The sequence below is a fragment of the Gastrolobium bilobum genome, unplaced genomic scaffold (genome assembly GCF_033153095.1).
Source record: "Gastrolobium bilobum isolate Gb01-03AN ecotype WA unplaced genomic scaffold, APGP_CSIRO_Gbil_v1 utg810, whole genome shotgun sequence".
Lineage (NCBI taxonomy): Eukaryota > Viridiplantae > Streptophyta > Magnoliopsida > Fabales > Fabaceae > Gastrolobium > Gastrolobium bilobum.
This window is the reverse complement of record NW_026896204.1, coordinates 1-57,112: the sequence shown is the minus strand read 5'-3', so window position 1 is coordinate 57,112 and position 57,112 is coordinate 1. Positions and strand designations below refer to the sequence as shown.

The 57,112-nt window shown below is 35.6% G+C and overlaps 4 protein-coding genes across 7 annotated transcripts; all 4 read right to left on the bottom strand.

Moving 5' to 3' along the window:
• Positions 1-3,530: 3,530 nt before the first annotated feature.
• Positions 3,531-4,454, bottom strand: LOC133298242 (uncharacterized). Its single transcript, XM_061497501.1, has one exon. The coding sequence runs from the start codon at positions 4,452-4,454 to the stop codon at positions 3,531-3,533; it is 924 nt and encodes a 307-aa protein (XP_061353485.1).
• A 4,044-nt stretch (positions 4,455-8,498) lies between these two features.
• On the bottom strand, positions 8,499-21,841 carry LOC133298239 (GPI ethanolamine phosphate transferase 2-like). Of its 4 annotated transcripts, XM_061497497.1 has the most exons (18): positions 21,681-21,841; positions 21,516-21,606; positions 20,514-20,558; positions 20,223-20,390; positions 20,022-20,106; positions 19,824-19,930; positions 18,433-18,513; positions 17,177-17,229; positions 16,988-17,090; positions 16,231-16,374; positions 15,750-15,846; positions 15,358-15,583; positions 15,180-15,264; positions 14,261-14,995; positions 13,988-14,182; positions 12,589-12,681; positions 12,177-12,460; positions 8,499-9,147 (listed from the first exon to the last, which is right to left on the bottom strand). In XM_061497497.1, the coding sequence occupies exons 1-18, from the start codon at positions 21,803-21,805 to the stop codon at positions 9,066-9,068; spliced, it is 2,799 nt and encodes a 932-aa protein (XP_061353481.1). In that variant the 5' UTR covers positions 21,806-21,841; the 3' UTR covers positions 8,499-9,065. The 4 variants fall into 4 exon arrangements, with proteins under 4 accessions (XP_061353481.1, XP_061353479.1, XP_061353482.1 ...); XM_061497495.1 differs by having other exon boundaries at positions 13,988-14,995; XM_061497498.1 differs by having other exon boundaries at positions 12,430-12,460; positions 13,988-14,995.
• Positions 21,842-22,320: 479 nt separating this feature from the next.
• On the bottom strand, positions 22,321-29,892 carry LOC133298241 (kinesin-like protein KIN-14B). The gene is made up of 6 exons (XM_061497500.1): positions 29,750-29,892; positions 28,905-29,346; positions 24,534-24,632; positions 23,706-23,843; positions 23,457-23,615; positions 22,321-22,991 (listed from the first exon to the last, which is right to left on the bottom strand). The coding sequence occupies exons 1-6, from the start codon at positions 29,890-29,892 to the stop codon at positions 22,536-22,538; spliced, it is 1,437 nt and encodes a 478-aa protein (XP_061353484.1). The 3' UTR covers positions 22,321-22,535.
• A 14,181-nt stretch (positions 29,893-44,073) lies between these two features.
• Positions 44,074-45,078, bottom strand: LOC133298240 (uncharacterized). The gene is made up of 2 exons (XM_061497499.1): positions 44,454-45,078; positions 44,074-44,360 (listed from the first exon to the last, which is right to left on the bottom strand). Exons 1-2 carry the CDS (start codon positions 45,076-45,078, stop codon positions 44,074-44,076), a joined length of 912 nt encoding a protein of 303 aa, XP_061353483.1.
• Between the last annotated feature and the right edge of the window lie 12,034 nt (positions 45,079-57,112).

The following is a 57,112-nucleotide window of genomic DNA, read 5'->3' as shown; positions in this document are numbered from 1 at the left end:
ATAACATTACAAAGGCTAATGGGCCTGAAGTCTTTAAGGGACTGGGGCGAGTCTGTCTTCAGGATCAGACAAATAAGAGTTTGATTGATTTTCCGAACGTTGTGGGGATTGTTGAACACGTCTTTCACCAGTGTGCAGACAGAACTCCCAACAGTTTCCCATTGAGACTGAAAAAATAGACTATGAAGACCGTCCACCCCCGGAGCTTTGTGGGGTCCCATGGAGAAAACTGTACCCCTAATCTCCTCATTTGAAGGTATACTGCTAAAATAAAGACTGAACTCTTGCTCAAGGATGGGAAAACAGCCTCTAATTAGAAGCCCAGGTCTTATAGAATTATTTTCTTTAAACAAATTTCTATAATACTCAATTTCCATATCCATCAGCACAAAAGGTTCCCCGATCCATTCACCAGCATCATTTTTCAGTGCATCAATGCGATTCCTCCTTCTTCTGCAACTGTCGTAGAGTGGAAGAACTTCGTGTTGCGGTCTCCATATTTTAGCCAGCTCGCCCTAGATCGCTGGAACCACGTAAGATCCTCCCGAATATAAATGAGATTCAACTGATGCCAGATATCTTTCTGGAGAGTTTCTAGAGCATGGCAAGGGTAATGACTAAGACTGCGGTCAATTCCCCAAAGTCTTGCCTGGAGATTATTTTTTAGCTTAGCGTCTTCCCTAAAGCAATTATTGTGCCAGCGTGTTGCATTCGACCGAAAAGATGCACTAGCCGTGCCCCAACCTGTATCCCTATTCCAGCACTCCTGCACAAAACCAGGAAATTCCTCATGAGTGAGCCAGGCTGTCAAGAATCTGAAAGGACAGTTCCCTCCGGTTGATGCAGAGGTTGCCCCTCCCAGAGAAGAATTGGTCGTTGATCAGAGCTGTATTGTGGAAGGTGAGTCACAATATCATTAATTATTGATAAATTTAAGTTTAGTTACTTAAATACACCGAATATCATGCACAATTTAGTTACTAATAAATTTAATTGTATTTTTTTTTAAGTTTACTTAAATACACCCAATATCATGCATAATTTATTTACTTGTATTAATTATTTTTCATGAATTTAACACTTATCATAAATATATGTATATATATAATTTGGGGGGATTCAAAGACCAGACCACGTTCTCAAGCCTAATACAATGTGGAGAAATGGGATGCAGGGGGATTATAAAGTGAGCTGAAGATATCGGAACATATGAACTTTGAAGAACAGATTATTCAATCACGAAGAAGCAATTTTAACATTCATGCAAGCTTTTTGAAATACATTAATATTTAGGTCTTATATTTTTTGGTTTCTCGGAGTATCCGTTAATCCATGTATATGCGACTAATTTTACTCATATACGAAAGTTAAGAGTTTTTGTTTCTGTTTTTTGTGAATGCCGGAGCAAGAGGGTAAACAATTAACAAGGAAATTCACTTATTTTACGAAGAAAATCCAGAGTTTCTTCTCTTCCAGTCTTGCCCGCGTAACTACGTTGTTTCTTACCAGAACTTTGCTATTAGATAATCAATGGGCTTTAGCACAGATCAAACAATTTATCTTTGTCAGAATAAGGTCAAGCTGTAATGGCTAGTTATTTTATCAGTTTTGACTAAGCACCATAGAGGGTTCCTTTGGCTTATCAGAATTCATATCCTTGAAAAAAAAAAAAAAGGTTTAGGTGCAATGCATTCTTAGTAGAGACAGAAAATAGCAAATACCAAATGTAGTTCAAATGCAACAAGAATCTGAATTACTAGATTTTTCATTATGTAGTTCATTCCAAATAGCACATGTTATATATATGGTAAACTTATACCGCACCATAAATACTCAGAAAACAAAGAAGCAGCAGAAGTAGGTGAATTGGAAATGAAAGACACTAATAACACTACTTGAAAAATCTATATTTGCGACAGAATTTTTCCGTCTAAAAATACCCCGTCAAAAGCCAATGGAATTTCTTTTTCCGTTGAAATTTGCAATTGAAAAATTTTTTGTTGAAAAGTTCGATGTCAGAAGCCTTACTTTTCTGTTGACAAATAAAGTTGTAATATAATATTTATTTAATGAATTTCGTCTAAAACTTTAATGAAAAATATTTTTGTCGAAAATATCCGTCACAGTTTGCAAAAAAATTTAATTAGAATTCCTTTAAAATTTTGATAAAAAATAATTCCGTCAAAAAATTCTTCACAGTTTGCAACGGAATTATTTTAAAATTCCGTCAAAAAATGCAACAAAAAATATTTCTGTCAAAAAGTTGCGTCTCAGTTTGCAACGGAATTATTCTAGAATTTTGTCGAAAAATGCAACGGAAAATATTTTTGTTTAACAGTTGCATCTCAGTTTGCAACAGATTTTTTCCTGAATTTCGTCGAAAATAATATTATTAATTTTTTAAAAAGCATATATTTCATATGAATTTCAATTCAACAAACACATAATAGTATACCTGATAAATATTTGGTAATTTCATACAAATAATTAATACACATCCAAACTATCATCAATGATAAAAAATACCATACATAGTAAAAGGTATGAACATGTGGTAATTTTATACAGATAATACACATCCAAACTAACATCAATTACCTAATTAAACACCATAATAATGAAAATTACGAAATATATACAAGTCAATATGACACATACAAATATCTCAAAATAAAAATACTACTGATTATCCTAAGAGTATAAAGCAAAACGACTAAAAAAAATGAATAGAGACAAATGTTGAATGACTGAAGTATTTGCAAAATTGGTAAAAAAATAAAATAACATCTTATATTTTTACCAGGCAGCTCTCAAATCAATGTAATTTTATTACGTAATAATAAGAGATGATAAGAAAAAATAGGTTAAGTATAACCTCCCTCTATTTTTATTGTCTTTTTCATAAATGTGGTGTCTTAGTGATCGGTCTCAAAAACATAACCTAAACAAGTTTAGCTTAAATTTATTTTCATTCATAATCTTGAGAGAAATTCACTGTAATTCCATAATTTCTGAGTTGAGTTGAGTTGAGTTGATCATGGTGAAACTGCTCGTATACATGTCTGTGATCCCTAGACCATAGTAACCAATAACCAACAATACCAATTTAGCATTGGGCAAGAAGTGATGAACAATTAATGCTCTCAGAAAATTGAAGAGAACCCAATCTTGGAGAAGCTCAGCCTCTTAACTGTATTCATAAGAGGCCTTCATAAGAACAACCAAAAAAACAAAACAAAACTCAAGTACTGCTAAAAAAGACCAATTCATTCAGAGTACTGACGCAGCTTAATGAACAACTATACCATCAAGATAAAAGGGGCATAAAAAAAATGGTAAAGTATAAACGATGCAACGCCTCTTTTCCAAAATGATGAAGCACGTAATGAACAACTATACCATCAAGTTCCAATTTTTCAGTAGTTTTTTGTGCAACCTAATCTGTTCAGAATGTCCAGAAACCCTAAATGCTGCCTGCCTATATACCATGATCTTAGAACTAACCAAAGAAAAGAATCATCACCTTTCCATCACTTGTTGAACCGAACCCCAACAAAGACATCACCATCTCCTTGTGTAAACTCCAATTCACCATCTTCCACATCCAAATCCAACTCACTATCTGCATCAACACATTCCTGCTTGCTTCTTTTATTCCTGTTCCAAACACCCTTCTTTGCCACAGTCTTAATCCTCATCCTCCGCTTCCCATTGCCTTTCAAATTCACTGTTTCATTCACCTGAACATGATGAACCCTCTCACACCCTTCACTTCTCACATCATCATCATCATCATCAGAAATGTACACAGCATTGACATTTTCATCACCCATCATGTTGTTATTATCCTCCTTCTCCTTAACCTCATAATACCTCAAGGGAACACTCTCGTGGCTCCAATAGTCCTCTCCTTTCTCACCCCCCTCCTTCACCGGCGGCTTCATCGCCACACCGGGAAACGCTTTCCGGCAATTCTGGCACAGCAAGGTGCATTCCTCGTACCTCTTCTCGAACTCGTACAGGTTCCCACAGTAGGGGCACCCGGTCCAAAACGTCGCCTTTGTACGGTCACCGCCGCTTCGTTGTTCGAACTCGCGGTCGTAAAGGGCACGCCTTTCCGGGTCGGAGAGCACGTGCCATGCCTCACGTGCTCGCGCGAGGGCTTCGTCCGAGAAAGGGAACTTGTCGGTGCTCGTGGGGTCAAGGAGGAGCGCCAGCTTCGCGAACTGACTCCGCGTTAGGTCGCGGTCGCCGGCGTCATCGCGGCGGAGCTTAAGGACGGAGTAGAAATCAGCGGCGGAGAGGACGTCGGCGATGGCGATGATTCTGGCGACACAGTCGGAGCTCGGGAGGCGGCTTGCGAAGTCGCGCAAAGCGGAGAAGCGGTGGAGGGAGAGCATGGTGGCGCATGTGGCGATAGGGTTTTCGGGTTGGGATCCTTTGGGCGTATCCATTTGCGTTTGTTTTGAGCTGTGAAAAGAAATGGGAGCGGTATTTGAAAGAGAGCGAAGGGTGGTTTGGTAATTTTGACCATTTATTTGTCTTTTTGATTTGATTCTGTTTGAATTTCCATTATTGCTTATAATTGTGGACAGTACAGTACAAGTAGTCAATATCAGTCTCAAAATGGGAAAAAACGCGTTGGGATTAGTATATAGCACTTGTCAGCTTTCTCTTATTTATTATTATTACTTTTTTTTCCCAAACAATTAGAGGCTCGGACCTATAATTAGGAGTGGATTTATTTTTAAAATTCTCTAAATTCGGTATGTTAAGTAATTTTTGCAAAATATGTCAAATGTTGAAAATAAAAATTCTCTCTAATAATTTTTTTTTATATACATGAATTAAGAGATTTAACCCAGCACTTAATAAACTCATGAATTATGTAATGCATTGAGTCCATGGCTATCCCTAACTAGGCAAAGTCACCATACTAAGAAGAATTTTGAAATGTATCTTCAACTCAAAAATGTTTTATCAAAGAGCAGTGAAACGCGTCAAAAATTAACAGGATCTGGCAATCAATCTTGTCAGAGAAAACGACGTCAATTGCATTTATCCTGCCAATTACACTGACGCGTGCCAGTCAGCTTCAATCCTAGCTGGTCTCGCCACCTTACCTCACGAGATTGGCCTGCATATATATTAGGATCTGCCTCTCTTTATAATAGCATATTGAGTCATATATACTAGGATTTTAATCAATTAACAATTACTCTTTATAATTTTCAATATTTATTATCAATTTTAATACCAGGTTTCTATGGCATTGATAACTTAAATATACCATTAATATAAACACTAATTACAATTAACAATTCAGTCATTATATTAATTATTGTTTACTAAAAAAATAAGATTATATTAATTATTAATTACTAATTACTTTACAAAACAATCTTCTATTTATAAGGTTTCACAAAATATTATTATTATTATTTATTTATTTTTGGTCAGGAAATATTATTATTTATTTACATTTTAACAAGGATTCAGTAACGTGATTAACATTTAATTAACACACTAATATAATGACTATTTCATTATTTAATTAATAATTCATTATTTAATTAGTAATACATGATTTAACTTAATCTGTGTTACCTTTAGGGTGTTATTTATTAGGATTAAATCAGTAATTATAAAATAATCAAAACCGTAATTATGATTTTAATAATTATGATTTTAATATTAGTAATACAACGTTAGCATGTGGGTAGGGGTAATGAACGAGCCAGGGGCCTTTGGCTCGGCTCGTGAAGACCTGAGCCTTGGACTGGTATAAAAGCTCGTTTAGTAAAAATGTCTCAGGCTCCAATTCAAAAGCTCGGCCTTGGAGCCTTTCAGGCTGGCCTAGTATATTAATTTGTAATAGCCCTCTCTCTCCTCTCAATCTATTTCACCCCTATTTTATTAGTTAAACATACTTTTTGAATGATGAGGCTATACTATTTGTAATGAATGAGAAAAGAGTGCAAGGAATGAGAAAATGAACAGAGATAATTAGAGCGAATGAGATAAAATGATTATAAAAAGGTAAACTATGATGTAATTTTACCGGAAAAAAAAATCTAAAACAAAAGTTTAATTTAACAAAATCATTTTTTTAAAAATATTTTGCACAAAAGTTATTTGTGTCACATTAATTAAGCACAAAAGGATTATTTTTATTAAAGCTGGCACTTTCTTATATTAGAAGGGTATTTTTATTGAAAAAAAGTCTAAATTTGATCTTTTTTCTTTTTTTCATCTATGCCGTTTTAAATATTTTTAAAGGGATAATCAACCAAATAATTATTTTTTGAATTGAATATTAAACAAATAATAAGTTAGCATTTACAATATTACAACTTATCTGGTGAAAGATATAATTGTTTAATTGTAATGCATTTTTTTTTTCCTTTCTATATCCACCATTTCATTACTTATGTTGTTTAATTGTTGGTCAAAATAGCATTGTGGTGCTATATATATTTATCTATTTTAAGTAAAGTTTGAATTTGATTTATAGAAAGTATTGTTATCATATTTATAAATATAAACATGTTACATTATCATAATACTATACTTAAAAAACTTTTAAGTAAATTTTTTATGTATTTCTGAAATAAAATCATGACAATTGCTAATTGCAAAAATAAATTATGAGTTAGAATAAGCTACCCATGACATTGATTAATATCATGGAATAGTTATATTAGCACTTTTTTGAAGAATTGGTTAGGTGCATGGAAAACTTATTTGAAACAGAACACCTTTGAAATTACAAGAACACCTACCATTTCCAAATATTTATGTAAGTCATAAACTCCCTTTGTGAGTTTCTATTTCAACCTAACAAATTTGATCTAGTATATATATATATCGGATAAAATATGGTATTTGGATTTTAATATTAAATATATTTTTTTAAAAAAATTATATTACTTTATTTATTCAACAAATATCAAATTTATTATATACTTTATTTATTTTAAAACAAATAAATAATTAAATTACATGAGTTTAAAAATTAAATCATAACTAAAAAAAATCAAATCAAAAGCAAGTTTTGAAACCAAGTCAAAAGCGGGTCAGTCAAATTTGACCCGATTTTGAAACCAAGTCAGACCCACTTCAGAAACCAAGTCAGGTAAGATCTATTCCAGTTCTGATTCAGTTCAAAAAAATTCAAACCGAGTTAAACCTAACTTGGATCAAATTAAACTAAGTCTGATCAAAATAACTGACCTATAAAATTAAGTTGGGTCGGGTCAGCACAAAAACCCAACCCGACATATTGCACAGCCTTACGTGCCAGCTTCTCTCATTTTTAAAAAAGAAAAACAAAAGGCATGTCACGTGACAACCACTTAGAGAGGAGTTAGTTCATATGGTCAGAATTATTTACATGTTTGAGCCTGTTGCTTAAATATAACGTTGTCTTCATGCTTGAACAATGTGAGACATAACATACGTTAATACGTTTTCAGTAAAAATATAATACTTCAATCGGACATACAAATTTCTCCCAACACTGACTGCAACTGAAAAGCTCGCGCAAAATGACTGCTACATGTTCCTTCTTAACTAACGTCCACATGGGCCATTTTCTTATAGCCAGTAGCTCTTTTTTTCTACTATCTCGATCCATACCAGAATCACTGAAGTGCCTTTGGTATGCACTTGCAAGAGATAGGTTGTGCTGCTTCAATCTCTCTATTGATGGTGCTCATCTCCCGGTAAATTTCGCATCCCAAAGAAAACATGTCATTGTTTAATGTGCATTCTTCGAAAACAATATTGGTCCCCATTTAATAAATGTGGCTTACTTTGATTAAAGATTGTTTTACGCTTCTTATTTATTGAACGAAAATTTCGGATAATACACACTTCCCTTGGATTTTCAAGAATTCCCCCAGATTATTTTAATTCCCCCTTAGGAAATCGCGGTTGCCTTTGCAAACCCAGAAACAGGTTGACCCAGCAGTTTGCCACTTTAAAAGTTGGAAAAAACATTTACTCTCACACAACATGATTGTACCCAGACATTTTAGGAGTACTGGACTTGCCAAGTATAATCATCCTCGTAAACTGTTTGGACAACAGTTTATGTTTTTTTAAAACAATAAAATCAATGATCTTACAAGGGTAAATCAAATTCACAAAAGATGAAGAATATAAAAAAATGTTTGTTGCTTTTTCTTTTCTGTAGCCGATACGTTTTTTCAAAATTGAAAAATAAATAAAAAAATAACGCAGAAAACAAGTTAACAGTTATATCACTTATGATATGGCTCCATGAGAGAGCCGATTCCCAACCATTTTTTTGTCAAAAGCTCATTAACTCGTAGACTGCTGCTCATGAGAGGAAAGACCTATTTCTTGTTATCTAGGACAGAACCGAGTCAATATTTTTATTCAAGTCAGATTATTTGGACAATGAATTTCAAGAAAGCACAAAACATGTTAGGTTCACGAAGAATGATTCATCCCAATTTCTTAAAATAACCACATTAACATCTTCACCTTCTGTTAACCAACATATTTCAACATGATTTAGACTTGCAACGGCAGCTGACACCACATCTTCTCCTATACCTACCCTTTTACATCAAGAGTCCTATTCGTTTGGTTCTAGCTCAACCAGACTAGCCTGGTTTTTTTTAATCTTTTTCAAACTCATACTTGTTCCCACAAAGAGCCATTCAAATCTCGAATTTGCTCCTAAAGCATCTCCAGATTTTTATTTTGCAACGCAGATATGTATGCCTCAATCAGTGAGTGTGCATGTCAAATAGAGAAGATACCAATCAACTATTCTGCTTCTTCAATGAATAAGAATTCAACAGTAAAAGGTTAGAGAGAGACGGGCAGGTGAAACGGGACAAACTGCTATATTCCACCTCCCCCACCCCCTAAAAAATAAAAAAGAATAAAGGCAATATTTACTTACTAATCAATCAAGCCGGATAGTTAAAATTGCTTTCTGAGAGTTTAATATTAATTTGTTCTCAACTTAGATGACCATGTGCCATTTGCCTTGCTACTTACGGAGAAACTCTTTCTCAGCCAAAAAAGCACTATATATGTATGAATACGGTTGCAACTACAATGAAGACCCCAATATAGACACATGCAGTTGCAGCACAAACATAAAGGTACCTACAAGACAAATTGATAGTGTAAGTTTTGCAAGGTTAAATGACATCTATAAATATGATATCAGAAAATCAGAATAAATCCCTATACATCTACATCAACATCAACAACACATTTATCCCAAATTAATAGGGGTCGGTGGTAGATGAACCCACATGAAAAATAAAAAAAAATAAAAAAGTAATAATAATAAAAAAAAAATAAAAAAAAGTAAAAAAAATAATAATAATAAAAAAAAATAAAAAAATAAAAAAATAAAAAATAAAAATAAAAATAAAACTAAAAATAAAAATAGAAAAAAAAAAATACAATAAATAAAAATAAAATAAAATAAAATAAAATACAAATACAAATACAAATACAGGTATATATAAATAAATAAAAGTAAAAAAAGAAAGGGACAAGAAGAAGTGGGGGAAATGAAGGGAAAAAGGACTAAAAAGGGACCATCTGGAACATAGGAATAACAGCGGGTCTAACCCTCCACCATACTTATAGCTTTTCTCCATTCCGTTCTAAGACTTACTGTCCGCCAATCTATATCCCACTCCATTAAATCTTGTTTTACTACCTTCCCCCAAGTAAGCTTCGGCCTACCTCTGCCTTTTTTTGTGTTTAGCTCTTGGTAACAAACTTCTGTTCTTACAGGAGCATCCATGGGTCTTCTCATCACGTGCCCAAACCACCTCAATCTATGTTCTCTCATCTTCTCGGCTACCGGTACTACTCCGACCTTTCGTCGAATATCTTCATTTCTTATCTTATCCATCCTTGTGTAACCACACATCTACCTTAACATCCTCATCTCTGCTACTCCCATCTTATGCTCATGTTGCCTATGTGCTGGCCAACATTCCGCTCCATATAGCATTGCCGGTCTTACTGCCGTTTTATAGAATTTTCCTTTTAACTTCAGGGGGATTTTGCGGTCACACAAAAATGCAGATGCATTGCGCCATTTCATCCACCCTGCTCTGATTCTGTGATTTACATCCTCATCAATCTCTCCACCTTTTTGTAAAATGGAGCCCAAGTATTTAAAAACATCTTTTTTGGGTACCTCTTGACCATTTAGATGCACGGGCTCTTGGTCCCCATCTCGTACCAGAGAAAACTCACACTTCAAATACTCAGTCTTGCTTCGACTTAATGTGAATCCTTTGGATTCCAATGTGCTTCTCCACAGTTCAAGTTTTTTATTAACACCCTCCTTGCTCTCATCAATAAGCACAATATCGTCTGCAAAAAGCATACACCATGGCACTTCCTCTTGAATATCTTTTGTTAGTTCATCCATAACTAAGGCAAAGAGGTAAGGACTTAGAGCCGACCCTTGGTGTACACCTACCGTGTTAGGAAAATAACTTGATGATCCATTACAAGCTTTTACACATGTAGTAGCCCCATCATACATATCCTTAATTGCCTTTACATACTTTAATGAAACCTTTTTCTTCTCCAGAACCCACCATAAAACTTTCCTTGGAACCCTATCGTATGCTTTCTCAAGGTCTATGAACACCATATGCAAGTCCTTCTTCTTTTCTCGGTATCTTTCCATTAGTTGTCGCATCAAGAAAATGGCTTCCATGGTACATCTTCCTGGCATAAATCCAAATTGATTTACAGAAACCTTGGTATCTCTCCTCAAGCGATGCTCAATAACCCTCTCCCACAACTTCATAGTATGGCTCATTAGCTTAATGCCTCTATAGTTTGAACAATTCTGTATATCTCCCTTGTTTTTGTAGATAGGCACAATCATACTTTTCCTCCATGCATCAGGCATCTTATTCGTCTGGAGAATCTTATTAAAAAGATTGGTCAACCATTTTATTGCCACATCCCCCAGGCCTCTCCACACTTCAATAGGGACACCATCAGGCCCCAAGGCTTTATTAGTCTTCATCCTCTTTAAAGCCTCCTTAACTTCATGTGTATTAATTCTGCGTACAAATCTTCTATTCATATCATCATACGCGTCCTCTAGGTCCACCTCGCTTGTATCTCCGTCCCCATTAAACAGCTTGTTGAAGTATTTCAACCATCTTTCATTTACATCTTCATCTCTCACCAGAAGTTTTTGATTTTCATCCTTGATGCATCTAACTTGGGTGAGGTCTTTACTTTTCTTATCCCTTATCTTTGCAAGTTTATAAATACCTCTTTCACCATCCTTGCTCCCAAGATTTTTATACAACTCGTCGAAAACCTTGCCTCTAGCTTCTCGCACTGCTTTCTTTGCATTTTTTCTCGCCAATCTAAACTTTTGCAGGTTCTCTTCCAGGGACTTTTATGCAAAGATCTAAAGCACTCCTTCTTATGTTTAATTGCCTCTTGCACCTCTCCATTCCACCACCATTTTTCTTTTGTATGAAATCCATTTCCTTTGCTTTCTCCCAACACCCTCCTTCCCAAATTTTGAATACACTTAGCCATCTCATTCCATATTGCATTTACTCCTCCATCAAACTCCCAAGGTCCTTCATGCAACATTCTATCATTGAACTCTCTCTCTTTTGCCTCCTTAAGCTTCCACCACCTTATCCTTGGATTCTGAGCCCTCTTCTTCATTGAACGTACTTTGTTGAATTGAACATCCAAGACTACCAGCTTATGTTGCGTAGCGACACACTCTCCAGGGTAGACCTTACATTCGACACAAGAAGTTCTATCTTCTCTTCTAGCCAGAAAGAAATCAATCTGACTACGATTATGGCCACTATGATAAGTGATTAGGTGTGACTCCTTTTTTTGAAAAAAGGTGCTCACTAACATCAAATCGTAGGCTAGTGCAACATTCAAGATATCTTCTCCAGTCTCGTTTCTCGTCCCATAGCCAAAACCTCCATGGATTCTATCAAAACCTCCATTGCTTTTACCAACATGACCATTTAGATCTCCTCCTACGAAAATCTTCTCCTCTCGAGGTATTATCCCTATAACTACAATTAAATTAAAAAATCACAAAGGATAATTTTGTGTTTCAATCATTAATCAACTTCTAAACATCGGATTCAGGGAAGACTCACTTGGGAGAAAAGACACTCCAAATAAATAAATGGTTCCTCATCAACAGCAAGACAATCGTGTATGCAGTCAAGAGAACAGAATTCATGCTCAAAGGTACTAGGCAAGGAAATCCAAGAAGAGTCTTGAGAATTTCTCCAGAATTGCCTTTCTTGGTAACTAGTGAACCGATTGAGATCTTGACAGAGATGTACAGAACCATACTAAGAAAGAACAACATTGGGGATGCATAAGTAATGATGAACATTAAAAGACCTGAGAGGAAGGTTGAGTGACTTGAAATTCCCTGCCAATGAATGGTAATAACTTGCTGAGAAAATAGAAATCTCATGGACAATTGGAATCTTAAATGCAGTACACAAAATAATGTGCTGTTTTGAAAGTAATGACAAAAAAAGAAATAGAAGACATTACAATAAAAGCTCCAGCTACATCAATGGTAGCTAGCGTATTGCTGTTCCCAAGAGCAAAATGGCCTGCCATTCCCAGATTGTACAGAGCAGTAATCTAAGAAATGCACAGTATCAGTACCCGATCTGCATTTTGAACTCATTCCAATACTCATTATGCATCAAAAGAAAATGTATGATGCGTAGAAAAGAGCAAGGGTAACTTCATCACAGTGCAATTTGCTTTAGTATCAATTAAAGCACTTTTTTTTTTTTTTAATTTCCCTTTTAGCTACTGGTAGGTAGTGGGGGACAAATAACTGAAGCATGTCCAAACACAAGAGCTATTAGAAACTGGCTTAAGGCAAGATATGTGACCAAAGTGAGATATGCTTGCTCGGACAGACGCCTAAGAACTTAAATTTAGAAACCTATGTATCCCATTCTTATAGACAAATGATCCATTCAGTCAATAAACAGGTTAAAACCACAATTTAAACAGAGTGAAGTCTGGGCTGTAGAGAGTAAGGGATGGGTTTGAAATGAATGCATTATAATAATTCAGGCGCTAAGTTACAGATAGCTATTATTTGTGTTAAGTGGAGCTTGAAATATGTGTGACGGTCGGGTGCCTGTGATTGTTGTGTGTATCTAAATACATTATTTTCCCTTCTCCTTTGGAAGAAGGGAAAAATTCCTGAGCTACAACTGAAGGAAGACGCACTAAATTTTTTTTCTTAATGGTGGCTTGTGTAACTAACTTTTGTCCAACTATATTGCCTGAATGACATGGATGAAAGATGCATACATTTACAACCATCTACTAAATGTATGGTCAGTAGAAGCATAAGCTTGCTCTACAAAATGAAACTTTCATATAACAGCCGGCAGAAAAATGCTAAAATGATGGAGGATTTAAAGTCTACAGACGTTTTAAATGAACAGCTTAAATTATTTATTTAATTAGATCCCATTGCTGTCATTCCCATGTAAAGTCAGCTTGCTAAGACACCTTATTTTGAAAATAACTTATGCCAGAGTAAATCTCTATCTCTTCTTATTCATATGCATAATAATATATAATTATCAGTGCAAATGTATGTAGCATATAACTAAAGTTGATTAGGCAGAATAGTCTGTACCTTATATGGTGAAATTGCCTAGAATGTTATCAAGGTCAAAATTCCAATTCAGAAAAAAATACACACTTGAAAATTACAATTCTAGGTATGAACGTTATACCATTATAATTAATTTATATATAGCAGAAGTCCATAAGTTGAACTTAAATAGCCCCCGTCAAGTCAGATTCCAGGGCAAACCGTTTTCAGTGTTTTAGCACTGCGTTCTAGAACCCAAAACCAATCTGTTATCAAAATATAAAATAAAAAACCAACATTTATTCATGACAGGTTGCAACTAACCTCAACCCACTGCTTATGATGTGACCCACTAGAAGAAAAGGTAAGCATGCTGGCCAAGGCTTGAACAAAGAGCAACAACACAGGCATCACATTAATGGGTTGTTGAAGCAACAACTGCAGAAGACACCAGGAAGTTATATACGTGCACCCCACCAAGTACAAGGAATCTTTTAATACCAAAATTGGTGTCATGTTCTGAATTTCAAAAGGAACAGAAGCAGACATGTAGAAGTTCCGTGTTGAGTACATTTCAGGAGTTTGCATAGGCATAACCCATGGCAAAACCAATACAACTGTAACAGTGATGATTCCCAGAATGGCATAGAATATTTGTACTGATAAGGTGGCATCCTTATTATATGAGGCAGACATGTCCTCATGTTTCACAAAATTTTGCAATACCAACAAACCAGACATTAACAAGCTGAATCCAATCACCATTACGACTTTTGTTTTGGCCTGCATTAGGAACAATACAAATATGCCCATAATGATGATCATGACACAAGATGCTATCTGAATTGAGTTTATATATTGACTGCCAGCCTGTTCAAGCCACTTAGAAATGTCAGGAAGGTTAGTCCAATTCACACCACCTTGGTGCCAGCCTTTCAAAATTCTTCCAGAAAAGAGAATAAGAAACAACAAACTCATTCGGAAACCTGATATATTTTTTTGTTCCTTTATTGAACTGAGATAATCATGTGCTTTATTAAGGTCAAAAGACTGTATTGCTTCGCGAAGAAATAACAAGTTAATAGTGGATGTTAAAAAATGCCAAATATAATGCTCTTCCTCAATCATGGAACTCGATCCCATACTAATGACAAGGATCAGGATGCCAAACAAAACGAACACCTCATCTAACTTCCATGGCTTCATATAATTGTGAAGGTCTTGCGTCTCCTCTGCAGGAATTTCTTTGTGGATGATGAATACAAGTCTCAGCAGTATCAAGCATGAGGTGATCAAAGCAGCAACTCCAAAAACAAGCAAATTAATTGGTTTCTGCACAAACACAATTATCATGAGAAAGAACAGAAAGAGAGAGAGAAATATTAAGAGAAGCTTTTTAAAGACATAAATCAATAAACAGGATGGAAATATTCCCTCAATACAGGCTATTCATGCTCTTAAACAATATCCCAGGTTAGCAAGGTCAAGAAACTTTGACTCAGAAGATCATACATACATCAGTTGCTTTGTGTGATAACCACTCACTTGCTCTACTCAGAAACTCGTTATATGCTGCAACAATGCTGTTGTAGCCTTCTGTACTATTAGACCCAAAAAAATGCCAAATAAAAAAATTTCACAAATATTTCTTGTGGAATTTATTAAAAACTTGGCACAACAGAACTGTCACACACCTGATGACTACTTCAGCTTTCCAGGCATCATGAAGAGTAGCAGCATTCAAATACAAGCAACAAAACAACTTCTCCTTGCTACCTTTGCATTCACTAATTGTGTGTTCACTATTAGTATAGAAAGCATCACATGGAAAATTTCTACAAGACAAACCAGGCAATTGTGCTTGAAGTAATCTGAATAACTGCCATGAGTTTAACTGCAGTGCCCTCAACTTTTGGTCTTCTAGCTCACCAAAGAAGCAAAAGGAAAAAAGAAAATTAAAATGACATAATTTTGTTCTTACAACATTAATATGCTCAAAGAAAAATTGTAAGCGGATGGAAAAAAATGTCATATCACCTTCTGTTAGTTTGTCTGACAGACAGGCATAGACAGATAGAGAACTAACCTGTCAGAGAGTCAACCATTTGAGAGATCAAAACACCAATATTGTTTTTTGGAATTGGTACGCCAAAAAGTAAAGCTAATGTTGGCGCAAGATCAACCTGGTTCACAATAATATAACGTAAATTGCATACGTATTCAACCACCTACTACACAGGTTCTTTAGTTATATGGTATGTTGTCAGTGAGTGAGTGGTTGAATTGTGTTAGGTTCAACATTGACAAACAAGAAAACAGGGAGAATAGTAAGATAACAAAATAAATTTTAACAGGGAAGGAGACAAATTCATGTAAACATAAAAGGTTCACCCCATATGGATGCATACAAATAGGAGTTCGTTTATACACTCAATGCAGGAATCTTCTCTCATGGTTTGCAAACTGTTTTGGCAACACATTCAAGTTCAAGAGAAGATAAGAAAACTATCAACATTGGTTAGTCCTGTACCCTACAACCCTACAAGCATTAACTATAGTTTCATTACCTGAAAAATAGTGTCATGATTGGATAATGCAGAGTCAGAGGCATGGTTTTTTGGTCCAATAAAAAGAGCTAGAGAGTCAGTTTCCTCATACGAGGAACCCCCATGATTACCATTCTCAGTCATTCCATGGTCACTGACTACAACCTGTATAACAATTTGCAGCAGAGAATAATTAAAACTTTGATTCTTAAATGGACTTGGTCTGTACAATAATAATTAATAATTAATTAAAAATAGCCATACATGAAAAACACAAAACATCAACTACTCGTCAAAGTAAATAATGCTAGAGGTATAAGACCACAAATGGAAAATACTACTACTGAAGATATGTACATAACAAAAATAGAGATTTGAAAAGCCATGAGAATATACTATGGGTGCATAAACACAATGATTAACACTAACAAATTTGCATTTCTATATATTCCAGATTCAATAGTAACAGTATGTACAATGGTAAGTTCATTTATGTCCTCAGGTCAGTATCAAATTGACAACCTTACAAAGCCAAAGACCGTTTATCATTAACTTAAAAGCAAGTTTTTCAGAAGAACTCTAGCATCTCTTCTGTTTGCAGGCCCATCCATGCAAAAACATCCTAAATGTATTATAGAAGTGTTGTATATACATTAAGAAGCTAAATAGGGTATCTCTCGTGTTCATATTAATGTCTATAAATGCCACACCATAATAAACAAGTCACATGAATTCTGTATACACAATTCAAGAAAGCAACAAAAAGGTAGTAACAAACCAGAAGTGTCTGCCCTTGATCATTTTCTAGATTTTGCAAGGAATTAACATGAATCTTCTTAACTACTTCATCCATTTCAGAAAGTTTTGAAGTCATTAACACACTGAAACAGTAAATGTCCAAGTGAAGCTTAGAGCCAGAGGAACAGAATTAAATTACATGTATAGAGCAAAGAGATATTGATGATACCTGTTGCGCCCACCAATATGTCCAACATGATCCAAGCCTAGATAATGAAGAATCTAAAATAAACTCAGTAAAATGTGTGTAAATGAAATTAAATCTTCATTGAAAAGCATCATGGAATTTGGAACTAGACAAAAAAAAAAAATTAAAAAAAATAATAATCCACATTCAACACTTGTGTGCTAAAGTAACACTAAGTTAACATAAAATTTTGAAGAATCCTTGTACTACAAATGGATCTTAACTCGTAAGTCTTAACTTTCACTGAAAAGTGAAAACGAAAGTAGATTAATGTCTTCCTCTGAAAGTAAATGAGTTGGAAGAAGTCCGTTGATAAGGGAGATGAAAACCAGAGTATATACTATCTAGTAACTAGCAAACTGGATAAAGTATATGCAGTAAATATTAAAAGGTAGAACAAAAACAAAAGCTTTTTTCCTGTTCAGTGTTATCATACAAGTAGAACCAAACCAACTCTTATAGCTGATAAAAAAACTGCTTATTTAGTATAAGTAGAACCAAATCAACTTACAGTTGATAGAAAGTAATACTAATTGTCCAAAAAAGATCAATTATAACACTTGGCATGTCTTCCCAAAAGTGCATCCATAGAACAGGCCTAATGATATATTGTTAGAATTGAAGGAAATGAAGGAAAATGTCTTCACGTAATCAAACTGTCAAGAGTTCCAAACAAAAGCATAACAACACACTGACTGTCTTCTTCTTTAATGTTCAAAAACTTACCAACAACACATTTCAATAAATTCATATTGAAATCTCATTCAAGAAATCTATTTCTATGTCATTGTCAATAGTTTTTTTTTAAAGAAAAAAACAGGGAATATAAACAAACTTTTAGAATGCATGAGGGGACTCAGAAATAAGCCAAAGCCCACTTGGAAGGCCAGACAACATGCACACTCAAAAATTATGCTCATATCCAATACTCAGAAACATACCAAAGAATACACGACCCCAATGTTCATTGGTAATATGATATCACTAAAACAACGGCTACCTCTTTGGCCAGAAAAAGAACATGCATATGAGAGAGAGGAGGGGTTTTTTTTTTTTGGGGGGGGGGGGGTGTGTGTGTGTGTAAAACAACAGGTTCTAAAGATTTAAAAATGGGATAAGATGCAAGGAGCATATTTTCAACCAGAAAAACGAAAGTTTGCAAAGAGAAATTATCACAAAATGGAAATTCAAATAACATTAGTTAGGGACCAAATTATGATGTGGTCACAATTACTTACCAGGAAATTCCAATCATCTCTGCTAAGTTCATCGTCAAGATGTCGAGACACATTTTGATCTACTTGTATAGTATCTTTAACCTATAGTAACAAGAGGCATCAGAAAAACAACATAAAATAATACATCAACCATATAGTTTTTAGGGGAAAAGTTCAAAAACTCCATGTGGTTTACTCTTTTATCACTTACCCCCCCTATGATTTTTTTCTTATCACTTATCTCCCCTATGGTTTTTTTCATCCAAGTTCATATTTAACATCATTAAAATTTGAATTAACTTGCCCATTTTACCCGTCTTGCCAACATCAAAAGCACTTGTCTATCATAAAACTTCCAGAAGAAATTACCTGCTTTATATAACTTCCAAAAAGAATCAAATCATTCAAGCCATAAAACTTAAAAGACGAACAAGAAAAGGGGAAGAAATACCGGCATATAGAAACAAGATTGTACACACTTACCACTCTTTTTATTGTTAATGCTAATTATGTTTATTTGGAAAATCACCTTGGAAGCCTTTTCCCTTGATCTTTATGCTTGGGTTTCAGGTCTTCCTAATCAATCTATCACTCTAAACGTTTTACAGCAATAAAGGCATTGGTGAATAGATGCGCTGATTCTAATTTGACTGTTTACCAGGTGAGAATCTTAGACACGACTAATGTAAAAATATTTTCATTAAATCATTTAACTCATCAGCCATGTAAATTATCCTTTAGTGATTGAATAAAACTTTATTGAAGAATTTCTGTTAGGCAGAGCATAGATGGAGTAATGATTAATAAAAGCTCATTGAAAAGTGCCTAATTCTAAGCATTTTTGAAAATCAAACAATGGAAAATAATTGTAACAACAATAATAATATAAACAAAGAGCAACAAAAGCATTACAGAAAAATCATCCAGATTCCAGATCTATGATAGATTAGTGCTTTTGATGTAGGCGAAACAGGGATAAAATGGGGAAGTTAGTTCAAATTTTAATGGTGTTAAAGGTGAACTTAGATGGAAAAAACCATATGAGAGGTGTGTGATAAGAAAAAAACTATAGGGGGGAAAGTGATGAAAGAATAAACCACAAGAGGTTTTTGAACCTTTCCCTTTTCTTTTCTTTTTTCAAAATAAACTTATGATCATTGAAAGAACATGTCATGTAAAGAAGAAAGCTGCCTCACTTGTCATGTTCCTGAGACATGAGAAGTTATTAATGAGAAATGCAAATGCATAGAGAGGTCAAATACAACTCAAATATATATACATAGACATGCACACATAAAAAAATAAATAAAAAAATAAAAAATCAAAGTGATTATTAATGATCACATGCATTATGGCCTATTTGGGAGGCACAAGACCATGTCTATATGCTGACATGTACACTGAAGACTTACAAAAAAACTGCTAACTCCGTCATGTCGTGCAAATAAACCAGGAAATAACTTGAGCCATGTATCATCACCATGCATAACCATTTTCCATCCAATCTTAAAGAACTGTGCTGCAACAAACAAGTGACAATGACGTAAATACAATTTCACAGAAAAATCAATGATATGGTCAATTTTTCCAACATGGTTGCTACAACTAACCAAGAAGATTGTCATCAAAATAAGCCTGTGTGTTAAAGTTGAAAGCCACATCCAAGAAACCCCCAATTGCTCCTGAAACCATGGCCTGGAGTGAAAAACAAAAGAGATAAAATAAGAAGAGGTTGGAAAAAAGAAAAGAAATCCATAGATCATATGCTTTTCTTTCGTACTTTCACATTTGAAACAGGAAAGGACACTGACCTTCAGACGAGGCATGGTAACTGTTGGAGCTGCAGCTATTGCATGATATCCAACAGCCATACCATTCACCAACAATGACTGGGTATATGGCATAGCTTCCAGAAAAGCCTTGCTTGGAGGCTGACCCTTCTTGCCAAGCACAAATTCAGCTGGAAGACCGTCAATGACCTAAAGTAAAATGATTTTATGCAACAAATTAATATCTATAACTGTAAGCCATGAACAACCAAAATATATATAAAACAAAATCATAGACCTTATCAAATATGGTATTCAGGCAGTTGTACATACCATTAAGATGAGTCGATCATATGAAAAAGGGATCTCAGATTCTTCCTACACAAAGAACATTTTCTAAATTCATTAGTAAAAACAAAACTAGAAGCATAAATGAGAATTGGATTAAATCAATCACCCTTTACGAGAAAACAATGCTTTCCAAATAAAAAATTCCTGCATAACATATGATCCTACTGACATTCTGGAATACAGAAAAAACTAATCATGCAGTTTACAGACGCTTTCCATTATGAAAATTGTTGGTATTTCACTTCCAGTTCCAACTACAATGAACATCCCCATTTCCCAGTCTCGTTTGTCTTTAATCAATATTTAAGCTATCTAACTTGAAAGAAAGAAACAGAGAAAAATGAAGCCATTTTATTGTTCCAAGTCAGTTAGCATACTTTTGGTACTAGAAAGGACACCACACGGTGCCATCCTGAACCTTCACTGGTTGTTATCACAACTGAACTTAATCTTATGACCTTAAAAGGTGAAATACCATGTGAATGTGATACATAATAGATTAGGATTATTTGAATTATTTTTAATATATGAATTGAATGGTAACTTATGTTATTTAGGATCTTGACATCTTTCCTTATTTTTAGGGATTATATCTTTGATAATATATTTGTTTCAAGGAAATTTATATTTAATTAAGATCATGTATCTAAATACGACTTATCTACGATTTTTGTTATATTTAGTTATAAACACCCTTTAGGTGCATACTTTAACATAATAAAATATTCTTAGCCAGGAGAGTACCCTACCCAAGAGGAGTACTCTTGGTTCCCATTCTACATCACCATGTTATAACAATCATAACAGATCTCCAATTCACAACAAATACGAATAGAATGAATAAACTGTGATCTAATATCAAACTAAATGACTGTTTGCAAGAAGTAATACAAAAACGTAGATGCGTGAAACAAAATAAATTCAGCATCAAACAAACCAATGGATAGTAATTAGTGCATAAGAATTTGCATTCACCACCACAACCTGATACAACAACCTAAGGCGATCTGATGCCTCGCTCCGATTTGCAAAGCCATCGTTATCGCAGGTTGGGCGTCGGAAACTCTCCAAACCACTAACAAAGCAAAAAAGGAAGTCAAATAATCAAATCGAGGAAAAGGTTTAGGTTTGAAGATTTGAAGATTTTACCTGTGACCGGAGAGAACTGGTTTGACGGGGAAGAAGCCGAAAACGAAGATCGAGAGGCCTATGAACTGGATGATAACTGCTGCTATGCTAAGTAGTGTCAGCTTAGTGCAAGAAATTGAAGACATTTTTGGTAGGTGTCGTTTGAAGGTTGGTGTTAAAATGTGAATTTATTTTAATTTTTTTTTTTTCACTCTCCTTTGTTTGGAATTTCTTTTCAGCGTGGTAAAGAAAGGGAAGGACTGGGGAAGGATTATTTTTTATTTTTTATTTTTTATTTTTCACATGTGACGTGAGGAATCAAATTTTGAAAAGAGTTAAAGAGAATTTTCATTTGTCCCTTTCATTGATCGCCAACTCCCACAAAATAAAAGTGGCGTTAATGTTAACTAAAATTTCCTCATCATCTAAATTTTAACTCCCTATGCTTTTAAAATAATTACTTTTTTTATTTTAAATTTTTTCTTTCTCCTTAATTGTCAATTACTAATACTTCCAAATTAATTCTTTTTACATTAAATTTTTCTTCTTTTTTCTTCCAATTTCATCTTCTTGCCTGCTTATTTATCAATAGTAAGATGAGATTCATGGCAGATTCGATGAAATTCGACATGAATAAACATGAAGTCTTAAACAAGCCTGTGGACTCGGGCATTTTGGATAAATTACACTTCATAAACAAAATTGCAGGATAAGAAATACTGAAATAATTACAACCAAATATGGAAACATGCATGCAGAACAAGGATTGTACAGTGGTTCCCCCACTACTCAATCAACGCCCAAAAGCCGAAGCCTTCACAAGCAACCTACTCGAGGCCTATAATGTATAGTTCATGATCATATTGCCCTTGAAGGTTAAGTTCTCACATCTTTCAGTGAACCCCCTTTTTCAAGCTCAATGACGAGATCCCTAAGGGATGGAACCTTCATAGCCAAGGTCCTATATAATCTAGAATACCGTGCTCGAGTTCCATCTGCAGTCCTTGCCAGGGCAAGCAAGCTTAAAGCATCAGGTAGTTCAGCAAATACTTGCTTCATTTCCTCCAAGCTCATATTTTCCAAAATGGACGGCCTAGGGGCAACCCTCACAATCTCACCTCCATTAGGTTCCTGAACTCGAGCCTCAGCTTTAATTATTAGTTCTGAATTTGAGTTTGCTCCACATTTGATTATAAATGGTGAGGTATTGCCTGTATTAAATTGAAGCACGTTCCACTGTGCCACATCAGTTCCAGATCCAGAGCCCACATCAGTTGATGGCTTGCGAGCATGTGATAAATCTTGAATGCGGTCATCTTCTTCAGGAATTGACTGCGTCAAACACAACAGAAAAGAGGGTTTAGGATTCACAAAACTCAACAAACGCCAGACCCAACTGATTTCAGACAAAAAAATATCTTAATTTCACACAAATGCAAGGAGACGGAAAATCATTTCAAATTATTTTCAACTGTTCAGTCCTTAGTTTTGTTTCTTTCTATTTTCTTTTTTTCTAGGGGCTACAAAATTCCTTAGTATTTAACTTGGTAGTACTCCCATATAGCAAAGCAAATAATTTAATTAACAATAATTTAAAAATTAATGGCAACTACGGAGAAAAACCAGGCAAAGTCAACCTCTCCGTTAATGCACCATTCCTGTCCTTATTAGATATGCTTTTTATCAGAGCAGTCGTAGTGAATTTTAGTCAACACTGAGTATGCCAACACAGTTCAAAGCACAATCTGATTCCTTTAGTGCTCACAATCTAGTCATACTGAGCAACAACTTGCATACCTCAACCATGCGGCAAGCATCTGCAATGTGCCTCTGAGCACATGGATGATCAATTTCAAGAAGCGAAGGCATTCGTTCTGTTAGTTCATCAAGAGAAACAAGCACTGTTCTTTTCTTACTTTTCCCGATGGTGTTCATAGTAGAAAGTCTTGTTATATCCTGTTCAAATTATACCTTAAATTATTGATTATTTCTTATTAGAACACTAAACTCGAGCTTCCAAAACAGATTTCAAGAAGAAACAAGAACCTTGATTTGCTTCAATATGCCGTCAAGTGAAATGAGAGATGCTAATCGTGCATCTTCAGCTGCAGAAGAAGGACTTTGAATAGGTGAACCACCATTTTCCAATAATAACGCTACATCACTTCTCATTTGTTGCAAAATCTGAATATAATAAGATATCAACGGCACATGATAAATAGACATTTTAAGAAGAAAATAATACATCAATATCCTTCTTTAATTGCTATTAAAATTTAAATCTATCACTAACATTGCAGTAGTACAGGTCTGACAGAATTGACATATCATGTGTTTAGGAATGAAGGCTAATGTCACCAGAAAATTCCCCCCTCTTTAAATGGCCTATTTTGCTGCTCAGTAAGAACTGCAGAAAATCAACTTTACCAAAATTGAAACCCAGGACTGCATAACTGCACTTCAATTACCTTGAGTTCAACGGTCATAACTTGTGTTGGCTATATACAAGTAATTAAAAGGGGTGTATGTTCCGTTTATATCTTCCTCCTAATCACACAGATATAGACCTCTAGAAGTGCTGAATACGACTCTCTGAATAGAAGTATAACCAACAAAATTGGTAATTTCCCAATTTTTGTGTGTGACTTTCACTTCCTCTTATAAAAGCAATTTCCAAGTATCAAGTGAAAATATTTCAAAACAAAATATAAAAATGCTGCACTGCAATCATGGGTTATATTAAAATTTCTTGTACAACATTTGCATAGTAAACTAATGCAATGACAAAATATTCACTTCATGAAGGAACTCTTGACGTATGCAAATATGATTACATGCATGAATAAGATATAACAGTTGAATAAAATAAAGTACCTTTCTTCTTTTGAGATCAACGGATTCTAGAGCTGAACGCAACTTGCCCACTTGTGCTGAATCCTCAGCCTCTTCTGTTGCCAAGGTACCAGCAATATCCTGATAACCAAATGTCAGAAAACATAGGATCAACACATAAGTTAAGGAGTGCACATACAAGGAGAATTAGTCAAATTGGAAGTTTCATTCAATTTTTTGGTTTAGGATATGTATCCAAACCACTCAATCCAACTAAGTAAATCATACAAATATAACTAGCTATAGATGGTAATGGACAGCTCTCACGCATAGCAATTAGATGACTTGAATGAAAATTTTCAAAATGCATGTAGAAAATTAGAGACAATAATATTACAAAATTCTGAGCATAGTTTCTTAGCTAACACTGGGTTCAGATCTAATGTGAGATACAGTTAAAGAAAATAAGAAGATTAAGATAGATAGATAGCAATAGTAATATAGGAGCATTTAATAAGGATCATATAGAGCACAACAAAATATGAAGAAAAAAAAAGTGATATTCTGGGTTTTACTACTAACAGAAGAAAAGTATTTCCAGAGCTTGGTACTTTCACAAGCCCCCAATCAAGAAATGTTACGGTATTGTATGCATGCAGATCAGATGGTAGTAAAAGGTGGTTTTTACTAACGAAAAGTAAAATGAGAATAACAAGATTAATATACTTTATGGCCTGACCAAGCCAGAACCTTTCTAAGAATCTTGTGTTCTCGTAGGGTCTCCCAATTTACATATAATTTCGAAATTTTATAGTTGAGAAAAATTAGAATAAAAGACTACAAACTCCATATAAAGCTCAAAGAAATATCCATATCCAAGAAAATTATTAGAAAAGAATTCCTGAAAAAAGTTTACTAACATGGAACAACTTGTACACTAAAAATATATACTCTTGAGCAAGCAAGTCAAACCTCTTCGGCAACCAATAGTGTAATAAAAATTATTTGGGTTGCACCAGATTTAGGAATTGAACTTAAATCCAAAATATTTGAGGGTGTGAGCCACACACATGAACGTGCATGTACATGTACTGATTTAAGCATTTCAAGAGCTAGTACCTCGAGTTCCAGCATGACCAATATGACTCAATTAGTCAATTTGTGTCGTATTTATATTTTATGGCAACATAGGCTGCGCGGCAAGTGCAGGTTTGGAGTTGAGTTAACCTTTCTTCCCATCTCGTCAAATGATGACATTGTTTGTTTATTTTATTTTTTTCAAAAAACATTCTCGAAATTTTATAATAATTAGATCAGTTTTTTTTTTTAAAACAAAAACTCAAAAAAAGTAATTTTAGTTTTTTTTTCTCTTAAGTTATAAAAAGTGAACTTAAAAATAAATCTCTACGAAAAAATATATCATAATTTTTTTTTTTTGGAAAAATAAATAGGAAAGAAAAAAATAGCAGGAAAGACTAGGTACACATCCTAGACCAAACTACTCCTACATAATCCCTTTCAAGCATGTCACGACAACCTGATGGAGGCGAGACAAACTCTTGTAAGACCAGTCAAAAGAATAAGTGAATGAGGCCATCCAATCTGCAATCCCATTTCCTTCCCTATGAATGTGGGAAATCCTAAACATCCAATCCCAAGATAGCATATTCTTGATGCGCAGGACCAAAATTGAGGCTGGATGATGAGGATTGCAACCCTATTTCAAAAGATGTTGTGCTACTAGTGAATCACCTTCAAGCCATATAAAATGAAAGCCCTTCCTCCAAGCAATTTCAAGCCCAAGGAGGCATCCCCACAGTTCTTCCAATAAAATGTTGCCACAACCAATATTTTTACAAAACCCTACGAGCCATCTTCCACTAGCATTTCGAATTACTCCCCCACAAGCGGAAGATTCGCCATTGTTTATGCTTGACCCATCAACATTCAGCTTAACCCAAGGTTCTCAGGGAAAAACCCAGGAAACTAACCTCTCTTTTCGCAAAATGAGTCACAAGGCCAGCAACCTGAAGTGTGCTTTCTGACCAAGTAAACCCATCTCCATATACCAGAGTAGCTCTCAAAGTGTTGTATGCAGTTTCTGAAGACCTTGGAATATCTTCTTATTCCTAGATCGCCAAATGAACCAAGAAATGGTCCTAAACAGAAAAGGCCATGGAGACAGATTAAACCAAGTATGAACCTGTGAGATGTTGGACAACACCCATTGTTGAAGGTTAAGAGAGAAAACTCCTCCATTGCCTCTTGTTTAACTACATATTCCCACACCTGCTTCGCATCAACGCAATCCCTGATTGCATGTAGGGTGCTTTCAGTAAATCGATTACACAAATGACAAATATCAGAACCAGTCATGTGACGTTTGCACCTTCTTTCATTCGTCAAAAGCTTGTCCTCTATCATCAGTGATGTGCCTTCAGCATATAGATATTTTAGCGTAAAAAGAATAAGGATTTCACTGTAATTCAGCGATAAAAAGTATTATTTTTAATGAATTATTGATAATCCATCTTCAGACACACTTTCACGCTAAATTTAATGTTTTTGCAGGAGGAAAGCTTGCAAATGGTGCAAATCATGTTTATCCATTTTCTCACTCTAATAGCTTGAATTTCACGCTATTAGCGTGAAAATCAATCCTCCACGCCAATAGCATGGATTTGAAGCTAGTTGCGTCAAAGAGAGCTGATTCACTGAGTTTTCACGCAAATGGCGTGAAATCCACGCTAGTTGCGCCAACTAATGGCAAAGAATCTCACGCAGGTCGCGCAATCCCACGCTAATGGCGTGGAAATGAAGCTAACCGCGTCTACAAGTTGGGAACTCCCTGCCAGTTCACGCGATTAGCGTGAAAGTCACGCTACTTGCGTCAGCAATTTGAAACACTTCATGCGACAGGCGTGGAATCGGAGCTGATTGCGTCGGGCGTCGGTTTTTGAATCTTTAATTCCGTGATTGCAAATTTAAATGAAAACGGAAAGAAAAATCAAATCTCTCTGAAGATTATGACCTGATTGAATTTCTGGTTATAAAAGGGAGTCAGAAATTCAAAAGAGAGAACTTTTTGGGGGCGCAGAGAAGAACACGAAGGCAGAAGGCGGAGCAAGTTTCTTCTCCAAATTTTCTGGTTATTATTCTTTTATGGATTCTTTTCAATACTTAGAATTGTCAGACATGAATATGTCTGGCTAGTCTCTTATTATTGTGGTAAGGGTCACAACCCTTGATGTGAACCCCTTGTAGTTTGGTTAATTTTTATATTTAATTATTTCAATTGCATTTATTTTATCCTGTTCTTCATCTTATAATTCTTCTAGAATTGATCACTCTATTAGGATTGCTTTCAATAGGAATATTGAGATTCTAGTTCCTGACAGAGGGTAAAATAACAGTTCATGTACGCACTAGGGATAGGCTACATGAACTGCAAACGTGAAAAATTCATTGGTTTTAAGGATTAACTTGAAAAGGAATTTCTAAGGGATTAGGGTTCTAATAGGGTTAATAAAGTTAAGATCACTAAGGAATTAGGGCTTCACTAATTAATTGATAGATGGTGAATTGTTTGATCAATGGGTAAATAAATGTAAACATTAATGAATATTACAAGGTGGGGATCAGAAAGGTGTTGGCGTCCTTTACTGCAATAGCTTTTTAAATATTTTTCTCAACCTTAATCTTTTATTCTTAAGTTTTCAAAATCATCTTTTGAATTGTTCACAAGTTTTGAATAGTTCTCAATTTTTACAATCACAGACATTCTCAAATCAACTTTTATTCATCCAACAAGGAAAGAATAGTTAAAATAATTTCGGTGCCTCAATCCTCGTGGGACGATATTCTTACTCATCTTTTATTACTTGGTACGATCGGTGCACTTGCCGATTTTACGCAACAATCAGCCACAAGAACGTATGTATGCGTTCTGGATCCTGCCATCCCCAAACTTGTTTCCAGGGCATATTGGTAGAGTCATTCTCGTTCCTAGATATTGCCTCGTATGCAAACTTCAGTGAAAAGCTCCCATCTGACGTCTTCATACACATAATTTGGTCCTGTTCATCAGTATCAGAAGGAGGGAGGATATTGTTGATGCGAGCTTGGATGTGGACTGACAGAATATGTTGAAAAGCATCCCACAACTAGCTACCTGATGATGAAACGAGATCAGATACAACCACTTGGTTATCAACCCGCGTTGAGTTAGCAAGAGCATAGGATAAGAGAGCAGCACACCCCGGGACCCACAGGTCTTCCCAAAAATGAGTGGATTTCCCATTGCCTAGCACAATCTTGGTGTGTTTTAGCATCACCGGCCAGGACGAGACTGGCTTTCTAGAGAGAGGAGCTATTTCGCGTTGCAGTGATAGCAGGCAAGATACTAGGTTGCACCTTATATTTACTCCTTAATACTTTAGCCCAGAGCGCGTCAGGATTGGAGAGGATCCCGTATCCAACTTTCATAATAAATGCCCTGTTAAAGTCCTTCATTTTCCTCAGACCCAGGCCACCTTGATCTTTATTCATGCACAGTTGATCCCACGCAACCAGATGTGGGCGTTTAGTTGATCTAGTTGAGCCCCACACAAAACTCCTAATTTGTTTTTCAATCTCATCAAAAACTCCAAGGGGAACGACTGAGACTTGCATCACGTAAGCTGGTATAGCTAAGAGAACAACTTTAGAGAGAGTAATTCGACCAGCCAGGGAAAGACTAGTGTGATTCCAAGCATTAATCCTAGAGTGAACTCGATCTAGGATGTGACTAAATGTCGCCTTCCCAATTCTTCGTTGCTGAATTGGAATACCCAAATACTTGCCAAGGTCCAATGTCCTGGTAAAGCCCAACTCAGCATTTAGATCTGCGGCCAAAACATGGTTCACATTCCGTGAGAAAAAATATTTGTTTTTTCATTATTCACTTTTTGACCGGAAGAGGAACAGAAAGCGTCTAACACCGCAAAAATGGTCTGGGCCTGGTTATGGGATGCTTCTGCAAAAAGAAGAAGGTCATCTGCAAAAAAAGATGAGAAATGGGAGGGGCATTCCTTCGCAGCATGATTGGCTTCCAGTACTTTTGTTTTACTGCACATGAAATGAGATGACCAAGTCGCTCCATGCAAAGGACAAATTAATATGGGGATAAAGGATCGCCCTGTCTAAGCCCCTTGGATGGAAGAAACTCCTGAGTTGTGGATCCATTCCAAAGAACATTCATCGTGCAGGAAGAGACGCACCACATAACAAGGTTTATGATATTTGGAGGAAACCCCACATCCTGCAGAGTATCTCGAAGAAAGTCCCAACTAATTCTGTTATATGCTTTTTCTAGATCCACTTTAATCATCATCCAACCTTTAGCACCTTTCTTCGACCTCATGGAATGTATAATTTCCTGCACTATAATTACATTATTCGTTCCTTGCCTTCCCTTGATGAAGCTACATTGGTTAGGCATGACAATTTTGTCCACATGCTATTTCAAACGGTTAGCAATAAGTTTAGTAATAGTTTTATAAATAACATTACAAAGGATAATAGGCCTGAAGTCTTTAAGGGACTGGGGCGAGTCTGTCTTCAGGATCAGGCAAATAAGAGTTTGATTGATTTCCCGAACGTTGTGGGAATTGTCAGTGTGCAGACATAACTCCCGACAGTTTCCCATTGAGACTGAAAAAATAGACTATGAAGACCGTCCACCCCCAGAGCTTTATGGGGTCGCATGGAGAAAATTGTACCCCTAATCTCCTCATTTGAAGGTATACTACTAAAATAAAGACTGAACTCTTGCTCAAGGCTGGGAAAACAGCCTTTAATTGGAAGCCCAGGTCTTATAGAATTATCTTCTTTAAACAAATTTCTATAATACTCAACTTGCATATCCATCAGCACAGAAGGTTCCCCGATCCATTCACCAGCATCATTTTTCAGTGCATCAACGCGATGTTAGAAATTTTTTTTATGGGCAATATTAATTAATTAGTTTTGTATTTAAAATTAATCGGGTTAATGGATATTTCAATATTGTTATTGTAACTAGCCCATTGTGATCACATTGAATTGGGCTTCTAGCATCTGTTGTTATTGGGCCTAGTTGGGCAGCAGTGTAGGCTTTAGTGTGACCCTGGTTTTCCATGATGGGTGGACCCAGTGGACACAACTCTTTTCTGGGTTATTAGCTAGGTCTCCTCTCTAGCCTATATATATTGGAGTTAAGCTCCATAAGCCATCATGCTCCCATCGCTGAGGCTGCCTTTATCGAAATAGGTGATAGAGAGGAAGATCTGGCATGTAGTCCCTTCAATCTTTCGACTTTGTGACGATCCAATAAGGTACACACAATCCCAACTTTGATTTCATATTGTTTAAGTATTTTATAATCATATACATGATTCAGGGTTAAAATATTTCTATCATTTGGTATCAGAGCCTCTGTATATGATTGTAGAATCTATATTATTGAATCAAATAAATTGGGGTTTTGTTTTTTATATATATAAAGGTCGAAACTCTATGGATTAATTCATGAAATTTTTTTTATTGAATCAAGAACCTTTAAGGGTTTTTATTCAACATGTCAATATCTTTCCATAGATGTATAATATGCATATTTTTATGGAGCATTGAAGAAGAATTCGTATTTGAGAGTTCATTGCTCAAAAGTTCTAAAACTTTTCAAATTGATTGGACAATTTCACCTGAGTTTAATCTATGTTTGGATCGATGTTGATTTTCAGAAATAAAAAAGAAAAAAAAATTAATTAATTGAAAAGGTTGCTATATTTTTATGTAAGTTGCAGGATTTTGTCGTTGGATTATTTATTTTTTATGTTTTGTCCTATGTGATATATACACTGTTTGATATCCTGCACATTAAAAATTATTTAGTACCTTTCGTTTTTCTTTGGATATTCAATATATATGAAAACACCTGGTTGAATGCATTCTATTTGTTGTATCTTTAAATTTTTATGTTATGTTTTGTTTTCTCTCTATGGACTTGAAATAAACCAAGCCAGATATATTTTACATACTAATTATAACTAACCGATTTTCAATAATAATTGTTTAAGTTCTAGACATTGGGTGCATAAATCGTTGTATGTAATTCAATTTCCATGTACAATTGTACAATGTTATATGCTTTTTTCTTTATCATCGTTTTTCGTGTATTTTGGTATTAGGATTTCTTTTGGTGATTAGTGTACTAGTGTTATGCCAATTTTCATGTACAGTATTATATGCTTTCTTAAAAGATATTTATCATCATCCTTTTTTGCATATTGGTATGAGACTATATATCCAAGCTAGTGTATGCACTTTTTCCTCAAAATTTGCTTCGTGAAACGTGAATACTGAATAGTTGTTTGTTTTTACTGTAGATTCACATTTGACTTTGTCTTTAGGCAAAAATTTTGATACAAGTTACTAGAATCGTCTGCTATTGTTGTTCCGTTTTTTTATCAATTCCGATTTTTTGGTCCCACAAATTAGATGTTTGTTTCAAGAAGATATGATCTTATCCTTTGTATATAACAAATCGTATATAACAATTCCGATTTTTAATGGAGTAAACTAATAATAAATAGAATATAATAAAAATAGGCTATTTATATAATAAACTGTATATATCAATTCCGATTTATAAGGAGATGTAACAATCATCATTTTAGCCTATTCTGATTTGTGCATCGTCATATAATTATCAATTCCGATTTTTAAGAATATGTAACAATAAAATATATATGGTTGTTTGTTTTGTTTTAGGGATATACCGTTTGTGATTATATATATATATATATATATATATATATATATATATATATATATATATATATATATATATATTATAAAAACTATTAGATAATATGTATATATATATAATATTCCTTTAATTGGTATATTATATGATTCGGCCTATGACTCAGGTATTTTGACCTTTTTTTTGTCCCTCATTAATTAATTAATAACCAATTCGCCCCTTCCCCAGAACTATCCACCATCCTGCCCCCATTTAGTCGATTAAGTTGAACTTTTAATCGATTAAATGGGCAAAATTCAGAAATCAAGAAACACGAATTTTAGTCTACTAAATATTCACCTTGATCGACTACATGTCGAGCACATTTAGTCGACTAAGGCCATTATTTAGTCGACTAAATATCGCAGAAAACCCTATATCCAGACCTCTCTCGGTCTCATTTGCAATATTTTCGAAATCAAAACCCCTCTTTCTTTTGTTTGTCAGTTGTGATCCTTCCAATCACCCTTCCATTTCATCCCACCATCTCTAAAGCATAGTATTTGTGAAATCATTGTCATTTCCCTTATTTTCTGATTTGTTTCCCCCAAATCCGAACCCAAAACCCTAAAATCCGATTCCTACCCCCAAATTCGTGTGAAAGATGAGCTCAAGTCCAAACATGTATGTTACCATGATTTACTATGATGGAAAGTATTATGAAGGCCCCAACGGTGTTCAATTTGAAGGAAAAACGAAAATGTTGAAAATTAAACGGGGCACTACGTACAATGAGCTTAAGGGGAGGATTCACCAAAAATTGGGGCTACAAGGCAGCCAGTGCGTTCAACGGATGATCGCCAGGGTAGAGTCTACAGTTGGTAAGGATGCTATATTCTACATTGGTAATGATATTTGTGACGATGAAGATGTGGAATGTGTTATAGATGCAATTGTGGACCGAAAATTTCAAAACTTTATCGAGATATATGTTGAAATAGACTGTGGTCAATCTTCATCTGCACCTATGCATGAAAGAAGTCAAAGTCAAGAAGACAGAGTGGTCGATTTATCTGCTCCTGCACCTGTCTTAAGTCAGATAACACTGAGGGAAATAGACGAGGATGAGGATGAGCATGAGGAGGATATGGACAGTGAAGACGATGGTGAACCTGAGAGTGTTATTCCGCTGGGTGACACCTCAGATACGGACGTAGAGGGGAATTTTGACGCTGACACTAGTTCAGGAAACTTGAGTTCCCAGGTGATGCCACCACTCCGTGTCGGACACCGTCTCCTTGTCATCCTGGTCGGACACATCAGCCCCCTGCCCTGCAACATCCTCAACCTGCTGCTGTCCTCGTCCAAGCTCTAGACGAGCAAGCCTATCTTCAACACCCTTGAACCGTCCCTGTATATGTCTAAACCTTTCATTCCCTTTCTGGATGTGACTCTTCCTCTATTTTTTGTGTTTCAGCGCCATTTTTCCTATTTTCTTCAGCGTGGCGTTTATTCCCTTCATGACATCACGCAATGAAAACCCACCTCAGGCTCAGCTATCTCCTGATGGTCACCCTCATCATCATCGTCAGCATCATCCTCCACCTCGGGCTCAACCATGTCTGCAAGTGGAGCAACATCAGGAACCTCAACATCAGCCGCGCCTGTGAACTGCCACACTCCTGTTTGTATGTTCTTTGTCATCTTACACTGCTCCAGTAGACACTTTCCAAACCTATGATTATACCCTGTGGTCTTCTTCAAGGTCACATTGCCTATGGGAACACCAAAGTGCTCTAATATCCTCTGAACAAGACAAGCAAATGGAAGTGCACCCTTGTGTTTGGCCTTATACATCATCCAACAGATGTAGTGCCTCCAGTTCACCAAAGTACCATGTCGGATAGCCCACATGATGGGAATGTCATGTTCCAACACCCTGGAATGATTGAACGCTTGCGGAAACAGAATGTGGGTGATGACATAGTGTAGTATACGGGACTCCACAGTAAGCAACCCACCGTATAGGCAATGTGTTGCCCACGGACTATTCTCTGCTCCTGCACGACATCACCTCGTGTATATCCTGGAAGTGTGGAGCCGCTATCTGCGTCATATTCCACAGTGTCCGCAGAATCAAAGTCATACCCCAGTAACTCCAACCATACCGGAGCCGTCATGATGATCTCCACCCCGCAGACCCTCGACCTCAGCTCACCCTGTACGTAGCAGAGGTTATGGTAGAAGGCCCGTACATGCAGCTCTGAATATGAACACGACAGTTCAGCCAAAACCCTAAGATGTGCTCCCTCCAACCACCTCACAATGTTAAAACCTTCTGCTTAAAAAAATGTTGTATCAAGTGATTTGGCCCCACATATGGGTCGGTTAGCAAAGTCACAGACAAATGAATCATGAACCACGGGGTCATACTTGAACAAGTATTCGAATGGGAGGTCGACATGAGCGGGCTCTTCATCTTGTGGCCTTGACGAAGACGGACGGTCTTGTCGTACCTTCTTATGTCTCTCATTTCCCACGTTATCCGATCTTCTACGCCCAGCCATGGGAACAACGGTACCTACAATGCAAGTGGAAACAATATCAATGGACAATAACAATATCAAAAAATTTTAAAATTCAATATAAAAAACTAAACCCTAACCTTAAAATAAAACATAAAACAAACCCTAAACCCAATCAAAAACAGCAACCCTAACCCTAACCCTAACCATAACATAAAAACATGAACCCTACCCCTAAACCCAACCTAAAACAGCAACCCTAACCCTAACCCTAACCCATCACAGGAAAACCAATCCTATACCCTAACATAAAAACAGGAACCTAACCCTACACCCCAACCAAAACAGCAGCCCTTCCCCTAACCCTAACCCTAAGCTACCACATCAACCCTAGTCAATTACCCTCACATCAAACTCAACACCCCACCCCTAACCTAAAGCCACAAAATCGCAAACAACCTTCTACCATAAACAAGAAATTAAAAAAAAACAGAAACCAAAGCATGGAGAAAACAAAAAAAAACCTAAACCTAAAACTAAATGCAAGTCAGAAAATTTTACCTATGTCAATTTCGCAAGTTGTGAACCAATGATGCTTCAATCGGACCTTCAAGGGATGAGATTCGGACTTGGTTGAAGAAAGGGGTTCTTGGAGCAAAATTAGTCGACTAGGGTTTGAAAATAACCCTATTGCGAAATGGGGAGTTTTAAAAAACCTGGTCCGCGATATTTAGTCGACTAAATAATGGCCTTAGTCGACTAAATGTGCTCGACATGTAGTCGATCAAGGTGAATATTTAGTCGACTAAAATTCGTGTTTCTTGATTTCTGAATTTTGCCCATTTAGTCGATTAAAAGTTCAACTTGATCGACTAAATGGGGGCAGTATGGTGGATAGTTCTTGGGAGGGACAAATTGGTTATTAATTAATTAATGAAGGGCAAAAGTGTCAAAAAGCCCTGTGACTCATATATATATTTTCTCATTGGCCTATATATTCCTTTTGAGTTTGAGATTTGCTCACGTTGAATAAAGTTACGAAATATATAATATCGATCGGTTTTTTCCCTGAAAACATTCATCTTTGGTTTTGGCGTATACCAATGTGCATAAACTGCATATATTATTTGAATGGGACACGTAAGTGTTATATGCCTTCTTCATAAAGGTCCAACCATAATTTCATGAATAGTTTAAGTCTTCAATTTATTATTACTGCAAGTTTCCCTAGTGGCTAGTTGGTTTATTGTTGTATTTGATAAACTCAAGAGTACTTGATTCGAAACTTGTGTAAAGGCTTTTCTCAACCTGGATTTCAAGCCACGTGAATCGTGTAGATCATTAGTTTTTTTTCTGTTGTTTTTCGAGCTGTTTCGTACAAACCGTTTACAATATATCAGTTCCGATTTATTTTGTTTTTTTTTTATTTATTTTTCACGATTTACAAGTTTATCAGTTCCGTATTTTGTTAAAAATATTTGTTATCGTGGGCACGATTTACAAGTTTATCAGTTCCGTATTTTGTTAAAAATATTTGTTATCGTGGGCAGATTTACTGTTTATTTGTTATCCAACAGAAATATTACTCAAAGAATATCAGTTCCGATTTTTAGTCAGTTCTGATTTATATAATAATTATTATTCAAATCGTTTCAGTTATATATCTAATAGATATATCTATTATTGTACCATGCGCTAATGGATAACAATTTTATTTTTTATCTTTTTGGTCAAACATGTTCTATTATTGACAATTTTTTTTTAGTCAAACATGTTCTATTGTTTTACAGCATTTTGTATTACGTGTATATATATGGTTATATCCCACCATAACCATAGAGCAATGTTGGATACACTTGTAATGATTATAATTATTGTCGTCCAGTATATATACACTGCTCTTGTTCTATTCATGTTCGACATAAATGTTTGATTGAAATATATATATTTCCCGTACTTACAACATGTATAAAGACTAACAGATTGGGGCTTACATCCTCATGAGCCACTATTTAGATATATATATATATATATATATATATATATATATATATATATATATATATTTACAGTTTTTATTTATTTATTCAAAATCTGTAAAATATTATTTGGATACACAATTTTAATAATCGTAGTTGACAATGAGTGGAATTCTTCTTGATTAACAAATACTATAATTTTTAGAAACACATGTTGAAGAAGTGTTTCATATTGTTTGAGCATGTTTGGTTCAAGAGTTATTATTATTGTTTAATAATTATTATATGTTAATTACCTGCCCAAAGGGGTTTTTAATATATAATAATAAATTACATGAAGATAAATTTTATTGATGAGAATATGTAATTGAAAATTATTTATCTGTCCAAAGAGGATAAATTTTTTGAAAATTACGTATGATGTTTTTATGTTGGAATTAAGGAGATATATAATTTATAAAATTTATCTGCCCAAAGGGGATAAATTTTAGACAATTATATATAATCTCTCCGCTGTTAAATCTTCATGTGATGAAAAATAATTATATATTATATACTCTGCCCAAAGGGGAGTCTATAATATTTAATTATTTTTGTTATTGCTCATGACTAATTTATTGCATTATGTGTGTAAATCAATTAATTTTGATGTTAACAATAATAATTGTTACGGTTTGTGTGTATATCACGAAAGAAGATATTTCCTATATTGATCAATTTGGATTTTGCATTATTATTTACGTGATCCCATACAAATCATTGTTACGGTTTGTTTTGATTTGGGTGTAGTTTATATATATATGTTTGCATGTCAGATTTTAGTTTGTTGTTTTAATTTTTTAAAAGAAGGTTGAGGCTTCTATCAGTTGACCATGAATATAAAGAATCATGGATCCCCAAAATAAAGTTTTGTTGGAATGCGTACTGTTAGCATTGTGGTTGTTGAACCTCGTTGGATATCTATTTGTAGAAATATATGCATTGAGAAGATATATCTTTAATATTTTAGTTTCCTTTTTCTAAAATATTGGGTGCAAATAAGTAAATAAATTCAAGGGCAGTACCTGGATGAACAAAGTAAATCGCGTATCTTTTGTATTATTGTTTTATTTTTATTTATTTTTGTTTGATCTTTTCTACTGAGCAAAAGAAGATCGAAGCCTTATTTTAGTTTCAACTTTTGGAGATTGATTAGTTTGCTTAATAAGTGGGTGGGATCTGGCTTAAGTGTAAAGGTTATATATGGTATTTCTTGTTAACTCTTCAGGAATCTATATTTCTTAGGCCTCTTCAACTATTTTCACAGCATGCTTCTTTACATTTACTTTGGCTATTCTGTTAGTACAATTAGCTTCTTGTAAAGATAACTACCCAAATTGGATACATTATTCTTACCTTTCTTGGGACTAATTGGAATGTTGTGTAGTGCAACATGTTGGGCATTGTTGATATTCTATTATTTTGAATTATTATATGTTACAAATATGTCTGGTTTTATATTGAGGTTATTATGAAATTGTGTACTTAATTTTAATATTAGAATAAAATTAATTTTCGAAGACTTTTTTTTATCACCTTTGAGAATGATTTTGACACATATTTCTTATTTGAAAGAACTTGGATTTTATGTTTTTTTTGTGATAAAAATTAACTTATGTTAAACTCTTCAGTTATGAATTTTATTTTTGGGTATATTTTGGTGCACAGTGTATTAAAAATAAAAATAAAAATTTGCTCTCAATTGATATTGTTGTATGATTTTGTACTCTCAGCCTATGTTACATGCTGTAATAATTTTTTTTTTGTTTATTGGATTGTATGCTTCTGCTTAAACTATTTAAATGCAAAAATTATTGAAGAATGCTTCTAGTTATTTCATGCAATTTCCTGCCCAAAGGGGGTTATTGTGTGTTTTAATTGGAAGCTTAACTGTAATAAAATTATTGGAGGTGCATTGGTCTAGGTGATCTATCTGCCCAAAGGGGACAGATCTCTGAAGCTAGTGTATGCTCATTAATTGATTCATCTACATGAAAGTAAGTGGGAGTAAATATATTTTCTTAGTACTTTATATAGATGACATTTTATTTGCTAGTAAGATGTTGATTTATTGAATAAAACAATAGTCTTTTATCTAAAAGCTTTGAAAAGAAAGACCTTAGAGTAGCTTCTTTTGTATATAGAACACTGAGTTCTTTAGAATCTTTTGATTCCCTTAATTAGTGGGAGTAATACTCAATTAATACTCAATGCTTGCTTTTGAATATTTTAGATTCTTTTGATTCCTTTGGTTAGTGGGAGTCATATTCAGTTTGTTTCTTTTCTATGCAAACTGATAATTATTTTGTGATATTTGTTTGAATTTACGTAATTGATGATGATCATCATTATTATTATTTCTCCTGTCGACTGAGAAATATATGTATGGAATAATATCTTTAAGCATGTTGTGAGCTTAAAGGTGATTGGATGTCACAAATTTTGAGATCTCATGTTGTATCGTGACATATTAGTTTATCCAATCTCATCAATTTCATGTCGTTTGGAATTGTGTTAATTCAATTTCATGTTGTTTAGAAATTGTGGTAATGCAATTTCATGTTGTTGAGAAGTTGCATTACAGAGTGTAATTTCATGTTGCTTGGAAATTGCACTAATGTAATTTCATGTTGTTGAGAAATTACATTGAGGACCGATAAGAATTAGTGTGTCACATTGTGATCACATTTTAGCACTAATTCTTACTACACTACTAGGCCTTGATTCATGAAGATATAATACTCATTGTATGTGAGTATGGAAGGTCATATGCTATGATATTTTCGGTATATTGATCGCCATATTCCTATGAGGAGATTATGTTGGATTGAATTGTGTTGAGATGCTGAAATTGGAATATTGTTTTTCAAAATTGTGGCCACGTAAAATTATTTTTAGTTATTAACCCGATAGAGTCGTTTTCAAAATAAAATGATTTTCAAAATAATATTACATTAATTAATATAGCCCAAGTGGGAGAATGTTAGAAATTCATTTTATGGGCAATATTAATTAATTAATTCTGTATTTAAAATTAATCGGGTTAATGGATATTTCAATATTGTTATTGTAACTAGCCCATTGTGATCACATTGAATTGAGCTTCTAGCATCTGTTGTTATTGGGCCTAGTTGGGCAGCAGTGTAGGCTTTAGTGTGACCCTGGTTTTCCATGATGGGTGGACCCAGTGGACACAACTCTTTTCTGGGTTATTAGCTAGGTTCCCTCTCTAGCCTATATATATTGGAGTTAAGCTCCATAAGCCATCATGCTCCCATCGCTGAGGCTGCCTTTATCGAAATAGGTGATAGAGAGGAAGATCTGGCATGTAGTCCCTTCAATCTTTCGACTTTGTGACGATCCAACAAGGTACACACAATCCCAACTTTGATTTCATATTGTTTAAGTATTTTATAATCATATACATGATTCACGGTTAAAATATTTCTATCACGCGATTCCTCCTTCTTCTAGCAACTGTCGTAGAGTGGAAGAACTTCGTGTTGCGGTCTCCATATTTAGCCAGCTAGCCCTAGATCGCTGGAACCACGTAAGATCCTCCCGAATATAAATGAGATTCAACTGATGCCAGATATCTTTCTGGAGAGTTTCTAGAGCATGGCAAGGGTAATGACTAAGACTGCGGTCAATTCCTCAAAGTCTTGCTTGGAGATTGTTTTTTAGCTTAGTGTCTTCCCTAAAGCAATCATTGTGCCAGCGTGTTGCATTCGATCGAAAAAGCTGCACTAGCCATGCCCCAACCTGCATCCCTATTCCAGCACTCCTGCACAAGACCAGGGAATTCCTCATGAGTGAGCCAGGCTGCCAAGAATCTGAAAGGGCGGTTCCCTCCGGGTTGATGCAGAGGTTGCCCCTCCCAGAGAAGAATTGGTCGATGATTAGAGCTGTATTGTAGAAGGTGAGTCACAATTAGAGCCGGCAAAACGGGCTCGACTCGGCGGCCCAACCTGCCAAACGGGGCGGGGCGAACTGAGTTTTTCAACCCATTTCAAAAGCGGGGCGGGGCGGGGCGGGGCACGCTCATTTTTTGGCGGGTTGATGGCGGGCATAAGCGGGCCGAGACGGGTCAGTGTAAAATAGGCTCGGGCTGGCGGGCCAACCCGCCCAACCCGCCAAACGGGACGGGGCGGGCTGAGTTTTTCAGCCCACTTTCAAAAGCGGGGCGGGGCGGGCCGCCCACTTTGCCACCTCTAGTCACAATATCATTAATTATTAATAAATTTAAGTTTAGTTACTTAAATACACCCAATATCATGCACAATTTAGTTACTAATAAATTTAATTGTATTTTTTTTAAGTTTACTTAAATACACCCAATATCATGCATAATTTATTTACTAATAAATTTAATTGTATTAATTATTTTTCATGAATTTAACACACATCATAAATATATGTATATATATAATTTGGGGGGATTCAAAGACCAGGCCACGTTCTCAAGCCTAATACATTGTGGAGAAATGGGATGCAGGGGGATTATAAAGTGAGATGAAGATATCTGAACATATGAACTTTGAAGAACAGATTCTTCAATTACGAAGAAGCAATTTTATCACTCATGCAAGCTTTTTGAAATACACTAATATTTAGGTCTTATATTTTTTGGTTTCTCGGAGTATCCGTTAATCCATGTATATGCGACTAATTTTACTCATATACGAAAGTTAAGAGTTTTTGTTTCTGTTTTTTGTGAATGCCGGAGCAAGAGGGTAAACAATTAACAAGGAAATTCACTTATTTTACGAAGAAAATCCAGAGTTTCTTCTCTTCCAGTCTTGCCCGCGTAACTACGTTGTTTCTTACCAGAACTTTGCTATTAGATAATCAATGGGCTTTAGCACAGATCAAACAATTTATCTTTGTTAGAATAAGGTCAAGCTGTAATGGCTAGTTATTTTATCAGTTTTGACTAAGCACCATAGAGGGTTCCTTTGGCTTATCAGAATTCATATCCTTGAAAAAAAAAAAAAAGTTTAGGTGCAATGCATTCTTAGTAGAGACAGAAAATAGCAAATACCAAAAGTAGTTCAAATGCAACAAGAATCTGAATTACTAGATTTTTCATTATGTAGTTCATTCCAAATAGCACATGTTATATAGTAAACTTATACCGCACCATAAATACTCAGAAAACAAATAAGCAGCAGAAGTAGGTGAATTGGAAATGAAAGACACAAATAACACTTGAAAAATCTATATATTCGACAGAATTTTTCCGTCTAAAAATACCCCGTCAAAAGTCTATGGAATTTCTTTTTCCGATGAAATTTGCAATTGAAAATTATTTTGTTGAAAAGATCGATGTCAGAAGCCTTACTTTTCTGTTAACAAATAAAGTCGTAATATAATACTTATTTAATGAATTTCGTCTAAAATTTTAATGAAAAATATTTTTGTTGAAAATATCCGTCACAGTTTGCAAAGGAATTTAATTAGAATTCCGTCAAAATTTTGATAAAAAATAATTCCGTCAAAAAATTCTTCACGGTTTGCAACGAAATTATTTTAAAATTCCGTCAAAAAATGCAACGAAAAATATTTCTGTCGAAAAGTTGCGTCTCAGTTTGCAATGGAATTATTCTAGAATTCCGTCGAAAAATGCAATGGAAAATATTTTTGTTTAACAGTTGTGTCTCATTTTTCAACCGATTTTTTTCTGAATTCCATCGAAAATAATATTATTAATTTTTTAAAAAGCATATATTTCATATGAATTTCAATTCAACAAACACATAATAGTATACTTGAGAAATATTTGGTAATTTCATACAAATAATTAATACACATCCAAACTATCATTAATGATAAAAAAATACCATTCATAGTAAAAGGTATGAACATGTGGTAATTTTATACAGATAATACACATCCAAACTAACATCAATTACCTAATTAAACACCATAATAATGAAAAGTACGAAATATATACAAGTCAATATGACACATACAAATATCTCAGAATAAAAATACTACTGATTATCCTAAGAGTATAAAGTAAAACGACTAAAAAAAATGAATAGAGACAAATGTTGAATGACTGAAGTATTTGCAAAATTGGTAAAATAATAAAATAACATCTTTTATTTTTACCAGGCAGCTCTCAATCAATGTAATTTTATTACGTAATAATAAGAGATGATAAGAAAAAATAGGCTATTGACCATTTTGCCCCTCATTAATTAATTAATAACTATTTTGTCCCTGATTCGAAACTATCTATCAATCTGCCCCTCTTTAATCGACTATTTTGCATGTTTAATCGACTAAACGGTTGTTGGGAGATTTAATCGACTAAATCTCCCTACTTAATCGATTAAAATCATACTGACTTATTTTTTTTTGTCAAATATGAAGATTTAGTCGACTAAATAGGGAGATTTAGTCGACTAAATCTCCCAACGGCCATTTTTTGTCAGTTTTGGCTATTTAGTCGATTAAAAATGTAAGGTAGTCGATTAAAGAGGGGCAGATTGATAAATAGTTTCGAATCAGGGACAAAATGGTTATTAATTAATTAATAAGGGGCAAAAGGGTGAAAAAGCCAGAAAAAATAGGTTAAGTATAACCTCCCTCTATTTTTATTGTCTTTTTCATAAATGTGGTGTCTTAATGATCGGTCTCAAAAACATGACCTAAACAATTTTAGCTTAAATTTATTTTCATTCAACTTGAAAGAAATTCACTGTAATTGAGTAATTCCATAATTTCTGAGTTGAGTTGAGTTGATCAACATGGTGAAACTGCTCGTATACATGTATTTGTGATCCCTAGACCATAGTAACCAATAACCATCAATACCAATTTAGCATTGGGCAAGACCAAGTGATGAACAATTAATGCTCTCAGAAAATTGAAGAGAAACCAGTCTTTGAGAAGCTATTAACTGTATTCATAAGACGCCTTCATAACAACAACAACAAAAAAACAAAACAAACTCTAGTACTGCTGCTGCTTCCACAAACACTATCACAGAAAAAAAGAACAATTCATTCAGAGTACTGACATGCAGCTTAATGAACAACTATACCATCAAGATAAAAGGGGGCATAAAAAACGGTGAAGTAAAAACAATGCAACGCCTCTTTTCCAAAATGATGAAGCACGTAATGAACAACTATACCATCAAGTTCCAATTTTTCAATAGTTTTTTGTGCAACCTAATCTGCTCAGAATGTCTAGAAACCCTAAATGCTGCCTGCCTATATAGCATGATCTTAGAACTAACCAAAGAAAAGAATCATCACACCTTTCCATCACTTGTTGAACCGAACCCCAACAAAGACATCACCATCTCCTTGTGTAAACTCCAATTCACCATCTTCCACATCCAAATCCAAGTCACTATCTGCATCAACACATTCCTTCTTGCTTCTCTTATTCCTGTTCCAAACACCCTTCTTTGCCACAGTCTTAATCCTCATCCTCCGCTTCCCATTGCCTTGCAAATTCACTGTTTCATTCACCTGAACACGATGAACCCTCTCCCACCCTTCACTTCTCACATCACCCTTCACCCCCTCTATCACTATCTTCCCCAACCCTACATCACCAACATCATCATCATCATCATCATCATCATCATCATCATCATCATCATCATCAGAAATGTACACAACATTGACATTTTCATCACCCATCATGTTGTTATTATCCTCCTTCTCCTTAACCTCATAATACCTCAAGGGAACACTCTCGTGGCTCCAATAGTCCTCTCCTTTCTCATCCCCCTCCTTCACCGGCGGCTTCATCGCCACACCGTGAAACGCTTTCCGGCAATTCTGGCACAGCAAGGTGCATTCCTCGTACCTCTTCTCGAACTCGTACAGGTTCCCACAGTAGGGGCACCCGGTCCAAAACGTCGCCTTTCTACGGTCACCGCCACTTCGTTGTTCGAACTCGCGGTCGTAAAGGGCACGCCTTTCCGGGTCGGAGAGCACGTGCCATGCCTCACGTGCTAGCAAGAGGGCTTCGTCCGAGAAAGGGAACTTGTCGGTGCTCGTGGGGTCAAGGAGGAGCGCCAGCTTCGCGAACTGACTCCGCGTTAGGTCGCGGTCGCCGGCGTCATCGCGGCGGAGCTTAAGGACGGAGTAGAAATCAGCGGCGGAGAGGACGTCGGCGATGGCGATGATTCTGGCGACACAGTCGGAGCTCGGGAGGCGGCTTGCGAAGTCGCGCAAAGCGGAGAAGTGGCGGAGGGAGAGCATGGTGGCGCATGTGGCGATAGGGTTTTGGGGTTGGGATCCTTTGGGCGTATCCATTTGCGTTTGTTGAGCTGTGAAAGAAATGGGAGCGGTATTTGAAAGAGAGCGAAGGGTGGTTTGGTAATTTTGACCATTTATTTGTCTTTTTGATTTGATTCTGTTTGAATTTCCATTATTGCTTATAATTGTGGACAGTACAGTACAAGTAGTCAATATCAGTCTCAAAATGGAAAAAACGCGTTGGGATTAGTATACAGCACTTGTCAGCTTTCTCTTATTTATTATTATTACTTTTTTTTCGCACACAATTAGAGGCTCGGACCTATAATTAGGAGTGGATTTATTTTTAAAATTCTCTAAATTCGGTATGTTAAGTAATTTTTGCAAAATATGTCAAATGTTGAAAATGAAAATTCTCTCTAATAAATGTTTTTTATATACATGAATTAAGAGATTTAACCCAGCACTTAATAAATTCATGAATTATGTAATGCATTGAGTCCATGGCTATCCCTAACTAGGCAAAACCACCATACTAAGAAGAATTTTGAAATTTACAAAAAAAAAAAAAAAAAAAAGAATTTTGAAATGTATCTACAATTCAAAATTATTTTGAGATGTTTTATCAAAGTAGAGTAGTCAAATAATTAATGTGAACCAATCTCGTCGGAGAAAGCGACGTTAATTGCATTTATCCTATCAATTACACTGACGCGTGCCAATCAGCTTCGATCCTAGCTGGTCTCGCCACCTTACCTCACGAGACTGGCCTGCATATATATATATTAGGATCTGCTCTTTTTTTTTTTTTTTTTGATAACAGATCTGCTCTCTTTATAATAGCATATTGAGACATATATTCTAGGATTTTAATAAATTAACAATTACTCTTTATAATTTTCAATATTTATTATCAATTTTAATACAAGGTTTCTATGGCATTGATAACTTAAATATACCATTAATATAAACACTAATTACAATTAACAATTCGGTCATTATATTAATTATTGTTTACTAAAAAAATAAGTTTATATTAATTATTAATTACTAATTACTTTAAAAAACAATTTCCTATTTATAAGGTTTCACAAAATATTATTATTATTATTATTACTTATTTATTTTTGGTGAGGAAATATTATTATTATTTATTTACATTTTAACAAGGATTCAGTAACATGATTAACATTTAATTAACACACTAATATAATGACTATTTCATTATTTAATTAATAATTCATTATTTAATTAGTAATACATGATTTAACTTAATCTGTTTTACCTTTAGGGTGTTATTTATTATGATTAAATCAGTAATTATAAAATAATCAAAACAATAATTATGATTTTAATAATTATGATTTTAATATTAGTAATACAACGTTAGCATGTGGGCAATTGATGATCTACTAGCAAAGTATATCATGCAACCCACTCTTCTATTCAGGGTGGAATGTTATATAGAGAATTAATTCAATTCAAGAATTTAAGTTATTAAATGATAATTCATTAAAAATTGGATTAAAGATTTCTCATATTACATAAGAATAATCTATTCTCTTACACAACAAAGTAAGTTCCATTAATATTTTTTTTTCTCCTGTGACGTGAAAAGTTTTTAACATTTAATAATTTTATATTAATATTTCTAACAAAATAGAGGTAGGTAAGAACTAAGAAATCACATTTTTTTGAGTAAATACTCTTTTTTGTCCTTAAGAAAAAATATGGAGCTCAATTTAATCTTTGAAAAAAAATCGACTTTTAATTTCTCTAAAATTTCAGTTCTTTGAAATTACTATATCTTTGAAATTCAGATAAGACTTTTTTTAATTCCTCAAAATGAACTAATATAAGTAATTTTTTTATTTCTTAAAAAATTGAAATAGATTTTTTTGTGGATATGAATATCATATCCCAACTACTCATCCAAGAATCTACTAAGATGTAACACCCCAAATTCTAACAATTTATAATAGCATAAATAAATTCAATAATTTTATAAATAACAGCGGAAGTTCAAAATAATCAAATTTGGGAAGTGTTACCGCCGCACTTGTACACGGACAAGTGCAAGGCTAACTCTATTACATTCAAATAAAAATCTAAGACTACAGTTTTTTTTTTTTATACATAATATTTATGACAGCTAGAAATATCCGAGTCGTGATCCTCACTGTCCACAGCTAGCCCCATCCTTTGCAACATGCTTCACTGAAAATCTGCTCCCCCGCAGCCGCAGGATCATTGCAGTCAACAAACACAAAAGTCAGCAAAGCTGGTAATCCCAATCAAGATACAAAACGAGGATAATATAACCCAATATCAATCAAGACATTTATTTAAGAATAATCAACATAATCAACTCAATTAATATTTCGAATATGTCATTTATTCATAACTCAAGCAATATTCAAATATGTCCTTTAATCATAATCAAGTAATAATTCAAATAAGAAATTTAATCATAAATCAAGCAATAATTCAAATAAGTCATTTAATCATAACTCAAATCAAGTATTAATATCATTATTAATCATGTTTAAGATTATTTAGTCCATTTAGTGTATAAGGGTAATTGTCAACTAACATATTTAGCACAACATTAATTATAATATGATAATATTCACAACTCAATGACATTCTTCATAATCAAATCAAATAACAATTTTCATTAATAATGTTTAAGTTCATTATATTTAGTGGGAAGAGAACCATGGTAGACCCGGGAAACCCTGCCAGTCTACCCCGTGACCCGGGAAATAACCACTGTTACCAGCCACGTATAATCAAAATTGGCCATAATCAATTCACATCTTCCTAGTGTGCACACCTCTTCCCAAAGTTGCTACTAGTATCCCGGGAAAAAAACTACTGTTACCAGATACCACTTTGGGAAGAACGGATACAATCTTTTTCACATCAGTTTCACATCGGAGGCATAAAGCCCAAAAGTTGTGTTCATCACTTTGGAAGGTACCATCCCAAAGTTATCCTCCCACCATTAATTTATTACAAACACACACAATCAGGAAAGATTCAATCATAATTATTTATTCTTTAAGTATTATCATCTCTAAATGAGTTACTCAAGGGCATTATAATTTTCCAAAGTATCATAATTATAAATTCTCGAATTTATATAACAATTCAAATCTCCAACATTCATCATAGTAAAATCCAAATCCGATCGTCATTTTAACTTTCCAATTTATTCAAGGACATGATAATTCAAATCTTCAACAGTCATCACAGTAAAATCCAAATCCGATCATCATCATCACTTTCCAATTTATTCAAGGATATGATAATTCAAATCTTCGACATTCGTCACAGTAAAATCCAATTCCGATCATCATCATAACTTTCCAATTTATTCAAGGATATGATAATTCAAATCTTCAACATTCATCACAATAAAATCCAAATCTGATCCTCATCATAACTTTCCAATTTATTCAAGGATATAATAATTCAAATCTTCAACTTTCATCATAGAAAAATCCAAATCCAATCATCGTCATTCATACAATCACATCACATCAATTATCATAATTATTCAATCATAAAATATGAAAATTCAATCATATCCATTTATTCTCAAAATAAAAATTCTATTATTTTTTTTCAATAAAAATTTCCTAAATATCACATGTAATAATTCGAATTTAAGAAACGTGATATAAATAATTTCATATAAAACTAACCTAAGAACACCTAGAGATTAGGATTACATATATCAAAATTCATATCAATATAACCTATGACTCTCTAGGGATTAGGATTACATATATCAAACATATAACTACCTAAAGATTAGGACACACCCAATAAAATTTCATACACAACAAATCTACAACCACCTAGAGATTAGGATTACCTGGTCTCCCTTTTCGCTAACTTCTAGAAGAAAAGAGTAATTTGGAGCAGAGAACCGGTTGGTAACCAGAAGAATATAAAATAAATTAAACTAAGTTTTTTGAACTAAGAAGAGAGAATAGTAGAGGAGAAATGTTGAAGAGTGAATTGGTTTGGCTAGGCTAGACCTCTATTTATAGTTGAAGTTTAGGGCTTACACATTACTGACTCAATGCTGACTCATCATATCTAAACAAATTATCAATCAACATTACCAATCAATCATTACCATTCAATCATTATCAATCAAACATTACCAATCAAACATAAATGCTTAAATCATCAATCAATTAATAATCCAATTAATTACAATTTATCATCTAATATATATATATATATATATATATATATACATATTAATATTATTTTATTATAAATAATCTAGAATATTACAAAGTATCAAAATCATTTTCCAATAGCACTCATATCGCACAAAATAATTTTATCAAAAATAAAATTAATATTATACTTTGTTTTCTATGACCATATATATATATATATATATCATTACTACTAATTTATAGTTTATTATTAATATTATTATATTATTATTATTATTTTATTAATAAAAATATGGGGTATTACATAAGAGATAGATTCATGAGTATCTCAACAACATTAAACAGTCAAAGTACACAAGATAAGGGTCACATCCCAACAGAAAGGGAGTTGAACCCTAATGCAATCTGGGGAGCTCAAAAGGCCCAGGCCTAGGAAGGTAATCCTTATAAATAAGAACTTAAGGACCCCAGACACACACTTTGAACCTATTTACTAATACTGCCCACACTATGCACACATTCATCCCTTGGCTATAAGCCTATTGCTTGTGCGCAGTGATTGAGACCTCGGCTACAAGCCTAGTATACATCTTATTATACACTATATCTGAGCGCATACATCTGATTGGGTCAATTATTAAATAAGTCAGGTCTATAACTGACCCAAATAAACAGTGAGGTATGCGCTCAGATATAGTGTATGCGCTCAGAGATAGTGTGTAATCAGATGTATACTAGGCTTGTAGCCGAGGTCTCAATCACTGTGCACAAGAAATAGGCTTATAGCCAAGGGGTGGGTGTGTGCACAGTGTGGACAGTATTAGTAAATAGGTTCAAAGTGTGTACCTGGGGTCCTTAGGTTCTTATTTATAAGGATTACCTTCCTAGGCCTGGGCCTTTTGAGCTCCCCAGATTGCATTAGGGTTCAACTCCCTTTCTGTTGGGATGTGACCCTTATCTAGTGTACTTTGACTGTTTAATGTTGTTGAGATACTCATGAATCTATCTCTTAGTAGATTCTTGGGTGAGTAGTTGGGATATGATATTCATATCCATAACAGTTGCCCCCCAGCTCGGAATGCCGGGATGTTTACTGGCTACCTCGGACTTGCTTGCGTTGAGGTACTGTATTGGATTCGACGTCGTTGGTTTCGCACACTGATGGTGTAGGTCGCTGTATCAGAGGTCGGATCGTGTGTTTGACATTTGCGGTGTCATTATGTTGTGAAACCTCTTTTGGCCGAGCTGTTGAGTTCGCTGACCTTGTTCGTGATGCGCATCTCGGTTTTGACGTCATGATCGGCTTTAACCTTATCGTATCGATCTGACCTTTCGTTTCATACCTGCGGTGACGGTTTTGAACTTCCACGTGCCTTCCCCTTATTGGTGGTTCGTGCATCGTAGAACGAGCGCGATTCTGAGTTTTTGCAGGTCATGATTGTCTTAATTAAATAAGTGCAAAAGCGATTTTACGATTTAGCCCTTAGCTACTCAACCGTTTGAGGTCCTTTCATCTTCGCACCTGTGGCTTTCTTTCCTTTAAATACCAGTTTTCAAAACGGCATAGGATTTTCGTTCGTCCCTGGGTTTTCCTCCTGGCATTGTCTTTATCGAGTGTTTCCTCTTATTGCTGTTCACGAAGGTTTTCGTTGAGTTTGCATCTTCTCTAGTCAGTTCCCAGTTGCTTCGTTCACCTTTTATTCAGGTATTCCTTTCTTCCCTCCTGGTTTTCGTTCAAATTTTGGCTCAGTTATCACTTGCATTTCATTTTGATTTGAGCTTGGATTTAGTGATTATTTCCAGTTGAGGTGAGGGAAAAGTTGTGTGTTTCCTTTGAGTCTCTGTTCGAGAGTTTTGAGGGAGTTTGCCTGTGATTTTGGGACTTGTATATGAGTATTCCCAGCACATCTTCGGGTCCGGCTTCTAGCCGAGGTGGTGAGGAGGATGAAGAAGTAGTGAAACAACTGCCTCGATCTGTGCAGTATTAGTTTTATAGGAAAGAGTATATCGAGGAGGAGAAGCTTCAACAACTTCTCTGCGGTCCTCGAGGAGGTCGCTGCAGTTCCCGTGGTGGACGAGATCGGAGAGGAATAGGTCAGTTAGGAGGGGGTCGTCAAACTCAACTCAATTTTGGTGTAAGCAGCCCTCCTTTGGTGAACCCTTCAACTCCTAGGTTGAGTTCATCTCCCGACCCGGACCCTCTGCCCTATATTTTACCGCCCTCCCAGGTAGTTTCGGGTCCGAGGTCCGTTCTGGATCGGATGCCTCCTCTTGGTTTGAGCGATAGTTCTTCCAGCCTTTCTTCGACTGAGCTTGGTTTTCCCGAGTTGGTTATCCCTTCTTGCCTTGATGATTCGGCTTCAAGTCGGGTGCCGTTTGTTGACCTTGTCAATAGTTTTGATAGGTCCATTCCTTTTTCTTGGAGTCCATGTTCGTTACCATCCAACTTCGGAAGCCCGAGGTCAGATTTGGTTGATTTGTGCACTGATCCTCGTCCTTCGTATTCCAGGGCCATAATCATGGAGGGATCTGACGTTCAGAATTGGGTTCTTCTCGAAGTCCTACAAATGTGGTCCACGATGTCTCCCGCCGACGTAGCCCAACTTCCAGTTGGAGACCCCAGCGGGGTTGATCTTCTTCCACCAGGCGATTATCCAGTGTGCTCGGGTCCTATATTGGACTAGCCTCACTTCTTTTATTTCTATCGGGACCTCGTCACAAAGTTGGGGATTCGGTTTCCTTTTACCGACTTTCAAACGGTTGTGATCCGCCGACTTAGGGTTGCACCGTCGCAGCTCCACCCGAACTCGTGGGATTTTATTCGGGGTTTTGAGCAAGTGTGTGTTTACCTTTGCCTGGCTTGTACAGTTTCTCTCTTTTCTTTTTGTTTGATGTATATACCGCCCGGACTAGTGCCGAGGCTAAGGAGAGGAAAGGGTGGGCAACCCTACGAGGTACTCCCGGTAGGGGTATTTTTATTTCTTACTCCCAATCCTTCAAGGGCTTCAAGGATGCCTATCTTAAGGTGGCATCTCATTCTGACTCCCTTCCCTGGTTCGCCGACAAATGGCTGGATGATGGGGATATATCATCTCTGTTTGAATTGTATTGGACGCAAAAACATTATCGGAGGCGTCCAAGGGATTATGCTACGCCCTTAGCGGCTCTTTCTAGCTCGGAAATTTTGGCGGTCTGAGTTCTGATCGAATATGCTGATGAATTCGGCATTATCGATCTAAGTCGGATCGTAGATAAGTTTGGGGAAGATGCCCTTTGTGAGCTTGGTATGTAGTTCGTTTTTATGGTTTAACCTTTTTCATAGTTTATAACCTATATCAAGATCCTTGTTCTTCTCTTGCAGTCAGTATGACCAGTGCGGAGTACAAGAAGTTTCTACCTAAGCTTAAGAAGTCCGGGAAGGGGAAGTTGAAAGACGTTGCCTCCCTCGAGTCGGAGGTATCGAAGAAAAGGCGGCTTGACTCTATACTCGGCGGAAGCTCGGCGAGTGCTGAGTTAGTCATGGTTGATATCCCAACTCCTCCCTCTTCTCCACTCTCTCCGCCTTCGGTGGTTGCTCGCGGGGATATATTAATCCTGGAACCCGGAGAACTATGGAAGGTTAGGGTTACAGATCAGCTTCGGGCCGTTATAAGGCCTCTTCCACAGCTCATGGGCAACTCCTCTTTAACTTCCGAGCTCAGGTCCTGATAACTCATATTTTGTTACACTTATTTATTACTCTTGGTTGGTATTTTTATGATTTATTTGAATTAAATAAAGGTCTTTTGGGTCAATTCACAATTCTAGATTTTAATTGGGTTTAATTGATTTTCGTCATAATTTTCCAGATTTACACTACTTCCGTATTTTGATCATATCTCACTCTACAGATTTCCGATTGACTCCGTTCTTATTGCGTTTTGCAGCTAACAAATAGGGCTACAATCGCTATTTCATCTACTGAAGCCCAATTCGAACGAGAAGATGGTCGAAACTTGATCTCAAGATGACGTGTTTTGCTGGAATTTTATTTTGACTTTTGGACTTGTAATTCACATTAGGACCCAATGTGTTTAGGGCCCAAAGCCATGTTTTATTTTATTGTTTTATTTTTTTATTTAGCTTTTATTTTATGTTTTGGCTGAAGCGGTGAAACCCTAGCCGTCCTGCGTGACGGCTATTTAAGGGGGACTCTAGGAAACCCTTCAACAGTCAGTTTTTAGAACAGAAAAGTTCTCTCTGAGTTTTTATTCAATTGCGTTCTTTTTCTTCTTCTTCTTATTCTTAGAATTATGTTTACCTTAGCCATGCGAGGCTAAGAACCTTTTAATCAACCTAAGGGTAATGGATTCCATGGATTAGTCTTGAGGATCTGCGTTTATTTCAAATCAGTTTTGTTTTCCCCTCCCAACTCAGATTGATATCATGCGATCGTGGATATTCAATCTGAGATTCGCGATTGCGATTATGGAAAGGGATTAATCATCAGATTTGATGATTAGGTTGATTGACCCTATGACCTTAAATCAAACGGGCTCATACTCTGCGATTGTATGAGTAGAAGCATCGTCTTTGATCAAATGCTAAGCGATCGCTTAGAGAGGGTTGTCAATTGGAAATAAGGATTCTGATTCAATTGACAAATCAATCACGATTCTGATATCCTCTTATCCGAGGAAAGACGTCCATGGAACCCAAACCTTAGGTTGGTTATTTTTAATTACGAAATTTACATACAATTTTACATTCTGCCTTTTTAAATTATCAAACTGAAATAAACACAAACCCCCCTTTTATTTTCTGTCATCATAACGATTTTTTACCCAAGCAATTTCCTTGAGAGAGACGACTTAGGGTTTCCACTCTACTATAAATTTTTTGAACCCTAAAGATTTAATTTTTAATTTGCGCGAGTTCGACAGCTCGTGTCAAATTTGGCGCCGTTGCCGGGGAAATTGCCTCGGTCTAAATCGTTTTCTGATTCTTGATCATCTTCTTTTTCATCTTCATCTTCTTTTTCTTTAATTTTCGTTTCTGAAAAAATAAAAAAAATTGAAAAAAAAATATTAAATTTTTTTTTTTTTGGGAAATCGGTAAAACTTCAGTTTGAGCGATTGGTTCCAGAAGTTCTATCCTCAAAGGAATTCGACCTTCTGAGCATAAGTCACACCCTAAAAGGGTGTGAGGTGACCCTTATTTTTGCAAAATTCTGTCGTTTACTAACCGTTTTGGCGTTTCTTTGTCGTTGCAGGACGTATCGGGTATTTCTGAACTTGTTCAACTTTCTCTGACCGCTCTGAAAATTGGTGAGCTGAAGGAGACAATCATCCCTGTCAAATTCAGGCCCTTGTTTTGCCAAATTCCTTTGTTTACTATTTTATTTTATTTTTTGAAAAAAATTTATTCGATTTTTGAGTCCTTAAGGTCAATTAGAGTGTAGGAGAGTTGGTCCCATAGCATTCTGAGGTCATTTGGTATTTTTCATAGATTTATTTTTGCTTCTGTTTGCTATTTTCGGCTACTTTTTGTGACTTATTGTATGTTTTGTGATTTTACCGCTGTATGCTTTTGCCTATGATGCATGACTAGGAGTAATACCAGTGTTGATGATTTATATGCATATGACCCTGAGATAGAAAGATCATTGCATGCTGCTAGTAGAGCTCGTGGGTTGACTTACAGTAGAGCTGTTCCTGAGCATACCTTAGAGTCTGAGTTTGTTGAGTCTGTTGAGTCTATTGAGTCTGTTTGTTCGAGTCCTTTACATAGTGTTTATTCGTTTGGTAGTTTATTTGATTCTGAAATCATGGGTGATAGAACACTTAAGCAATTGGCTGCTCCTAATGTTGATAATGAGCAGCCCTTGTGTATTCGTTATACTAATCATGTTGTACCTTTTGAGCTTAAGTCTGGACTAATACACTTGCTGCCCAAGTTTCATGGTCTTGCAGGTGAGGATCCCCACAAACATCTGAAGGAATTTCATATAGTCTGCAACACTATGAAGCCAACAGGGGTGGATGAGGAACAAATCAAGCTGCGTGCTTTCCCTTTCTCTTTGGACAGTGGAGCTAAGGACTGGCTGTACTACCTGCCACCTTCCTCCATTGTAAGCTGGAATGACATGGCCAGATTGTTTCTGGAGAAATTCTTCCCTTCATCCAGGGCCACCTCAATCAGAAAGGAGATCAGTGGCATAAGGCAAGCTAATGGAGAGAACATGCATGAGTATTGGGAGCGGTTTAAAAGGCTTTGTTCAAGCTGCCCACACCATCAAATTCCAGACAATCTCCTGCTTGTTTACTTCTATGAAGGGCTGCTGCCTATGGATAGGAACCTTCTGGATGCAGCTAGTGGAGGAGTCCTGAGCAATAAAACACCTAATGAGGCCAAGGAGCTGATTGCTGAGATAGCTGCTAATGCTCAACAATTTGGCACTAGAGCAAACAGCAGTGCAGTGTTCCAAGTGCAAACTTCTCCAATGCAAAATCCAATAGTGGCAGCAGCAGGAGCATCAAGCACAGATAACCAGAGAATAGAGAACAGGCTTGATGAGTTGACATCAATGGTGAGGCAGTTGGCAGTGACACAGACAGTGCAACCTTCTGCTCAACAGACAAGCAACCCGTGTGGCATCTGCTGTGATCCTTCTCATCCCACGGATGCTTGTCCTTCCTTATATGACAGCGGTTCCCAAGTTGATCAGTCTGTTGCTGCAGTTTTTCCTGGAAATCCACAGCACCAGCAGCAGCAGCAAAACAATCCCTTCTCCAATACATATAATCCTGCCTGGAAAAATCATCCAAATTTAAGGTGGGGCCAGAATCAGCAAAGTGCACCATTCCAGCAGAGGCAGCAGTTTGTGCCTCCACAATAGAGGCAAAATTTTCAACAATTTGCCCCTCAGCAGCCACCAGTGCAGCAGCAAGCTAGTAGCAATGGCCCTTCTTTGGAGGATTTAGTGAAGCAGATGGCAACTAACAATCTGCAATTCCAGCAGAGGACTGAGTCTTCCATCCAGAATCTGCAAACACAGATTGGCCAACTTGCAACATCAATGAGTCAGAATCAACAAGCAAGTGGTAGCTCCCTTCCATCACAGACAGTTCAAAATCCAAAGGGAACCGACAATGTTAGTGCCATCTCTCTGCGGTCTGGCAAGCAACTGGAGGAACCAAACCAATCTGCTGTTAAGTCATCTCAAGGAGGTGACACTGGTTCAAGGAAGCAGAATACTGATACTTCTGATGTCCACATCCTGTTACCTTTTCCTCAAAGAGCCACTCAGTCTAAAAAGCAAGCAGCAAAAGCTCAAGATAAAGAGATTCTTGACACCTTCAGAAAAGTAGAGGTCAATATCCCACTCTTGGATGCGATTCAGCAAATTCCAAGATATGCTAAGTTTCTGAAGGAGTTATGCACCAACAAGAGGAGGCTGAAAGGAGATGAACGAGTCAGCGTCAGCCAGAATGTGTCAGTACTCATCCAGCCCATGCCCAAGAAGTGCCAAGATCTAGGGACATTTACTATCCCTTGCATTATTGGAAATTCTATTTTTCATGATTGTATGTTAGACTTAGGAGCATCCGTTAATGTTATGCCTGAATCTGTGTATAAGTCTCTTGGTCTTGGTCCCTTGCGTGCTACTGGTATTGTTGTTCAGTTAGCCAACAGGAGTAATGTTCATCCTTCTGGTGTAGTTGAAGATATATTAGTTAGGGTGAACAATCTGATTTTTCTTGCTGATTTCTATGTCTTAGGGATGGAGGGTGAGAATCCTAGTAGTACAATTATACTTGGTAGACCTTTCATGAAAACTGCTAGGACTAAGATAGATGTGCATGCTGGTACTCTTTCCTTAGAATATGGTGATAGCATGGACAATTTTA

Excerpts from the sequence above, each read along its gene's own strand:
- LOC133298240 (XM_061497499.1), bottom strand. The coding sequence starts at position 45,078 with ATGGATACGCCCAAAGGATCCCAACCCCAAAACCCTATCGCCACATGC. Across the intron at positions 44,361-44,453 it reads GGATAATAACAACATGATGG|GGTTGGGGAAGATAGTGATA; the intron begins GTGATGAAAATG and ends TTGGTGATGTAG.
- LOC133298241 (XM_061497500.1), bottom strand. The coding sequence starts at position 29,892 with ATGAGGTCGAAGAAAGGTGCTAAAGGTTGGATGATGATTAAAGTGGAT. Across the intron at positions 24,633-28,904 it reads TATTAAGGAGTAAATATAAG|GATATTGCTGGTACCTTGGC; the intron begins GTGCAACCTAGT and ends TTTGGTTATCAG. Across the intron at positions 23,616-23,705 it reads GCATATTGAAGCAAATCAAG|GATATAACAAGACTTTCTAC; the intron begins GTTCTTGTTTCT and ends TAATTTGAACAG.
- LOC133298239 (XM_061497495.1), bottom strand. The coding sequence starts at position 21,805 with ATGTCTTCAATTTCTTGCACTAAGCTGACACTACTTAGCATAGCAGCA. Across the intron at positions 19,931-20,021 it reads TTTTGATGACAATCTTCTTG|CACAGTTCTTTAAGATTGGA; the intron begins GTTAGTTGTAGC and ends TGTTTGTTGCAG. Across the intron at positions 15,584-15,749 it reads AATGGTTGACTCTCTGACAG|AAGACCAAAAGTTGAGGGCA; the intron begins GTTAGTTCTCTA and ends TTGGTGAGCTAG.
- LOC133298242 (XM_061497501.1), bottom strand. The coding sequence starts at position 4,454 with ATGGATACGCCCAAAGGATCCCAACCCGAAAACCCTATCGCCACATGC.